Source organism: Equus caballus, chromosome 22 (assembly GCF_041296265.1).
Source record: "Equus caballus isolate H_3958 breed thoroughbred chromosome 22, TB-T2T, whole genome shotgun sequence".
Lineage (NCBI taxonomy): Eukaryota > Metazoa > Chordata > Mammalia > Perissodactyla > Equidae > Equus > Equus caballus.
In genome coordinates, this window is record NC_091705.1 from 6672878 (window position 1) to 6744966 (window position 72089).

The 72089-nt window shown below is 45.0% G+C and overlaps 1 long non-coding RNA gene across 1 annotated transcript; it reads left to right on the forward strand.

Moving 5' to 3' along the window:
- Positions 1–12908: 12908 nt before the first annotated feature.
- LOC138920098 (uncharacterized) lies at positions 12909–25164 on the forward strand. Its single transcript, XR_011430774.1, has 3 exons — positions 12909–13864; positions 18141–18367; positions 24729–25164. It is a non-coding gene; the product is annotated as an uncharacterized lncRNA (long non-coding RNA).
- The last annotated feature ends 46925 nt before the right edge of the window (positions 25165–72089 follow it).

Here is a 72089-nt window from a genome sequence, read left to right on the forward strand (position 1 = left end):
GACTTGGTTTTCAGTCCCAGCTTTGCCACTATGAACACGGGTAAATCAGTCCCCTCTCAGGTGGATGTGGGACCAGTTAATGGTGAAGATGCCGTCCGAGACCAATGCCACATTTCTCCTAGTCAGGCCCTGAGCACTGACAAGGCCTTGGTGCTACACGAAAGAAGTGAATTTAAGTTGTTGGAGGAGACCTGTTTCTCCATCCTGGTGCTTCCCCGGGAGGACTCCCACTCCCCCGCCCACAGGGGACAGCATTGACGAGCACACAGCTGACCCGTCTCCCCCTCACTTGCTCCTCTCCAACCCAGCTGGACCAGTAACCAGGCAGATGCTGTGTTTAGCCCCTCCGCTGGGTCCCATCCAAACTCCGTACCATGGACTATAAGCCCCCAAATGGTCTGGCTCTCACGGCTCTCTCCCCTTATCCCCTTAGGTTTCCCTCTACCAAGCCGTGTCACCCTGTTCCTCAGACACATGAAGCTCCTTTCTGCCCCTGAGATGGTGCACTTGTTGCTCCAAGATCTCCACAGGATCTCAAACAGTCCTTCTTGTACAGTCAGTTCTGCACAGCATGACATATGTGATCCTAAATATCACCATGCTGTGCAAAATCATGCAATCGGAACCACAGGCTTTATGCGGAAAGGGGGGGTAGGAGCGCAGCACTCAAAAGTCAGTGGCACGTTAACAAAGATTAGAACCTAATAAAAATTTTAAAAGATTGGAACCTAATATAAACGGTAGCAGTCTTACACATGTAAATAGTTAAGAAATGCATAAATACGACAATAAATGTGTCACTTAATCTTGAAAAAGGCTTAAAGTTTGCTTGTGGAAGTGGACATCACCAGAAGAGCTGCAACCTTGTGAACTATTGTGAACAGGGTGGAAGGTGGTTATCTGAAGTCACACCGAAGCTGTACCACGAGATGGGCGGGTGGGGCTCATCACATATGTGGGGAGCTGAGGTGCGTGCAAAGCCCATGTGTGTGCCTTTTGTGTGTTCCCACACAGCTCAGTTCAGCAGGTGCAGTTTTCTGTGTTTACCTAGTGTTTTGCAGATGAAATTGTGCATCAGCAATTCGAAACTTGTTTCCCAATATAGCAATCACACTGGAACACAGCCACATTTTCGAAACAGGTGTGATAGCAGAACTGACTGTCACTCGGAGTTCAGCTGCTGCCTCTTCAGAGGCCCCTTACTCGCCACCCAATCAAAAGTGACCTCTCCTCCTCCGCACCAGGCTCAACACCCTCCTCTGTGTCATTTGCCTCGTAAGAGTTAGCATTATCCACAATTATCTTGAATATTTACATGCTTAGATTCCATCATCAGTTCCTCCCCATTAGCCTCTAAGCTCTATGGGGGTGGGGGGTGTTGTCCCCTCTGTCTAGCACCCCTATGCCCAGTACCCCATCTAGTGTCTGGTGCAGGGTAGTGAAAATAACAAATATTTAAAAAGTGAATGGAGCTGCTGTGTTTTTCATCACATATAAGAACCCCTGGGGAAAGGGTAGGTGACGCACAGTGCCACCCCACCCCTACCCCAGCCCGTCAATAAGGTCAGTGAGAAAATCTGAATTTTTTTCTACCTTCTGGTTTGTCCCAGTTACTATTGCTGCATAACAGATTATCCCCAAAGTAGAGACAAGACAATCGTTTCATTATGTTCTTGAATTCATTGGTCAGGAATTTGAACAGAATGCAGTGGGAATGCCTTATTTCCACTCTTCTACGTCTGGAACCTCAACTGGGAAGGCTTGAAGACTGGGAGTGACTCAACAGCTGAGGGCTAGAATGACCTAATGCTAGTTCCCTTACAAATCTCGAGCTGACCTGGGATGCCTCAGAGTTTAGGACTGCACGCCAGAGTGCCTACCTGTGACTGCTGTGTGTGGCTTGGTTTCCTCACAGCATGGCGGCTTCAGGCTAGTTGACTTCTTACTTGGCGTTCCAGGGTTCCAAGCAATAGTGTTCCAGGGTGTCACCTCCATGATCTTGCATCACAAGTCACGTGGTGGTATTTCTGCCACACTCCATCAGGCCAGCTGTCACAAACTGTGGTACAATTTCTAAAATGATGCCCACAAGATGTTCTGCCCTATCCATGGAACCTGTGGGTGTGATGAGACATCCTCCCATGATTATGTCATGTGGTTGACCTTAGGGTAGGGAATTATCCAGGTCGATCTGATCCCATCACCCGAGCCCTTAAAAGCAGAGAGATTTCTTTGGCTGATGGAAAAAGAGAAAGAAACAGAGATTAAAAATGGAGTTCAGGGGCCGGCCCCACAGCACAGAGGCTAAGTTTGGTGCTTTCCACTTTGCTGGCCCTGGTTTGTGGGTTCAGATCCCAGGCACGGACCCACACCACCTGTCAGCCATGCTGTGGTGGTGACCCACATATAGTGGAAGAAGATGGGCACAAATGTTAGCCCAGAGCGAATCTTCCTCAACAACAACAAAAAATGGAATACAAGACTTCCAAACCAATTGAAGGAGTTTAAAAAAAAAAAGGAAAAGAAAAACAACCTAGAAAAATGCAAGAATAGAGAAAAAAGAAAAATTGGACAAATAGAAACCATGAAATTAGACAGTAGATGGTCCATCTAATGGACAACTGCAAAGATGCAAACGAGGGAATGACAGCAACTCAGAACAAAATGTGAGAATCTCAAAAACATAATATTGAGGGGGAAAGCAAGTTCCCGAAGAATATGTAGAATATCGATCAAATTTTAAAGTAAAGAAGCATACAGAATTAAATATAGTGATTAGGGATATTTACATATGTAATAAAACTATAAGTAAAAGCTAGGTAGCCATAAACACAAAATTCAAGAGAGTGATGACCTCTGGGCAGCCTTGGAGGTCATTAGGGAGGATCCAGGGTACTTCAAAGGAATTGTTAATATTCCGATTCTTATGCTGGGTGGTGAGTGGAGGATCTCATGCATTTGTCATTCCTCTCATGAAAAAAATATTTTGCATTTATTTAATTTTAAAATTTAAAAGTTAATGGGGCGAGCCCAGTGGCATAGTGCTTAAGTTTGCGTGCTCTGCTTTGGGGGCTTGGTGTTCACGGGTTCTGATCCTAACCTGGATCTACACACCGCTTATCAAGCCATGCTGTGGTGGCATCCCCCATACAAAACAGAAGACGACTAGCACAGATGTTAACTCAGTCGCAATCTTTCTCAAGCAAAGAGAGAAAGATTGGCAACAGATGTTAGCTCAGGGCCAATCTTTCTCACCAAAAACAAAAATTTTTAAAGTTAAGAAAGAAATGGAGATTGAATAACAGGTTCTCCCCAGCCCCCTTTTAACCAACTTCAGAAGTCTACGTTGTCTTTCCTGAGGACACCAGGGAAAGAGAATCATCGCCACAACCAGAGCTCAGGCGCCCTAATTCCCAGATTGTTATGTAATGATGCCGTGGTACTCCCTGGCAGGTTCTGAACGTCTGTGATGTGTTTCTGTAGGGGCATGAGGCCAATTAAAATGGAAAATGTTTAAATTGTAAAGTATTTGCAATACTTTAAGCTTTATTACTTTTGAATTAAAATAGTTGGGATTCCCTATGCAGGTTTTTCAACACCCCAGAGTTGCAAAATTCTCCAAATAAATTTTAACTGAATAATTTCACTCCTTAAAATAATGAGGACCACATGTGACACTGAGGAAGTAGCAGGTGAAGTGGAAGTCTGGATTTTCGATGGTGTGAGGAACGTTTGCCGTGCTGTACTGACCGAGAAAGGAGAGTTCTAAGCGCGGCGCGAACTCTCAGAGGTGCAGCACAGGGCTCACAGGTCAGCCCTCTGGGAGGATGGTTAGGACATGTTGGCACTAATTTCCCACGTGGCGATGTCTCCACACCCACACCTGCCAGCTCTCAGAAGCCTGGTCTTTCCCCAGGAATAGGGAATACCTCTGAGAACAGGCCCCCATCATCTACGTACACCACCTGATAGGGGTACTGAAATATCCTGTGGAGGATGCTATGGAGGGTGCTGCCAGTTGCCGGTGCCCCGCCCATGTCCCTTCAGCACTCCCCATGCACAAGACAGTGACAGCAGAGCCCACAGGGCCCGCTCAACCTGAACATGCTGCAGAAACCAAACCATGGGAACCGTGACTGCACTAAATGCTCCATCTCATGGATCATCTCACTGAAACCCGACAACAGCCCTGGGAGGTAGGGTTATTCCCAATTGGCAGATGGAAAAACTGAGGCTCAGAGAGGTTAAGTAAGTTGCTTCAAGTCACCCAGCCCGTAAAGGGTGATGTTAGAGCTGCAGCCAAGATCATCTGAATCTGGAGGCCCAGTTCTTAAACATGAGGCCAAAGAAATCCTTCCAGCCTTGAATGAGTGAGTCTTTTTTTACTTTCTTTTTTACTTTTTTGTTTTTTTCATTCCGGTATTGTTCTAAGAGGTCAAGTGGTTTGGGGTTTGTTTGTTTTTTCATTTAAAAAAATGTTTTATTGTGGCAAAAACCCTTGACATGAGACCCATTCTCTTAAATTCAAGCTTACAATGCGTTGTCGTTGATCACAGGTACTACGCTGTACAGTCGATCTCTAGAGCTTATTCATCCCACAACTGAAATTTTATGCCTGTTGACTGATATCTCCCCATTTCCCTCCTCACTCCAGGCCCTGGAAACCACCGTTCTAGTCTTCGATTTTATGAATTTGACTATTTTAGATACCTCATATGAATAGAACCATATAGTATTTGTCCTTCTGTGACTGGCTTATTTCACTTAGTATAATGTCTTCAAGGTCCATCCATGTTGTCACATCTTGCAGAATTCGCTTCTTTTTTAAGGCTGAGTAGCATTCCACTGTACGTCTATGCCGCATTTTCTTTATCCATTTCTCTCTCTATGAACTCTTCCACCACTCGGCTATTGTGAAAGGCGCTGCAATGAACACGGGAGTGCAAATACCTCTTTGAGAACCTGATTTCAATTATTTTGGGTACTCAGAAGTGAGATTGCTGGTTCATATGATAGTTCTGTTTTCAATTTTTGAGGAACCGCCATGCTGTTTTCCATGGCAGCTACATCATTTTGCATTCTCGCCAATGGTGTGCCAGGGTTTCGGTTTCTCCACATCTTCACCAACATTTATTATCTTTTGTTTTTTTGATAGTAGCCATGCTGACAGGTGTGAGGTGATACCTCATTGTGATTTTGATTTGCATCTCACTAATAATTACTGATGGTGAGAATCTTTTAATTTACCTGTTGGCCATTTGTATGTCTTCTTTGGAAAAATGTCTATTCAAGTCCTTAGCTCATATTTTAACTGAGTTATTAGTTTTATTGTTATTGAGTTGTATGAGTTCCTTATATAGTTTGTATATTAACACCGTATCTGGTATATGGTTTGCAAATATCTTCTTCCATTCCATAGGTTGCCTTTTCACCTGTTGATTGTTTCTTTTGCTGTGCAGAAGGTTTTGAGTTTAATATAATCCCACTTGTTTATTTTTGCTTTTCTTGCCTGTGTTTTCAATGTTATATCCATGAACTCATTGCCAAGATCAATGTCAAGAAGCTTTCCCGCTATGTTTTCTTCTAGGAGTTTTACAGTTTCAGGTATTACATTTAAGTCTTTAACCCATTCCGAGTTGTTTTTCGCTTGTGGTGGAAGATAAGCATCCTTTTTAGGCAGCTCAATGAAGTGGCAATAGCACCGTGTTGCAGAGTTTGCAATGACCTCTCCTGTTCTCCAACTGCTGCCAAGAACCACTTAGTAGACTAACATTCTCCTAAATAAACCATGCCAAACTCCCCTGGTCTTTTATGTAAGAGCACTCTCTTCCTGTGATGGAGTGGGAAGAGATAAGGATTTAGGGCAAAAACACCAGAGTTTTGATTCCAGCTCTGCCACATCCCAGGTGCCCCCAAATGGGCAAGACACTCAACCTGCCTAAAGCTTTCCTCACCTGTTCAGTGGAGTTAAAGATACTCACACAACAGGATGGTTTTGATTGCGTGCATGGTTAAATCAGATCATGTAAATGTTAAACAGTAAAGCACCATACGAATAAAAACGGTTTATGCCGTAGTTTGTTCAGAAGCGTCATGTAACAGGAAAGTTACAAATGCAAGCTTTGGAATAGGACAGACATCACTGGGAGATCATAGGAAATAATTTTACCTCTGAGAGTGGATTTTAAACTGAAGTCACCCTAACTTCTATTAAGTGAGATGATGTATAGAAAGGCATGTGGCACAGTGGACACACAGTTAGCTCCAGAAAAAAAAAAGCTCGTTTTAGTAGTAGTAGGATTTCCATGTAGGAACACAATCTATGTGTGTCCCTGTGGATTTAGACACAAATTTGATGAACAGCATTTAGCGGTATTATAAGAGCATAATTTCTAGCAGGTAGGAACCCAGAGTGACACTCCAGGGAAATGACAAAGGCCAACTTTCTCCTGCCGGTGCTCAGAGGCTGCAGCACTGGGACTCTGCACTCCTAACCTAAGTGGCTGTGTCCACCCTGCCATCCGGTCTGGTGGTTAGCACACTAACTTCATCATCACAAGTCTCAATAAATGCTTTTAAATAAATTGCATGGAGAAATAATAATTTTGTCCAGCTTGTCCACAACTCTGAATCCAGAGTCATAGCAACCTCAGCTCCAGCTACCTGGTCCAGGCTGACACCTGCATCTTCATGTATGTATACACCTGCATCTTGCATGTATATAGGTGAAGGATTTCCATTAGCTGCTGATACATCGTAAAGTACTGCACGCCATTCTATCTCTCCCCTTTAATGATGCTGCATCCCAGATGTGCTGTGACTAAATCAATTCTGGCAGATGAATTAGTTAAAAGGGTGTCTACTGATACATAAATCTAATCTACCATATATATTTTATTTATTTATTTATTTAAAGATTGGTACCTGAGCTAATAAATGTTGCTAATCTTCTTTTTGAATTCGTCTTCTCCTCCCCCTCCTCCTCCTCCCCCTCCTCCTCCTCCTCCTCCCCCTCCTCCTCCCCATCCTCCTCCCCTCCTCCTCCCCCTTCTCCTCCCCCTCCTCCTCCCCCTCCTCCTCCTCCTCCTCCTTCTTCTTCTTCTCCCCAAAGCCCCCCAGTACATAGTTGTGTATTCTAGTTATAGGTCCTTCTGGTTCTGTTTTGTGGGACGCCACCTCAGCATGGCCTGATGAGCAGTGACATGTCCCCACCCAGGATCTGAACCAGCAAAACCCTGGGCTGCTGAAGCAGAACACACGGACGCAACCACTCAGCCATGGGGCCAGCCCCCTAATCTACCATATTTTGTAATGTGCAAGGAAGCATCCAGTCTCAAATTACACGTCTCTATTTTAGTCCATCACACTGATGCAGAGAGAGTCTGTACCAATTACTTATACATAACCCTCCAGGCTTTAACCTGAGCCAAGTAAAGCCCATGTAATGCACAGCTGTAGCACGGATCAGTAGTGAGCTGAATATGGGAGGGACACTTCGTGAAGATCTCCGGAGTGTTCCCTCTGAGAAGCTCTCTTCTCTGGTGCTATGACCCCTCAGCCACCCCTGCCTCTCCAGACTTCCAGCTCCATCTCCTCAACTCAGGGGTCCCACCAGGTTCTGTCCTCAACCTCTCCATCCAGCCCCCTCTGTTTCACTGCCTTGAAACTCTCTGTAGACAGTAGGCTGGGGTGATCACAGATCTCACCTTGTTTCCTGTCTCTCACTGTCCTTCAGCTACTAGTATCCAATGTCCTGAGAACCAATTTTCATATATTTTTATCCATTTTTTAATGTTATTTCAGGTGAGAGAGTAAACCTGTTGCTCCATCTTGGCTGAGAAAGAAAGCCGCTTTTGTTGATTTTTGTCTAACTCTTGTATCGGTAGCCAACCTATGGTTGCAATGGACGAATGAGTGCAGTTCCATTTTAATGCTGGCTAATATTTTTATTCACATCAATAAGACAAAAGTGATACAAAGCTGTATATTGGGAAGTCACTTGTTCATCAATGATGTGAGTGACTTCTTTGCTGAAATTAATAAGAGTTTTCACATATTAAGTTTTGTGCCGTTCTCAAAGTCGAAGTTACAGACATGGCACACGTCTAGATTTAATCTGCCTTTTCAAGTCTGGCCAGTCAATAAAACAGCAAACCAAACCCTGTTTTGCAGCGTTTGTTGATTTCCACGGTGTAAATATTCCCACCATGTGTGATTTCAAGATACCCAGGTGATGTCACTGAACGTGGAGTTGGAAAGAGATGCGCAGCAGCCACCATTAGGTAGATTTTTCCACTGCGTGACGTAACAGGTATAAATAACCCCAAGAGCATAGATTACAGTAAGATAATTAGGAAGTGATAGGCAACGAGTATTTGTTCCCTTTATTTTTAACATAGTTTATTTAATTGGAAGTTTATATAATTTAATTTTAATAACGGCTTGCAAAATTTCTGAAGGCTTACCAAGCAGCTCCTGTGAGCCAGTGCCAGCCGGACTTGCTCCTCACTGGATGTAGCCTGGGATTGGGCCACAGATGTGAGTCAGCACAGGCTCGGAGACATACACCAGCCTTGGAGTGATTCTTGTTCCTGCATCTCACAGAGGAAGTATTCATTTGCCAAATGGAGAGAGTGGAGAAGACAACCAGATCAAGGGAGTAGCAGATGTGCAGGCAAGCAGGAGCTATGAGTACCAACTCTAAACCCCCGGGTCTGAGTGGGTGTCAGGAGAGCTTCATGACCTCCAACAAGGAGTCTGGTTCAAATCTCTGTCTCTACTTACTGGGTGTGGCCTGAGGCACGCCATTTCACTATTCTCCAATAGAACCTACCTCACGGAGTCGTGGTCAGGAATACCTGTGTGAATGCATGTTAAGCGTTGAGGAAAGTGCCTGGCATTTAGGCACCAGGAAAAAAAAGCAGCCAGTGGTATTACTTTTAAACAGCCCCTTCCCAGAGAAAGCCCTTCCTGTCAACACTCTAGACTCGTCCTGATGGATCCAGTGCTGACTTTAACCTCTGAGAAAGTCTACGTAGGACACAAATCCTGTCTCCTCTCTCCCTAGGAAGATCCAGGAAAGGAACCCATTTTTCCGTCTCAACAGCAGAGCGGTGCAGGCAGCGCTGGGGTGGCACAGGCTCGCTCAGGAGCATCTCTTCCCAAGTCTGTGTTCAGAAGCATCACCACATTGGCAGCTTGAAATCAGCCACGGTGGGAGTTGTTATACCAGGGAAATTGGCAAACACTACAAATCAGGGCTTTTTCTTCCAGGGAGCTAGTTGTTAAACATTTATCAGCACACCATGCTCCTTCTTGTAGCTTTCCTGACCTAAGCAGTGTAATTTGTTTAATGGAAGGGGTGCATCGTACTTCACTTAGAGAAAATCAATCTTTCTCTGGCAAAGCATTACAGGAAATAATGTAGCCTGTCCGATCCTATTATCAGAACATACTCCTACCAAAAGAATGAGCAAAATTAGCCTGATGCAAACAGTTTCTCGGAGTGGTTTTGGGAACAAGTACACAAATTCAAGACAATTTCATACCTAATGCATTGCCGTCGATATTGGCTTCTCCAGAACTTAATTTGCAGAGTGTAACTTGGAATGAGGCAGAGCCCTCATGATGAATCAGGAAGGAGAACTCATGATAAGAGCACATTATGGAGGGGCTAACGCCCTTTTTCTGGGTCCTTTAACAGACAGATGGCTCTTGCTATGCTCCACATTTGAGGAAAGTAAGGCCCAGAGAGGAGAGAGCCATGGCAAGTTCACCAAGTTTATCTGAGGAACAATCCCAAAGCAGAAGTGAAACCGTTAATAAGTAAGTGATCCTCTCTCTTGAGAAGCTAGAGTGGATTTCTAGAAGGCAGATCTAAGACCAATGAGTGAGTGTAGATTGCATTATTGGCTCCAGTCCTTCACCCCTCTCTACATTCATGGCCTTTGCTATATGCCTGTGCAATCTCTCCCACTAAAAAGGCAGATTATTTCCCTGCTGCCTTGACTTTGGACTTGTCCATGTGACTTGCGTTAGCCAATAGAACAAGGTGGAAGTGAGCCTATGCCCTAGGAGGCCTCAGCTATCATCATGAGAAGAATGTCCTGGCTAGCCCACTGGTCTAAGGAGTGTGAGAAATATATGGAACAGACACCCCAGCCATTGTAGCTTGACACTGAGCCATCCCAGCCCACCTGTGAGAAGTGGAGCTGCCCAGCCAAGGCCAGTCTAGAACACCCAAACCTCAGGGAACCCCAGACATGACAGTGAGCCGAGCTGGGATCCTCAGAGCCACCTCAGGCCATGTGCAGGTTGCTAAGCCAAGACTCTATGGTGGTTTTTTTTTGCAGCAGTATTATAACAATAGCTAAGTGAGACAAGCAGTAAGAAGAAAATTATTTTTCCCTTATTAATTACAAGGAATAAATTCTTAGAAGTGGAAAAGAGCTTAAACCATGGACTCTTTGAAAGTGTAGGCTGTCGTAATCATTTTTTAATCTCCACAGCCCACTCCAGTGCCTGGTACACAGTGAGCGCTCAATAAATGTTTCTGTATGTCTCTGTGTAGGGAGGTTGTTTGAATAAATGCCATCTCTGTAGAGTGCCTCATTAGGTAAAGAGCTTCCTGTCACTGGAGGTAAAGCAACATTGGTTATATTTCATTTCTAGAATATAGTAAGAGGCATTTTTTTATTAAGCAGATAAATTAATCAGGACTTGTTCACATGGAAGTGGCAAAAAAGGTTACTGAAACTGACATTTGCTGGCTTACAAAGTTAAAGTGTCGAGGAGTAGATCTGCACTGGAGTAGATCACACTGTCAGGACTCAGGCTGCCCGCTCTGGCTCCGGATTGTTCTGTGCTGTGACTAGAGGCTCGTGGGACCTAACCCTGTATTTCCTCCGGGGGAGATGGTTTGGTATTGGCTAATTCAGTGCTGATGGGGACTTTATAGAACACAACTACCAGAAATAACAAGAATTCACTCTGTGTGTGTGTGTGCATGTGTGTGTGTACACGTTCAGCTTTGGTTTTTGATTTCCAGCTGATGGCAGTTTTGAAGCCATAAATTAGAAGGCACCAACAAAAGCAAAAAATGACCAAAAAAACTTACAGAAACACAATGAGGAAAGCCATGAAAAGCCCTATACACCAACTCAAAGACCCAGAGCCTAGAGCATCAGAGGGAACACACATTATGACCCCTGACTGTGTGCAAGGCCTTTGGCTAGGCTCCCTGAGCGGTGTTTAGAGGAATATGGCCTGCCCTTGGGGAGCACATCATGTAACAGGAAAGATAAGGGCACCTGCACAGGTATTTGCAATGCTGAGAAGAGAGAGATCAGTGCCACGAAAATGACACAAATCTCAAATTAAGTACTTCCAGGGGATGGGGACAGTGAGAGGGAGACCACTTTGCTATTTCCCTGTCTACCCTGGGCAAGCCACTTTATACCTCTGGACTTTATCATTCATTCATTTACTCAACATATATTTTTTGAGCACCCGTTCTTTGTTATGTGTCACCCTGGCCATGTGCTTGGCCCTGTGATTTAAAAGTCTGTATTTATGTTTAAAATTTGAATTAGAGCTGCATAGCAAGATCTCCAAGGCTCGGGGCTGGCCCCATGGCCGAGTGGTTAAGTTTGCATGCTCCGCTGCAGGCGGCCCAGTGTTTCATTGGTTCGAATCCTGGGCGCGGACTGCTCATCAAACCACGCTGAGGCAGAGTCCCACATGCTACAACTAGAAGGACACACAACGAAGAATATACAACTATGTACCAGGGGGCTTTGGGGAGAAAAAGGAAAAAATAAAATCTTTAAAAAAAAAGATCTCCAAGGCTCAGTTTTAGGGTCCGAGTCTGCAGATGGTGACCTGAGGTCTGAGCTCTTCAAGACCCAAGACATGCCCCTCTGGAGCTGTCCAGTAGAGTGGTCCTGACCAGCCCCCTACTCAAGGTCAACAGTGACCTCTCTGACATGAAGCACCATACTCAATGGGGTTTTTCCTCAGAGAAGTTTGAAATATATTCAGGTCTTGTCTCTGGTTCCATTGAAGAGACTGGACACATGCTGAAAGCCTAGGTGTCTGTTGTTGAGAAAGGACAGAAAGAGTGGTGAGTGGTGATTGAGCTGTAAATGACTTCTGTTCTCCTGAAAAAAATTTTGCACTCCTACTGAAGAATGCATCTCTTATCTGCCCAGTGGGATAATTTGGAAATCATAGTTTTGCCTCACTTGCCATTAATAAAATCATTGGATACCGCCATGGCTACTTCCCTTGGATACAGTTTTCTTGGAAGACTTCTGATCTCATAGAGGAGTCTGGTAGAAGGATCGTGGTATTCCTGTGCTTTTGCTTATATCACATCTCAGAAACATCAGCCTTAACTCCCAACATAAGGCATCAGGGAGCTAGTGCATCAAGTTTGGGGAGGAAATGGTTCTGAAAAGCACTGGATGTCAGGCCCAAAGGAGAGCCGTCAGTTGGCTTTTGGGTAAGGTCACTCTTGCTTTCTGCCTACACCTCACTCCTACTACCACTCTCTGAGTTAATGTGTGTGTAATAGAATTTGCTGGAAAAATGAAAGCTGAGTGAGTAGGGAAAAAGAGAGGAAAGGAGAAGGATATGGATAATAAGCTGTAGGGAGCTCTCCCTTCTCCTGACACCCTAACAACCCCACTCAATCCTGTGAAGTTGCTGTTGTCACTCATCTCCAAAGATGGCTTCTCAATGAACCCCATGTCTTCGTAGTCACAGCCTTGTGTAGTGCCCACTCCTTAGATCTGGGCTGGTCCCATGATTCACTTTTTGTCCAATAGAATGTGGGTGGAAGTGACAGTGTGTGAATTCCATGGCTAGGTCATAAAAAGCCTCACAGCCTCCACCTGGTTTCTTGGAACACATTTTCTTGGAGAAGCCAGACAACTTGGTAAAATTCTGACTACCCTGAGACCACCATGCTGTGAAGAAGTCCAAGCTGGCTGCATGGGGAGAGATGCCCAGTCAGTCACCAGCTGCTCCAGGCATCCACCTGAAGCACCAGACATGAGAGTGAAAAAGCAGATTTGACTGAGGAGTGTTAGTGAATGCTTACCAAATTGCCTCAGCATCAGAGTCAGCCACAAAGTTTAAAATCTGCGGGAAATCTCAAGACCAGGGGAGAGGGTAGGCAGAAGGTCCAGCCCATAATAAGTCATTCTCTTTCTTTCTGGGCAGCTGGAGGGACTGGATATCAGCAAAGGGGACCATAGTTAGTGCCAACAGGCAAGCCCTGAAGTCTGGTCTCCTTTAGGGTCCCTGGAAGGCAAGATGAACTTCAGTTGAGCTGCCATTAGCTCTTCAGCAGGACAGGCCATGGGCAGCCCCTGATGGGCAGGGATGCTGGGAGGATGGATGGACAGGCATCAGGAAGGGGATGCTTTTTGGGGTAGAGGTAAACAGTATTTGGATGCTCCTTGGCATTTGGCACCATCAAGTCAGCCACCAGCCTTGGCCAAGAGCTCTGAGTACAAAACTAAGGAAATGTTCCAAACTTTGCTGCTTCTCCTTCCTTACGCACATCAGGTCTCCTTCTGTTACCATTTAAAGTCTCTCTTTACCTAAAGCTAAAAGCAGCCACTAAACAATGTAGCACAGTGAGTCCCACTTCTAATAGTATGACCTGGGAATCTCCTTAAAAATCTCAAAATTCCTAGCCCTGACCACTCCCTAGACCACTCGAATCGCAGTCTCTGAGGGTGGGGCTCAGCGTTGGTACTTTCTGAAGGTCCCCAGAGGACCCCAGTGTGCAGCCCACTGTGGGAACCATGGACTTGGCCATACGAAGGCTTGTAGGAAAGTCATACCTCCCGAGCCAGTAAGTCTACCATTCAAAGAGGAATATTCAGATTTATGTATAAGGATGATTATCACAGTAATATTTATATATTTATAATATGTACTTATATATAAATATTTGGAAGCAACGTAAGTATCTAGTAGGAGACTGGTTTAGTAAATTATGGTTCATTCTGTTATGAAATGCCATGTAGTATATCATTCATGTACATATAGAATATTTTAGGGTGTGAGAAAATGCTCATGATATATAATATATAAGCCTAACTTTGTAAAATATGTACACGTAATTATGTAAGTTAAAAAATGTTGGCAGGGGCTATAGTACTATTTCTTGGTCCTAGAATTATGTGGGGATTTTTTTGTAACACTCTTCTTTGTATTTGTTAAGTTTTTTCAGGAACATGGTCATGTTGGTCAGTGGGGGATGGAGCAGGGGTGGGAGTTGTGAAAAGATGTACGAGGAAGTAAAGAGGATGAAAACTATTTCAGCCATGGCCAGGCCTCAGCAGACTGGATGGGCATGCAAGAACAAGGCCATTCAGGATAAAACAAGCTCAGACAATGTAAGGTTGTCCCTTGGCCCCATTGACCGGTGGCTCACTAGTCTAATGCTTCACATTTTGGTGAGACAACTGCTCTCCATTGTGCTTCTGTTTTTCCTGGGTTACCAACGGGGATTGTGTGCTTCCAATTTGAGTTGAGCAAGAGCAAATATGATTGGGGTAAAGAGTTGACATCAAGGACCAGTACTGTTAGGCAGACCTCTTCAGTCAGTCATTTATCAACCGACTGCTCTGGATCAGACCCTCATCCTCGCTGCAGTCAGCGGTGGCCAGAGCAGTCACATCTCGTGTTCCTGCACATGGGAATGCTTCTCAACCCACATCAATGGTCCATGGTTTCATCTGAAAGTGATTTACTGGGAAGAACTCCTGGAAAATCTGTCAGGGAAATGGAAAAGTGGGACCAGTGTGCAGCATCCAGCAAAGACCCATGGAGGGATTTTGGCTCACTCCCATGGGGAGCTCAAAAGAAGCATCAGTCATCTGAATTGTGGGTGTGGGGAGAGTCAGGCAAGAGAGCTAGAGTATTTATACTTCCACACCCCATCAGTCGTTGGTTACGAACTGCTGCTGGAGGAGTTAAATTCCCAGGCAGTTCTGGGTCTCTGTGTCCCTTTGACATGGGGTAGGGCAGTCTACCACGGGAGAGGCACAGATGTTGGCTGCTGGAAGTGGAAGTCTACCAGGATGAGAGGGTATGTGAGGAGAGCATCACTGCTGCAACGGTCCCAGCCAGTCCAACTGAACTTGAGCCGGTCATAAAGGCCACAGTGGAATCTTCCACAGCATTGGCCTCAATCCTTTGCCAAAAGTCTGGATGCTCCCTGAGCATCAAAGCTGCATCAAAGCTTTTTTGTCCTAATCTTTGATAGAGGAACATCCAGGACATTAATGATGGTTCAGAGAAGAAAACAATGACAAAATTGCCCGAGGATGAGCCACTGCTGAGGGACAAGAGAGATCCTTATGCTGCAGGAGATTCTCCTGAAATCGCAATCATTCTTTGCCTAAGGATGTCCAAGTACCACGCTTCCTTCCCTCCTCCCTAAATCCTCCTCCTCAACTTTTGTTTCTTTGGAACAACATCATTCACAACTCCCAGGTGGGTGTTCATTGAACCTTTTCTTCCATTTTCTGTTCTAAGCACAGATAATTATGCACGTCAAGCTAACATGCAGAGGTAAATATTGTAATTTGGCTTCGGGGATATTACACATAATGTAGTATTTGTTTCCTCTGCCTCACTACCTAAACAAAGAGCATTGTATCTCCTCCTGCATGGAGCTTAGAATATTCTGGAAGACACACAAATAAGGCTTTTAGTTTAAAAAATCCCTTCTGAGCCCTGCAGGTAACATCCCTCCCCTTTTGAATCGCAGCATTATTTGTGACATCCGGTGGTAGGCAACTCAGCCTGTGAGTCATGCTCCAGCGAGACATATGCTCCAACACCATTATGAAATGACGAGCATCCCACCGTCACACGAACCTTTATTTGCAGATTAAACAGGAAGCTTTCTCCAGAGGCTTCTAAATCAACACAGCAAACGGTTATCGGCGATTGGCATTAATGCTTGAAAAATGCTAGAGATCACTTCCACGTGCATTCTCACCATGCTGGGGAGGGTCACAACAGACCGACATCTCCCTCGGCTGGAGGACAACATTCAGAAGGGGCAAGTGAGTGGGATTGCCTAACATAACAGGACAACTGATTCGGACAGACAGAATTCAAAGTCGGGGGCTGGCCTCATGCTTCCTAAACACCTCCAGAATGGTTATCTATATCAAGTAGGGTGGAACTTGAGAGCCAAAAGAGCTCCTGCTTCTAGCTCTGGAATGCAGCTTCTAAGTGTCCCCATCTATCACTCTGAAGGTAACCTTGAATAGAACCCTAGAACAATGAATAATTCAAAAATTGGCTTCCAGTCCACGCAAACCTGCCAGGGGACAGGGGCAAGGGTAACTGAGCAGCCTGGGGCCATGGATGGATTTTATGATAGATAAACATTCATTCACGAGAACATGCACTGAGTGCTCCAGAGCTGTGCACACACATGGCTAGTCCACCCCCAGGTGACCGGGAACGGGAAATGAGAAGCGTACCCCTTCCCCTGGACATTGAAGATTACCTTCTGGAGGATAGTGAAGGGCTCCCAGTTGGGGAGCTGTGTTCCAGTGTCTTTACCACTGTCCAGCTGTGTGCCTTGGTCCTGTGACCTCTCATTCAATGGCCAAAGTCCTGCTCTCAAGCCTGAAGCCGAGTGTGCCTTTCTCTAGGAATCGCCTCTACAGGAACAGAGCATGTTTTCACTGGAGTTTAAGGAATGCTATGATTTCAAAAGAAAAATCAGTCAGGGCACCTAGGAGGAAAAGTAAACACATTATTTTAAAGTTAATTAAATATGTCTTATTCAGTACTTGGCAGGTACAATGCGTCGAAGGGAACGTAAAGTTTAACAGATCCCTGATTTCAGGGGTTTTGAGATCTCAGAGGATAAAGAAGTTTGCAAGTGAGGTGATAAAGGGCAGAACATGGGGAGGGGGACTGAGGCACCCAAACGCTGCCTCAGGTACACAGTTACAGAGCGAGGAGAAAGTGGTCCTCACTGTGGGAGGAGGAGAGAGTCGGGAGGAGGCAGCATTGAGCGAGAGCATCTAATAGTAAGAACAAAGGCTTCTTACGTGCCCAGCGCTGTTATGAGGCCCTCACCCTGTTAACTCATAAATCTTCACATCGATGCCATAAAGAGGGTGCTACTGTTATTCCCAGTTCACAGATGAACAAAGCAAGGCAGAGGGAGTTACAGCAAAACACCCTCACATCCTGCCTGGAGATCACCTCCTTTAGGATGACTTCTAGGCTCCTTTTCATCTCTTCATTTCTCTTCCTGCTTTGGCACTTAATAATTGCAGGCCTGGGCTGCCCACTGCAATTCAACTCAACAAGTGCATATCAGATTCAAGTGTGTACAAGACAGGACAGCATGGGGTCAGAAAGGACCAAAGCTGGGGCTCCACCGTCAAGATATATAACTCGGCAATGAAGACGAATCTGGATATAGGCTCAGCTCTAATTCACGGTGGGATGCCCCGTGTACTGCGGCACGGGAAGGACAAGTTAATGTTAAGGATAGATTCAAAATGATGACCAGAGATTGTGCTTCTTTTTCCCTAACTTTAAATAAATAATAATGTTTTTTTCACGATCATGAAAATAAGGGCTCATAATCATCAAATTAAAAGCTCATGAAAGTAAAATACAGGGAGGATAAAGAAGAAAATTAAAATTATTCATAATCTCACCATCCAGAGGAAAACATTATTATATGTTGATGTATTTCATTCTAAAATCTTTTATCTGCAAATTAAGGCTTTTTAGAAAAAACATTAGAATTATACTGTTTATATTAGTTTGTATCAACATTATATCATGAACATTTTCCATTGTCACTAAAAATTGTTTGACACATAATTTTTAAAGGCTGCGTAATATGCTCATGCATGGACACGCCATAATTCACCCATTCATTTTATTGTTGTTTGACATTTGTATTTTATAGGTTTTGCTATTAAAAACAATGCTGCACTATCTACTGCTGCATATTATTTTTTCTCATATCTTGCATGGACTCTGCTTTCCATAAAAATAGTTAAATATTTGTAAGAACGTATAAAATTTCTAATTAAACCATATTCATTCTTGTTATTTTTATGTTGCTGCTTTAGGAAAGCCAAGTGTTTTAGACCGTGGACTCACAGCCCTGTCTCACAGCTACCACCTGTGCCTGGGAAAAGCTGCCTTCTCATCCCACACACTACCTCGTCAGGTCCACTGGCCATATGGTGGATGCAGGACCATCCCCGTAGTACCATCTTGTCAGCACCAGCTTACCATATAATAGCCAAGTGGCCACCAGTAGCTCCACTTATATCTCCACTATCAACAATCCAAGGTAAAAATAAGTTTCCCTTTGCCCATAGTCCCCACCAAAAGCCCTAGACATGAGTCTTGTTGGTCCATTTTGGGTCATATATCATGTGAGTATTATTCAACCAATTATGAAAGCCAAGGAGGTGAAACGAGTTGGTCGGCCTGAACCATGTTTTGACTTCTTTCTTCACTTCCTGGTTGTGTCCTGTGCACTGTTTACAAATAGGCAGATACAACTCCAGGGTTCCTTGCTATGCCACTTTTATGTTAAGGAGCAGTAAAATGCATCAGGCTGAAGCAGATCCAACCACCAGTCTTTTGGGATAACCCTATTGGCAGCTCAAATTCAGTATGTCCCAAACCAAATTCAATATATTCCCCACCAAAGCACATGCTTCCTCCTGTGTCCCTGGAAGCCATTATCATGTGTGGCACACCCTGTGGCTTAGTTCACCCAGATTCTATTTACAACTCCCTCTTTTTTGCTTGCCTCTACAAGGGAATCTAGGAAAGCTAAAAACTCTATCTCCCAGCCTCTCTCACTGTTAGGAGTGGTCATACAGACACTTCTGGCCAGTGAGATATAAGCAGGCAATGGCTGGAGCTGCTACAGCCATCTTGTGATTGTAAGGAGCAGAGCCACATACTAAGCATGGAAGCATAAAGAGAGAAGGACATGAGGTCAATAGTGATTTTCAATATGCTGAACTGGTCTGGGCTGCCCACCTCTACACTTCCTGTTACATGAAACAAGCAGCCCTCTACTTTCTACTTACAGCCCAATGTAATTCCTAACAGATGCACCATCTTTCCAGTCAAATAGAGAACCTCAGACTTTCTTCATCATCTCCCACAGTGTTACTCACCATTACTGATCAATCGCCAAGCACTGTTGATTTTTTCTCTGGAGAGAAAACTAAAAGCAACAGGAAGCCAGATCTTTTTAAAGTTAATTTTTATTGAGTTTATGATAGTTTACAATCTTGTGAAATTTCAGTTGTACATCATTGTTTGTCAGTCGTGTTGTAGGCGCACCCCTTCACCCTTTGTGCCCACCCCCCACCCCCCCTTACCCTGGTAGCCACTAATCTGTTCTCTGTGTCTACGTGTTTAAATTCCTCATATGAGTGGAGTCATACAGAGATTGTCCTTCTCTATCTGGAGGAAGCCAGATTTTCGGTGGAACGTGAACAGTGAAAACTGTCAAGTCCTGTCAGCTATGCCTGGTGATGTTCTATGACAGGTCAAAAATGTACTTGGTGGGAGGTTATAAAGCGACAAGCTCAAATCTTAGAAGGGTAATTAGTTATGTTAGGGTTGCTAGAAAATTTTAAGGTCCCTTCTATCTTTGAAATGCTAAAATAATTCAATTAAAATCACCAGGCATAGCTTCTAGCCATATAAAACAGAGCAAAATGTCGTTACTTATAGCCCCAACTGCCTTGTAAAGAGAGGGGATCTTCTGAGGGGAAGCTCTTTGCCCTGCTCGTGCTGTGCTCGCTCAGGAGCAGAAGCTGAAGCAGCTAGTGATGCTGCTGAACCAAGGGGAAGAATCTGGAGAGAAGGGCGCGGGAGGAGAGAGGCGGCAGTGAAGCTGCGGGAAAGGCGGGTCCAGGAGGAAGCTTGGGTGGCTGAGTGTCTGGAAAATCCTTTGAAGAAAAGGGATTAAGACATGGAGGATTAAATTGTTTGTTATGCGATTCCTTAGGCAATGTCTCCCAAGCTCTTTAGTATCATCATACAATTTATTTTGTGTGAAGATAACTTTTAAACTATAGCAAGGATAGAATTTCTTAGCCGCATAAGCACGTGGAGGAAAAACTTTATACAACAAAGCAGGGGCCCCAGACCAAGGAGGCCAACAGATTTTGAGCAGGCCCTGGAACTCCCAGACACCTTGGGGTGGTCTCAGGACTTCACCAGGCCATGGATTTGGGATTCGAGGCAGTTTTACATAAGGTTCAAGGGCCAGGAGGACCCAGTGGACATAATCTTTGTGCTATAAAGAGAAGACTGCTGTCTTGAATAACGCTGGTCCCACAAAAGACATTATATGTGAGCGGATAAGCTATGTTGCTGACCAGTAAATGTTTTTAGTTACTGTCATTCTCTATCAGACACTTTGTAGCCAAAACAAAGGGATAAAAGACAACCAGATGGAAAATACCAGAGACCTGTATTGAGAGACTTGTAGGATCAAGGCAGGGGGTATAGCTTTGGCCTGATAGGAATTCCAGAAGGAAGGATCAGAAATGGAAAGAAAGAAATAATCCAAAAAATATTATTAGACTATTTATCTGCACTGAAGAGGGGCATGTATCTTAAAATTGAAAAAACGACTAAACAGGATAACTTTAAAATCACATTTGGACCTATATTGGTAAATCCCTAAAATATAAGGATAAGGAGGAAAATTCTAAAGGCTCGCAAGGAAAAAATATCTATTAAAAAGTGAGAGTGTAACGGCTATAAAGAGCCTATGCAAGACACAAATCTCCAATGCCATGAAGGAAATGGCTGATATATTTGACTACATAAGACCACAAATTCCTGCAGTTTGCTATTTACTTAAACCTGAAATGAAACGAAACAAAACTATATATTTCTTTGTGACACATATACATAATTAAACAAAAAGTCTCAAAAATGGTGCAAAGCAAACTTAACTGAGCGTACCTCTGGGGAAAGGAGGGTATGATACGAAAAGAATTTTCACTTTTCACTGTGCCTTCTTCTGAATAGTTATGAATTTCAATTAGAATGAGCTACTCTGTTATACTCTGAGTGTTTTTAAATATGAAAAACACACCATAGAATAGACTTTTCTTTGCACAGTAACAGATAATGAGCTGCCTACTTTATATTTTTCAAAATTCGTTCATTTATTCCACACATATTAAATTAGGCATCCACTATGTGCCAGGCATTATTTTAGGCACTGAGAACACAGCCCTGAACAAAACAGACAAAATCTTCTGCCCTCATGGCGTTTTACACTCTAATGAGTAGAGACAGACAATAGCAACAAGTAATAATAACAATAGCTCATTAAGAGGTAGGCACTACTACAGTCTCCATTTTACAGATGAGGAAATTGAGGCACAGAAGGTTAAGCAATTTTCCCAAGTTCACCCAGTTATCACATGATGAAATCAAGCTGTGCAACCACCTGGTCTACTTCCAGGGTCCTTGCTGTGAACCATTTTGCTCTGTGCCGCAGTATGTCTGATGAGCATGTCTCAGAGAGAAAAATAAAGCAAGAGAGGTGGGAGGAGTGTAGATGGTGGAGAGGAGGGCGCCAGGGTGCAGAATTTTATGTTGGATAGTAAGGGAAACCCGTACTGAGAAGGCAGTGTTGAAAAAGAGGGAGTGAGCCATGTGAATATTCGGGAGGAGTACTCCAGAAAGAAGGAATAGTAGGAGCAAAGGCCCTGAGGACAGCTGTGCCTGACATGCTCCAGAAATAGAAGGAGGCCAGGGTGGCCAGTGTGGAATTGGCGCCGGGAAGTGGTTAGGGGATGAAGTTGGGGAGGATGGGGCCAGACTGTGCAGGGACTTGAGGCTGTGGCGAGGACTGTGGATGTTGTCCGAGTGGGATGGGGCAATCAGAGGGTTTGAGCACGGAATGGGTGTGACCTGCCATGTTTAAAACGGATTATTCTGGCTGCTGGATAGAGAATAGACAGTGGGTGGCAGGGCGCAGGGGCAGGGGTGGAAGCTGGGAGATCATCCAGGGAAGACATAAAGGGAGCCCAGACCCAGTGGGTCAGTGGAGGTCTTGAGAAATTATTGCATTCTGGATTTATTTTGTGGCACATGAGAAAGGAGAAAAAGGAGTCAAAATTGACTCCAAGATTGGGCATGAGCCAAAGGAAGGGTGAAGTTGCCGTTTGCTGAGACGGAGCGGTTGGGGGGAGGTCAGGAGTTTGGTTCTGGGCATGTTCACTTTGAGATGATTATTCCATGTCCAAGTGGGGATGTGGAGCAGGCATTTGGATACAGAGTCACTCTCAGTGAGAGGTCCAGGTGTCTCGGAGGTCCATTTCACGTGCAGGAGGCACATGTGAACAGACAAATGACCTAAAGCTTCCCTCTGTTGCAACACAGGGCTCTGGCTAGTCAGTGTTTCTGTTCCTCTGTCTCAAATAGCAAAGTTTTATCACAGCCAACTTATAATAAGCCATGAAGCCTATGGTTCATTTCCAAAGGCTCTATTCAAGCGTTCAGGCCATCAGCCCTTCCTCCAGGTTGTCCCTGGGACTCCGGTGGATGTGGGTTCATCTGTCTTCTTTGTGCTGAAAATTCAGCAATGGAGATGCTGTCAAGCACAGCACTGGCCAGAAGGCCAGCTGAGGAGAGCAGACAGAGTCAAGTGGGGTAGCATGTAGTGTTCACAAGAAGAGGGGAGAGCAGCCGTGTTCGACTATACCCTCATACCAAGGCTCTGCCCGCTGCACCAGGCCGGTGGAAATGTGACCACCAGCCGTCCATTCTCTGGACCTGCGGGACGTGGGGTCCAGGTGTGAGGCATCAAGAACAACTCCTTACTGCCTCAAACAAGGGACATGGACCCTCCAAGGGACATTGCCTCTGGAGTATTTGTGTGATACATGTCATTAACACTCAGGTATTTTTTGCCCGGGCTACATACCTATCCTCAAATAAATGAAGTTATTCATCTGGCAGGAAAATTCAGTGCCGAGAAGCAGTGGCCAAAGAAAAGAGGAAAGAGACAGGTGTACTTTGCAGTTTATCAAGGCAGCTGCATCATCACCACATTCATTACAAAACTGTAAAAGAGCATGGAAATGTGTTCATACGATGTACTCGCATGAGAGGACATAGAAGAGCTTAACGACAACATGCCAGCATGACAGAAAACAAGTTCTTTTAATGCCAGCTGCTGTACTTGGAGTGGAGTAGGCCCACGAGAGTGTGTGATGAGACACGAGAAATAATCATGACAAAGAAGGAATTGAAATTCTTCTCTCCTGTTCAAATGGTAGAAAGGTTTTAGTTGGCTGCCTAGTAGCCAGCATTCTTCTGACATTCCAGGTTTATAAATAATAAGAGTGACATTATTATACCAATAATTATTAAAATATTAAGAACCATAAAATTACCAGTTAATACTGGTGATAGTGATGATTATTGAGTACATACAGGGGCCAGGCCCTGTTCTAGGTGCATCAACTGGTTTACTCCTCAGGAATCATGTGGTGAATTCCTGCCTCCATCCTCCTGCTCCAGCAGCACATGTGGCACAGGATCACTCCTTCCTCCTTACCAAGCACTTTCTTCTGAGACAGTGCTCTGTCTCGGCCACTCCTTCTAAGTTGCCTTGATTGGCTCCTCCCCTTCCTAATTTTCTACACACCATGGCTCTTCTTTCTCATCACTTCTGAGATGCACTCAGCCAGTCCCAGGGCTTTATGCACAGTGTGTAAACTGACAACTGCTGAATTCTTACCTCCAGCCCAGAGCTCTCCCTGCTTGGATTCCAGCAGGCACTTCAGACCAAGCACGGCAAACTGAACCTGTCAGTTCTCTCTAAACCTGCTCCTCCCCAGTATTCCAGTATTCCCCAGCTCACCTCACAACACCTCATCCTTCCAGATGCCAGGCGGAAGCTTTTGTAAGTGGTCATCTTTGCCCACTCAGCTCCCTCTGTCTCTGTCTCTGTCTGTCTGTCTGTCTGTCTGTCTCTCTCTCTCACACATACACACACACATCCTAGCAGTAAATCCAGTGGGTTTGACCTTAATTTTACCACTTCTCCCACCTCCATTGTCAGCACCTAGTCCAAACCACCTTCATCTCTCGCTTGGATGCTTGGCCGTTCTTGGGCTGCCGCTGGGAGATATCTCCTGTTTCTGCCCTTGCCCTCTCCCATCTTGCCATAAATCTGTCTTCAACACAGCAGCCAAAGTGATTCTGCTAAAACATTACAGAGAGTGTCCTTCCTCTGCTCAAATATGAGCCCCCAATGAGTTTCCATCTCCCTCAGAGTAACATTCAACATCCCCACTGTGCTGGCAAGGCCTCACCCCTTGACCCAACCCAGCTCCCATGACCTCATCTCTACTCTCTTCTCTCTGACCCTGGTCTGGCCACATGGGCCTCTTTCCTGTTCCGGGGATGTTCCCCCTCATGGCTTGGCACTTCCTGTGCCCTTGGCCTGGGCCTCTGTTTACCCGATGTCTGTGCGCCTCACGTGTCACTTCTTCAGAGAGGCCTTCCGTAATCACCCATCAAAAATTGGACCCCCTCTCATCTCTCTCTGTCCCTCTTAACCTGTTTTATTAGTGTTCACAGCCTTTATCACTCCTGACATATAATTATTTGTTTATTTTTTATTCTCTCTCCTCTCCCCACTTCTCCAGAACATACGCTCCTTGAGGCGAAGGGCGCTGATTTGTTTACTTCTCTGGCCTCAGTGTCAGGAGTGGTGCCTTACACACCATCGTGCTCAGCTGATATCCGTTGAATGACCCCAGAACAGCCCCAGGAGAAAGTGGAGTCCCGGGAGCACGGCGGAGGGAGCACTCTGCCCCGGGTGCAGAAAATAAGCAGATGCATTCTCAGGAGGCAAGGTCAGAGCAGAAATAACACCAACCAGAAATTCGCCTCCTTTTTTTATTATTACCATGAGCCAGCCATTCTGAGCAGCTTCAGTGATAAAATACCCCTCCCCAAACATTGGTCTATGTTCGAAATAATTGCTGTCGTTACCACTGAGTTTTAATAATATACATTCAAGTCTCGAATTACCACATTTTCATTACTCCCCCTTTAATAAACATTGTATTCCACATGGAAGCTCATTTGGATAATTCTCAATATTAGAGTCAGCCTCCAACACAAGCAGACTCAGCAATGTGCATTCACTTCGAAGGTAAGTTCATAACCACTGGGAATCCTTCATGCTTGGAGCCTGGGGTTCAGTTCGTGTCTCCAACTCCTGTGGTCCTAATATGCCTGCATGTAGCCAGAAGATTAGAAGGAAACAGGACAGCACAGTGATTGTAAAGACCAAGACACAGAACTTGAGTCACTTCAATTCTATGTGACCAATTGGAGTTTTTATTAGTGACTAAAATTTGAAACAGTGAAATTGAGTGCAAAGTTTAAGACATGCTAATATTGTTTGATAAGTTAAAGTTTTAGTTCATACATGAACTATTTCTCCAAATTTGAATAATACCATTAAAGTTAAATTTTAATTCTTCTTTTTAAATTGTTAATTGTTCTAAAATCCAAAGAACAAATTCAGGAATGAATTATTATTATTGATTACTACATGGTCAATACTAAAAATTATTCTGTCATATAGAAGAGAGAGTGTTGAAAAACTCTTCTCTAGGTATTAAATAGCACACTGCTGCTGAGAAGTAGCTACAATTATCATTATCAATGTTTTACAGATGAGGAAACTGAGGCACAAAGGTCTTAAGTAACCCATGTAAGTGGCAGAGCAAAGGGTCAAGGCCAGGTAGCCGGTAGTGATCAGCTCTCCCTGAAATAAATGAACTTTCATTTGTACCTGCAATTTATTGAAACCAGGGATACTCATATTTCACTTACAGCTAAAATTTACTTGTGCCAACTCACACATGCTTAAGCTAACTGAATGAAAATAAATTCTTAAATCTATGGCTCAATGATTCCACTCTTAGTTTGTACCCAAGAGAAAGTGTGTCTATACCCAACAAAAGACATAGATAAGAGTATTCATAGCAGCTTTATCAATAAGAGAATGGATACATTGGGGTCTATTCATATAATAAAATACCTCACAGCAATAAAAATTAGTCAACTATGAATACACATAATGACATAGATGAATCTCACAGACATAATGTTGAGGAAAAGATGTCAGACTTACAAGTGTATATGTGATATGATTTCATTTATATGACATTCAAAACAGAAAAAGAATAATTGATGGAGATAGAGCTAAGAACAGTGGTTCCTTTGGGGATGATCGGCTGGGAGGGGGAACAAGGGAAACTCCTGGGATGCTAGCAGGGTTCTGAATCTTGACCTGGGTTCTGGTTATCCAGGTGTATATATGTGCTGTGGACTGAATTGCCTCCCCCCAAAATTCAGCGTCAGTCACCCCCAGGTGACTCTAGTGGAGTTAGGGTCTTCCTGGAAGTAATTAGGGTTAAGCAAGGTCAGAAGGGTGGGGCGGTGACCTAATAGGATCAGTGTCCCTATAAGAAGAGACACCAAAGGGCTCATTCTTTCCCTCTCTCTACCATGTAAGGACACAGTGAGAAGGTAACCTTCTGCAACCCATGGAGGAGGTCTCGCCAGGCACCAACCCTGCTGGCATCTTGATTTTGGACTTCCAGTCTCTAGAACTGTGAGAAAATATATGTCTGTGTTTAAGTCACTCAGTCTATGGTATTTTGTTATGGCAGCCCAAGCTGACTATATAGAGTACAACGTATAAAGTTTTATAGAGCTGTACACTCTTCAATGAAATTTAGGCACATTATGTATGTTGTATCCCAATAGAAAACATAAAGAAAAAAAAAAAAGAATCTCTCCAAGCATCACCAAGGACAAATCCTGAATTAAGTAAACAGCTGACGTTTCTGGTCCTCTCCTACATCTGGACTTTGTGTACCGATCAGCAACTCCCATGTTACACGGCGCCCGGCCAGCTTGGACCTCTTTCCAACCTCGAAGAAGAATGCCACCCTGAGGAGGATGCCCGCGAGGCAGGGAACCCCACTGCCAGGAGTCAGCCTGTCCTTCCTTTTACCTCAGAAGACTTGGGGGATGGAGGAAGTGGCCATGCTGGAGGGCCAGGGCTGGGCAGGGCAGGAGATAGCCTCTGCACCCTACCCAAGCCAGCTGTCATGGCCAAGCAGCTAGTGATGCCACCCTCAATTCCCAGGGTGACGAGCATTGCCCGAAGGGGCAGCATCTGTCAACAGCTGACAGGAAGGGCCACCTCAGGGGCAGGCCAGTGCTGCAAGGTGCCACACAACACTGAAGGCAGAGATATTGACAGACACCAAGACCTGTCCAAATGCTTCTGAGCTGGGCAAATACACGAGGGCACAGGAGGTGTAGTGCAGTGTAGAGTTAACACAAAGAACAAAACGATTAAGACAGGACACCCACAGCACGTCCTGTCGCTGCTGGGAAATGCGACTCATCTTCCCTGTTTTGCTTTCTCCAAAGTCTTCTTATATTTCTTCTTTCTTCTTCCAACCTGACCACATAACACCACTTTCTACTTGAAACTGCTTTCCAGGAGAACTTCTCTAGCAATTATAGTACAATTTTATATCTAGATTTTCCACATATACTCCCACTTCTTCTAAAAATATGAGATGATTTCCAACCAGGAAATACATTTCTGACTGCAGGCATAAACTTAGATTTTGCTCAAATACTCCCATATTTGGGTGCATTCTACATGAGGGAAATCTGAAGAAAAAATTTACTTATTCATTTAGAAAATATTAAGTGTTTATAATATAGAAGGCTCTGTATCCAGAGCTACAAGAGGCATCTGTAGAGAGGGATCATTTGTTTAAAGGTTCACTGCCACATTTCTTTGTGCATTTAGGAATTTGCTGATTATTAGCTAACTGATTAAAATATTAGGGGGATAAATACAGAAAAAATAATACCAGATTGGTATCAAGCTAAGATGAAACACTACTGATAATGTAAGCCAATAAGAAAATAAGATATTATTTTCAAAAGTTTGATTTATACATTTTCTCAGAACATATTTTTTGAAAAGTGAGGCATAACTATGTACATAAAACTAAGCCATCCCTTGCCATCAGATGAAAAGTCCTTGATACTCTTATATTAAAAGGAAAATAGTTTCATCTTATTAGTAATTACTGAATTCAGTTACGTTGTTTCCTATTGGTCATCATTAGGAGATAACAAGGGGAAACTATGAAAATCACTTAATTAAATTAAAATATCAACCTTAGAGAATTATATTCTCTCTACTGTCCCGACAATCACTGTAGAGCTCCTGTACTATAGCTCCAACTGATGCTGTGAAGGTCAGAGGCTGTGAGAATAAGGACGAATACTCTATTTTGCCATTTCCTTAAATTTGTTCCTAATGGTGTTAGTGAACAAAAGGAGAAGATATGCCTGGGGTCGAATAGGTTTGGTTAAACCAAATTAAAGAGGTTGCTTTGGAGCAGGACATCCCAAAATCTTAGCACGTTAACATGAATGCTAAGTCTCAAGATGGAATTGCTCTGCATGGTATTGCCCAAGCTGGCTCGGCCCCCACACCCTTCACCGAGCACCTGGAGCTCCAGCAGTCTATTAGAACACATTTTGAGGGACAGTTTTCTGTCTGAAAATGTCTGGAGAGACAAGTTGCTGTAAAATGAAGACCCTTCCACCTTGGCTAGCTCTGTGCTGCCTGCAAGGCCACCATGTTCACTGTCATTATAGGAAAGGGTGTAAAAGGCTCCTTCTCTGGGACAGCCTGGTTTCTAACTCAGAGGCATAAGGGGAGTATGCGCTCCTGTGTTTTTCATGACATTGCCTAACTCTGATCTCTGTCCTCTGAGTACCACATCTGCGACCTGGGCATCTATGCCTGGGTTATAGAGATTATCTGTGGTAGGACAAGAGACCCAGATGCTCAGTGGTGAGAAATGGACGGAAGGGTGGAGAGAAAAGGGATGCAGCAGCAGAGGTGGACTGAGGGTTATAGCCAGGTAGGATCTGGCAGCAGGGAGACCTGGGGGCGAGCGCTCCCAGAGAGGCAGAGGTCAGGGCAACAAGAGATGGCCATTATACGTTAGTTTCAGCTAGGTTCTGCTGTGATAACAAACAAATCTTAAAGTCTCAATGGTTTAACATAACAAGGTTGTACTTCTCACTCACGGCACAGCATGAGAGCAGTCAATGGCTCTTTTGAGCAGTTCTTCCCCATGTGGTGACTCTGGATCCAGAATCCTCCGTCTTATGGTGTTGCCATCTGAAACATGTGGTCTCTGTAGTCACTGAGGAGAAGGGGGAGAGATGAAATGAATTGCCCAATGTCACAAGCTGGATGTAGTGGAGCTGAGATTCCTAACCATGTGGTCTGACTCTGTTGCCCCATACTCTTGACCAATCTGCATTTTCCCAGGATTCAGACTTTGATCAGGACTTAATAAATGCTCAATAAAACCTTATTGACTGAATACTTAATAATTGAAGATAAGTGGTTTTCAATTAAATACATTGCCTTTGCTATTTCCCTCAAACATTTAGGATATAATTCCAAATTAATGTAGCCAGTGACTCGTGACAGGCAAATCCATGGGAAGTTTAAACAGAAACACTAATTTTGTGGCCTTGCGTAAGTAAGACCACAGGATTGTTAACTCTTTTTCTGGCTCTTTGGAGCTCATACAGACAAGACTTGCAGCTCTACTTCTCCTGGCCCAAACACCACAAAGTCCCCAACATCGTGCAGATGCCCCAGAATCTCTTTGTCTCCCTGGTGGCAAACTTGGGCTCATCTCACCACAGATGGGAATCACTTTAAGCAACAAAAGAGGGAAAACAATGACTCAAGATTTTTCTGTTCATTATAGGGCAACCATGCTCAGAAGTTAATAACTACAAAAGGTTGAGAAAATTGAGAATGAGATAAAGGAATGTGACTATTTCGCAACACCCAGAGCCGTTTAATTAGCTATTCAACCACAGCTGCCCAGGAACTGAGAAACTGGTACAATCTGAAGTTCTGGCTCATATATTGAGTAGATTTCCCCCCACTGTTTCCATCATCTAGGGGAAATCCAGTGGTGTCATAATTACTCTAGATCAAGGTAGTTGGGGGTGTGGGGGCAGAAAACTACCCATGGGAAAGAGCCTATTCCATTTTCTTGGGAACCCTCCGGTGCATTCTCATGCTGGTAAAGGATGTTCATTACTGTAGAAGAAGACATTTCGCAGCTTAAAAGGCAGTGTTCCCCAGAGCCTGGCACTGCTGGAACTCCACAGAGGTCTCACGCTGTCACAATTAGCATGACGGAGTGATTTTCCAATTTGCGGAATGTCTTGGGAAGAAAGAAAAAACAAAGGCCAACCCAAAGCACACCACTCAGAAATAATCACAAGGAGTACTGTTCCCATCCCCGCCTGCCTCTCAGCTCTTAGATGGTGTCCAGAGCCTGGTCTCTCAGATGCCCTGGAAATGCCTCCGGGGAAGGGTACAGGCAAAAGGGCCTCCTCTTCTGCCCTCTAGTGGTCGAGACAGATCAGCGCAGAAGCCCACTGGGTCCACCCACAAGGGGTAGGGGTTAGCTTTCTTGGACTCACACAAACCTCCTTGCCGCAAATGTTCACTGCTGAATCCCTAACGCCTGGCATAGTGCCTGGGGCAGAGTATGGGGTCAACAAATATTCGTTGAATTAAATTTAAAAATCAAGTATTTGATGCCCTACACAGAGGACAGGATAACCAGAGAAACATTACTAACAGTGTCTGCCTTCAAGGTGCTTACAAACGAGCTGGAAGATGAAGATAAACACAGGGGCATCCATCATTTTCCCAAACCACACCAGTCTTGTGGTATAGTCCAGGACTGTGGACCTGGGTGATAAAACAGTTACTGACAGCCTTCGCTAGCACATCACTGAAACTAGTCTCTACTTTTCCCTTCTACTTCAAAGATGGCCGCGTCCAGCCTCCTGGGGACAACAGTTACCTCCCCTCTCCCACCATTCATGATGTATCTCCCAGGTCCCTAGGTGCCCAGCCCCACCCATGGCTGTGCTGAAACCCCTGTCCTCCAGGCCTCGGTCACTCCAGTGGTTGCCTGGGATGTCCCCTACAGTGTGCCACATTCCATGGCCCGACCACAGTCCCAGGCAGCCTTGGGTTTCAGAGCCTTACAAAGCCCTTAACCAAGCGGACAGTTCTCTCATGTGACTGGGCATTTCAGCTCATTCCAATTCTCTCTTCATCTCTAAAAATATATATCCATCGCTTTTGTTTAGACTGGGAAACTAATCTGCATCGCTCTTAAATCTACCCCTCCCCGCCAGCTCTCCAGGGCCCCCGACACCTCTTTAGCAGGGAAACACTCAGCCGTGGCTACAAATCCAATAGTACCAAACGGCTTTTATTGAAAACCCTAAATGCAGTTGTTTGGGGATCAGCTCAGCAGCTCAGTGGTACCTCCTCGACAACTCTGTCTGCATCTTCTGGTGGTCCCACGAGGAGGAACATGGTAACGTGACCTCGCACAACTGTTTTCAAAGGGGAAGAGGGTGGCAGACCTTTCTGCTCACATACTTCTTGCTTCTTAGGGAAGAACCAGGGCCCTCCGGGAGGCTGCCCTTCACATCCTGCTGTCCAGGATGGCTTATATGCCCCCCAGCACACGGCTGAGAGGATCTCTTCCCAAAGGAATAAAATCGTGATTTAGCAAGGAATGTGGAGGAACGCTCTTGCGAAGGTAGACAACAGTGTCTGCCGCACTCAGCTGAAAGTGCTGCAACAATAGGGCGCTGACGATCCCGCGTAACAGCAAGTCCGGGCAGGGAGCTCCAGGACCGGCTCATTCGCCAGCTGCACTACGTCAAGGCTCTGGGGTGGCTTCTCTGTGACTCTCTCAGCTTTGCCCTCGTGGTCACTAGGCAGCTGACTACATCCTCACACACACCATCCAAATGCAGGCAGAGGGATGTTTCCTCTCTGATGTTACTCTTCTATTACAGAGGAAACCTTCTCTCAGGCCCTTAGCTGACTTTCCCCCTGGTTCCATTGTCATGATGCGTCACATGCCCTTGTCCCAGTGAAGGGTGTCTGGGAAAGCGAGTATCTGGCCTTTTTCAGAGTATGAGGTATACTTCTGCCAGCAAGGAAGAAAGGTGAGTGATGGCTGTTGACTAGGCATATAGTAGCAATTATTAATCTACTATGAGAATTACAAATATTCAGAAGAGAGAGCTCTCCATGAGGCTGTGCTGATCAGAGACAGGTTCATGAAGAAGCAAGTTTGTGGTCATTTAATCTCTTAAATAAGACACAAAACCTGTCCTCTGGGTACACTATTAAACTCCAGGGGTGATACCCAGCGATCACTCAGTTAGGCTATTTCAGACCATTGGCCCATACTCGTTGAGGAACACCAGCTCCTAGCCTTTGCTCTCCACCTGGCCTGTTTAAGAAAAACAGGCTGAAGGAGACAGGCCCATTTCTTAGCTACAGGCCAGGAGACCCACAATAGCAAACCACCAAACAATTCCCCCTCGGAGGGACTTAGAAACCGCGAGGAGTCTCGATATGCATGGCTGAGCTCAGGAAGGAGATGAATAGACCCAAGCAGTGGGTCGTTTGGACCCTAACCCTGGATGCTTTATTAAGAATCATTGCTCAGAGTCTATGACAGGTCGTTAAGACTAACTGCATCATCCTGACAATAATGAACCGCATCTTTGAAGATTGATGTGGTGGGTTTCGTTGGCAAAAAGCCACAGCTTTACATAAGACCTCTGTTTTTTTTTATGTCCGGCTTCCTCTTGGGAGGCTCAGACTTTGAGATCCTTAACAAAACGCGTGACTGTCGACTCTGCAGATTGGCGAGGTGCAGGGATGACACGGAAATGACTGGTGGGGTCTGCTGTGTCTCGGGACAGTGCACAGCACAGAAAGAACACAGTTGGCATCCATTGGAACCTCAGTGTGATACAACCTGCGCCATTGTATTGAACTTCCTAACAGGCCTGAGGGGTAGCCACTCTTGTTCCTAATTTACAGAAGAGGAGAGCTGAATCTTCCCAAGGGTTTGTAACCTGTCCAAAGTCATACCTTCTAGGACTTGGCATAACCTGGCTTTGAACCCAGGATTTTCAGACTCCAGAGCCATGCTCTTCCTCCTTGGCTCATCTTATAGAAATTTGACAAGAATTGTTGCAAATCAGGCTTCCCCCACATTTCTCCATGAATCCCCATGGGGTTCCCACATCTACCCAGGAAGGAAGCCAGCTATCCCAGGTGTGGTTCTCAAGAGTCAAAAAGTCAAATCAAATAATGCTCTCTGCTCCCAGGGGCCCAACTTTGTGGCCACAGAGGAATGAGCCATGCTTGATGCAGTAACACTTAAAACACTACTGTTAAAGTGCAAACACTCCTGGAAAGGGCCAGGGGTGCCTTACATTCCCACCAAGATGGAAAAGATCATCAGGAGGGCTCCATTGTGACAGAGGGAGAGGAACCTGGAAGTGTGAAAACATCACAGACTAGTTAGAAAGTCTCAGAGCAGGAGCCCTAGATTTGGAGATGTCATGACCCAGTGTGCGACTCTCCACCCCTCTCCAACCGGCTCTCCCTAGAGGTTGGTATGTATGGAGAGCTTCAGCCAATGCTAAATGTGGCAGCAGTAGCTGCCCAGTGGCAAGTTGACTACACTGGACCTTCCCATCATGTTAGGAGCAGTGCTTGTTCTCATAGGGTCACACACATGTCCCAGAGAGGGGTTTGTCTTCCCTGCCAACAGCACTTCTGCCAGAGCCACTGTTCTTGGACTTAGAAAATATATTTTCCATTGCCCTGGTTTCCCATACGATGTTGCTTCTGCTCAGAAGACATGTTTTACTACAAAGGAAGTGTGACAATGGGCTCACGCACTTGGAATTCGTTGGTTTTTCCATGTGCCTCATCACCCAGAAGCAGCTGGCTTGCTATCTGCTGGAATGAGCTGCTGAAGGCTCAGGAGCAGCACAGCTAGGAGACAAGACTATATGAGATTAGGGTATTGTCCTATGTGATATGCTTTAAACCAGCGTCCAGTATATGTGCTCTCTGACCCTGACCCCTTGGCAACCACTGATCTTTTTACTATCTCCATAGTTTTGCCTTTTCTAAGATGTCATATGATTGGAATCATACAGTATGTAGCTTTTTCAGACTAGCTTTTTTCACTTAGCAATATACTTTTAAAATTCCTCCAAGTCTTTTCATGGCTTAACTAACAATCCATCGTATGAATGTACTACAGTTTTTTTTATCAATACACCTATTGAAGGACATCTGTATTGCTTCCTATTTTTGGCAATTGTGAATAAAACTTCTCTAAAACTTTGTCCACATGTTTTTGCGTGGACATAAGTTTTCAACTCAATTGGGCAAAGATCTAGGAGCACAATTGCTGGATCATATGGTGAGACTATGTTTAAGCTTTGGAAGAAATTGCTGAACTGTCTTTAAAGTGGCTGTACCATTTGCATTCCCACCAGCAACATATGAGAGCTCCTGTTCCTCATTTAGTGTTGTTGGTTTTTTGGATTTTATCCATTCTAATAGGTCTGTAATTGTATCTCATTGTTGTTTTAATTTGCAATTCCCTAATGATGTATGAGGTGGAGCATCTTTTCATATGTTAGTTACCATCTATCTATCTTCTTTGGTGAGGTATCTGTTCAAATTTTTTGCCCATTTTTAAATCAGATTGCTTATTTTTTTATCATTTAGTTTTAAGAGTTCTTTTTATATTTTGGATACAATTTCTTTATTGGATATTTATTTTGCAAATATTTTCTCCCAGTCTGTGACCTGTCTCTTCATTTTCTTAACAATGTCTTTTGCAGAGCCGAAGCTTTTGATTTTAATAAGGTCCAACTTATCAGTGGTTTTTTTCTCATGGATCGTGCTTTTGGTGTTTTATCTGAAAACTTGTCACCAAACCCAAGGTCACTTAGATTTTCTCTAACATTTTCTTATAGAATTTTTATAGTTTTGCATTTTACATTTAGGTCTATGATCCATTTTGAGTTAACTTCTAAGAAAGTTTTAAGGTCTGTATCTGGATTCTTATTCTTTTCTTCTTGTTTTTTTGTTTTTGCATGTGGACATTCAATTAGCCCAGGTTCATTTGTTGGAAAGACTATCATTTCACCATTGAATTGTTTTTGCTCTATTGTCAAATATCATTTGAGTATATTTGTGTGAGTTTATTTCTGAGCTTTCTATTCTGTTTCGTTGATCGGTGAGTCTGTTCTTTCGCCAATGCCACACTGTCTTTATAGCTTTATGTAAGTCTTGAAGTTGGGAGAAGGCAGTCCTTTGACTTTGTTCTTCTTCAGTGTTGTGTTGGCCATTCTGGGTCTTTTGCCTCTCCATGTAAACTTTAGAATTAGTTTGTTGACATACACAAAACAGCTTGTGGGTATTTTCATTGGGATTGAGTTGAATCTATAGATCAACTTGAAAAAATACACATCTTAGTAATATTGAATCTGATAATCCCAATGTACACAGAATATCTCTCCATTATCAATTTTAGATCTTTGAATTCTTTCAACAGAGTTTTGTAGTTTTCTGTATAAAAATTCTGTACATATTTTATTAGCTTTAAACCTAAGTGTTATCTTTTTCTTTGTTTTTTGGTGCTAACGTAAAAGGTAATGCTTCTGTTTTCACAAAAAATAAAATTAATGTCTTTCAAAAATTTAAGTTGGCTAAAACAGTGTTAATTTGTTTTATTGTGTAATAAGGCTGTTTCGTGCTTCGGGTTTGGTTAACAAGAGAAAGGGAGTTCAGGCAGGAAATTAGTGATGTTAGACAGGTGGCTACCTAGCCAGAAGTTTCTAGAGGGGGGAGGAAGTCTGTTGAGTTGGGCAGGTAGTGAGGTGACAAGTCTGAGGCAGCCCTAGGTATTCCTTAAGGAATATAAATACATCCAAAACATTGGAAAACTTGGAAAAGAAAAGTAAAAACAAGTTTCTTGCTACCAATAACTCCCTATTTCCCAAGGCCAACTAGAATGTCACTTTGACTGCCCAGTCAGCTAATAATCTCCATTTCTTGCTGCACCTATTTCCTAATTCCAGAAACCCCAGGAACACAGTGTGCACTGACACAGACTACCTCATAAAGCTTCTCCAGTAGTTCAGAAGCTGAGTGAGAGGGACCATTTTCCACAGGTGTCCTCAGCTTTGTCACAGATTTCTCTACTGTTACTTAGAGATGACTCACAAGACACAGAATCTACTTGAAAAAGAGAGCTACTAGGTTCTCTTATAAGCCTGAAGACATATGGTATCTTCACAGGTCTCCTCAGGTTTGGGACCAGATTAAGAAACCCACAAGGAACCCAGGTGTGGTGTGAGACCCACAGGGAAGTGCCCTATTGGGGCCTGAAGTTTCCTCATGGCCGCTTGTCATGGCTTTTCCTCCTCAGGGCAATAGGATAGAACAAATGGCCTGTGACTACTAACTATGGCTCTAAAGTGAGGCACACATGGGTGCTGTGTGCTCTCACAGAGGGCTGACTCTACACCTGCGTTAAGGAAGACCCTACCATGTCTATGTGGTTCTCAGCCTTGAGCAACATCAGAATCCCCTGGAGCTCTTGTTTTAACTCAGACTCTGGGCCCCACCTCCAGAGTTTCTGATTTCATAGGTCTGGGGTGAGGCCTGGGCATTCCCAGGTAACGCAGTTGCTGCTGTGTGGGGATCACACCACTGGCTATAGACCTCCTGGTGGTCCTTTCCGGTTTAGGACTCATGCTTACTTGCTTATGGGTCAGAAATGATGGCTGGTCACAACCTTCCTTCACCTTTTTTGGGAATCAAAGCAACAAATTTCTCCCCAACTCTTTTACCAAAACTCCTCTGGAGGCTACCTGGCTTCTCATTGCTCTTTCTCTCTGTGTATTTGCATTCTCTTTCACTGAGAACTGGTCTGGTCTCGTCTCCTCTCAGCACGTGTTGGGAAGAGTCCAGCCTTGTCCTTCACAGCATCTCCCTTCAATGTCCAACAGAGACCAATCAAAGCCAAGTTCCCTGGAAAGAGATTCCTATTGGCCAACTTGGGTCATGTGACTCCACTGCCCCTGACAGCAATCTCTCCGAGAAGAGACAGGGACAAGGCAGCCAAATGAATGACATTCCTGCCTCAGCCATAGACCTCAATGTTCTCCACTGTCACTCAAAAAGTCAGGCTTGCTTGCTCTTCAGATCTCACTGAAACCAACAATGAAAGGCCTGATTGCTTCCTGCTGGGCAGTTGTGAGTGACTTTGGTGATATATTCATATACAGTCTCCTCAGAGGGCACCAACACTCATTCACCATTTATGGAACATAGGCCACGTACCAGGAAGCAGAATTCAACTGTAAAATCCAGGCTCTGGTGTCAGGCTGCTCTGCCAAAATCTTGGTCAAGTTATCCCAGCCTCTACCTTAGAAATGGCTGTAGGGATCAAAGGGGTTAACTCACGTGTGTGCTCATTTCTATTTCCAGGCATGTTCTTATCATTCTGCATGCACACGCTGATTGACTTCTCACAGTAGATCTATGTCATAGGTATTATTATCTCCATTTTATAGATGAGAAATTTGAAACTTAGGTGAAGAAATTTGCTTAAGGGATTAGAACCCCAGGTCTGTCTGTGATTAACCTCAATGCAAGACAGTCTCTCCAGTTGTCTATTTCAGACACACCATGCCAGGTACTTGCAAATACACTACATTATTTAACAACATGCCCACATGATATACATATGGGTATGGACATAACTATGAGTGTATGTACATGTATGTGTTTAAAGATTGGCCATGTCAGCTGACACCAAGAAGCAAACAGGTCCTAGTGCTGCCAACTGAGTATAAACAACTTTCACAGAATATAAATAACAATAAATAATATCCAGACAAGGACATTTGGTGACCAGGGTGAAGGAAGACAGAAACGAGACCCGTTGATAATCATATCTAAACCTCACTAGAGATAAGGACACTCTGAAACCACAAAAATAACTAGCAGTTAACTTTGTTTCTTTACCAGTGACATCTTTAGCCCCATTTTAATCCTTTTGCCTCCTAGATAACAATTACCAAGATACACAACAATAGTGTTGTTCCTACTCCTTAATGACACCCAACCTAGAACTAGCTTCCACATCCCTATGCCTTCTTTAGAATCACCCAACAAGCCCAGGAACCAGGAGGAGCCCTCTCAACACCCCCTTACTGAGACACCCCCAATTCCTCCAGTGTGGGCTCTCCCCTGCTGTAGAAAATTAAATAAACCTGATTTGGTCCCTCCAGGTGTGTTCCTGGAGCCTTTGGCTGGTGGGGCTTTGACAACACACACACACGCCATTTTAAGGGTTGAATAGTGTATGAAAGATGAAACCCATTGTACTCATCAATTTCACCCACCTCATGCAACTAATTCAGAAAATGGCAAGCTGGGTTACTCTTCCAGCATCTGGGCTCAATTGGTCCTTCTGTCCCTTCTCTGTGTAGGACCTACTCCAGGCTCCCTGAACTTTGAAGCCGAGATTCAAGTTCCTCGAGGAAAGGCCCGGAACCTGAACGAATTTTCCAGCACCTTGCTCTAGCACAAACTTCCAGGCCTAAAACAGGGATTACAAACACCTGAGGAGAAGTTGGACTTCAAGAACTCAAAACGCAAGCAGAGAAGGAGACGCCAGTTGCAAACGTTGAGACAAGATGGAAAACTATTATTCCGCCTATGACAGAGAGGTAAGAGCACTGGTCTGGAAGGGAGCGTCTCAAACTGGCTCTGTCATTTTGGCCAGAGTGAGCTTGAGCTGGTCAGTTTACTCTCCTGAGACTATAAATTGAAAAGATTAGACAACATACCTGGTGTTCTAGTCTGAGCTCCTCAGAGCTCCATACCGACCTGAACACGGGGACCCCTGGGACCACTGAAGGGGCCGACAGGCCTCTGAGAACTCCCTCTTCCGCTGCGCAACAACTCTGACTTAGTCTGTCTTAAGTTTTTATGCTTCTAATTTAGACAGCATTTGAAGAAGGACTTTGGCAGATAAAAAAGCAGTTTGAAAAATCACTGGACTAGATAAATCTCTGGTAGCCACAATTTGTGTCAAGAAAGGACGAAATACAATTATTAATCACAAAAGGAAAACACTATGCTTAGCCCATTCTTCAAAACTTTAAGGTCGAATGTCTGATGATCACTCCCAAGGAAGTGTCGGCCGGAGGTTCTCTAGCTTACAGGGAACCTTAAGTGAAGTCTGATTGACGGAAGAATTATAAAGTAGTATTAGCATGCCACTTCCATTTTAACATTTAAGTAGAAAGCCTCAATGATGGCATCTAAGAGAATGAAGGAAATATGGGAATTTCAGATACCACAGAGATATGGAGAGATAGAGAGAGCTATGCTCTTGCTTTGAGGTCCCCCCGACATATACCAAGTGCTACTGGTGCATAAGGCCTGCCCTGTTAAGGCCCCAAACTGCAGGGGGCAGCAGTTACAGCAACAGCTCTGTGGCATTAGGGTTCCTGGTAGGGAAAGTTGGAGAAGAGGCTGATGTGCATCTGTGATGGTGGGATTAGAGAGAAGCAGGAAATGCAAGTTTGGGGGTTAGGACTGGGGAATGAGGTGGGACCCGCTGGCTAGAGGACCCTGCCACGTACGCTAGCAAGTGGGGTGTTGTCAACAACTCCTCTCTCTGCTGATGGTCAATTTGTAAGGAAAAAAACCCCACATAAGTAGGCTTTATATTTTGCCTTCTGTCTTCATGAACTTTATATTTTTACTATTTTTAATATTATTGAAGTATGATATATACATAAAGGAAACATAATATATAAATAAAGGACATAAATATAAACAAAGACATAAATAAAGGAAAGTTCACAAATGACTACTGTATGGCTTGATGAACTTACATGAACTGAACACACAAGCGTAATCAGCTCCCAGATCAGGAAATAGATCATTGCCAGCCCCCCGCCAAGCCTCCCTATGCCCCTCCAGTCTCAGATCACTTCCCATCCTGCCTTCTAATACCATAAATTAACATTTCTTGTTTTCAAACTTTATGTCACTGGAGTCAGGCACAAAAATATGCACTCTTTTGTGCCTGGCTTCTTATGTTCAGCATCATGCTTGTGAGATTCATTCATGTTGTTGCATGTGGTTGTATTTTGTTCATTCTCATTGCTGTCATATTGCACTGTGTACGAATTGAACCAATTAGTTGTTAATTCTGCTGTTGGTGAACAGTTGTGTTATTTCCAGTTTGGGGCTATTATGAATAACACTGTTAGGAACATTCCAATACATGGCTTTTGATGTACAGATGTATGCGTTTCTACTGGGTTCATTCCTGCGAACGGAATGGCTGGGCCATGCTGTATATATGAACACTGAGAAGGCCATGGTGCTGCCTGTGCTGGTTTCTTAAATGTCACTAAACAGTGTGCCAGAGTGGTCATACGAACCACACCTCCACCAGCAGTGCCTGAGAGTCCACGGGCTTTTTAGTTTCTAACCGAGAAATCAGTGAAAGCGAAGGAGGAGGAGGGGGAGGAAGAGGAATTAGCAGCAGTGACCCTGTAAAAATGTGAAAGTGGCCTCTCTTCCCTCTTTAGGTCACTTGAGTACGAAGTGGAGTTAACACAAGTTTTGGCCTTTCTCCAAAGCTATGAGGGAAAAGCACACACACGATTTCTTGCTATAAGGACCTGCTTTTGGGGGTGGGTATTGAATCATCTGATAATTATTGAATTATCTGACTCTGCTAGAGACATACCACTCCAGCAAGTGATACCACCCCTGGAGCCTGAGGCAGCATGCACTTCTGCCCTCAGGGTTGCCAACGATTCCTTCTAACACATGCTTTAGGTGGAAGCCACAGGGACCAACGAGAGCTGATGGTGACTATGCCATGCTCTGAAGGCCAAGTAAGGCCAGCAGAGAATGGAAGAGACCAACAGAGAATAAGGTTGTACTTTTGATTTCTACCTACTGTAAACTGATCATGAAATAGCTCCCTACCATGGAGTCAACAAGGGAGACTGAATCAGTAGCCCAGGCTAATGATGACTTGTTGGCTTGGCTGGGCCCAGAGTCTAAGGAGCAGGAAAACCTCAGCCCTTATTCCCATCAACAGGACTTTGAGAGTGATGGGGATTCATAGCTAAGTCTTAGTAGCTGCTACCACACGTCGGGGCGGTGGAAGCCAGAGCCAAGGTAAAACATTTCAGTTTGCCGGATGTGTATACATTCTATTTGCTCCTCACGATTAAACATGCTTTCTTCCCGTGCGCCTCTGCTGATAGCCTGCTGGGTGTAAACGGTATGAGATGTCTGCATTTGATGTCCGTTTCAAGCTGAAAGGAGAGCAAAAAATAAGACTATATTTTCAGAACCTGGGAGAGCCAGACTGGAAGCCGTTGAGAGTGAAAAGAAGTTCCAGAGACCCAGCTAACAGACATTTTCCTTAATGCAAATATCCCGTCAAATCCCAGGGAAGTTATGGGCTGTTTGAGAGTGGACTGTGACGAGGATTTTCAGTTCCATCTCATTTCTTCTCTTCATATTCCTGAGCAAATTCAGGAGAGACAGTGAGAATCTTAAAGTAAATTAATTAAATAAACGGTGGTCTTCCGTCTGGTTGGAGTGGAGCCCTGCCTGGCACCAAGGAGACAAACCAGATACATGCCTCTCAAAACAGTGGCTTCGGTGAGCATGGCAAGAATTCCTCTCTCAAAATACACATGCTCTACAAGACAGGGAGGAAGAATGGTGTCTATCAGTGTGTACGATTACCCACCTTCTTATCTACATTTTTTGTCTTCTTGTTTCTACATCTAAACAATGTAATTAAAAAAAAATGCCGGATTCCTTCTATGTACAGATGCTATCCTGAAGTATACAAAAACTCCAAGCAATCGAAGAACCAAAGATGAATAAGAGAGCTCGCCCTCTCCCTGGAAACTGGAGTCCAGTAGAGGAGACACATTTGTGCCGTGACCACACCACGTGGTAAGAAGGGAACTGCACGGACAGCTGTGACATGTGATGCCAAGAGCGTGGGCTTTGGAGCTCCCATCCTGTCTTGGTCATGTAGCAGCTGAGTACTTGGGGGATCTCCCACTCCTCCGTCTTACTACAAGACTTAAACAGACTCAGGCACATAAAGCCCTGGGTTGGCAGCTGGCATAGAGTAAACACAACAAATGGCAATCCTTCTGCTGAACTGTCTGTTATCACCTGGCACCACCAGGAGTCCCACCTCAGACCAGGAGCCACATTTCCTAGCACTCTTTCCCCTGAGACGTTTCAGGTTTAAATGAGAAAAACTCACTGCCAGTGAGAAGAGCTCACACGGCAAGGCAGAAGTAGAGCAGAGTCCGCAGTTCTTGGGGAGTCATGTCAAACGGAGCAGTTTGTTGAACATGGCTATTTAGCAGACTCCATCCCCAGCTTACACTTTGACAGCTAGACTTGGTGGCTTCTCAGACACCTCTGAGAATCCCAGTCTTTCCAGCTCTGGGTGATAAGTGACTGTCTCTCCCATCCTTCCGCAGCAGCCTTCAGACTGTGCTTCCCTCAGCTACTCCCACATTCATGTAAACCCCAGTTCCTTGTTCTTATAACGTAGTTAGCAAGTCTGTTTTCCTGACCAAACCCAGACTGATCCATTTTCATCCCAAAGGCATGAATGATGAGAAATAATAAGGTGTATTTGGGGATTGTCTGAGATGGTTGCCAAACACTCATATATTTTGGAACCAAGTCATAGCCAGGTAATTCTGAGCAACGCGGCTCAGAGAATGTCTATACATATCTGAGTGCTTCTGTGTTAATAACTCTTCATAAAACTTAGGATAGACAAGTACAAGAGTTCTCAGGGCTGAAATCAATGCTTAGCACACTCATTCAAACATTTATTTGCCATTATTTTGCTGTGGTACTGCGCGTGGATCTGCAGACCAGCTGTGGCTCTGTTGGGTTCAGCATGGCTTAGCTCCAGGTTACAGGCTGGGTTGGCTCTGTTGTGTGACTTTCATCCCCAGAACGACCCAGAATAAAGGACCTACAGCTACTTTACAGGGGCATCCTCTTCTGAACTGGTGGGGTTCTGTCACAATAATGCTGCGTAACAAATAGAGCAATCTACCACAAATTCCTGGGATTCCAGGTCCACTTAGCTTTTGCTGTTATATAAATGAGACTTCATAATCATCCCCCCTCCGCAATTTCTCAGTTCTCAATGCAAACGGGCATGGTGATTCAAAAAAGATAGAGAAGTGACATTTGTACTCCTAAACCAATGATCTCCAAAATAAGGTACCCACACTCCAGAAAGTAGGGCAGACACTTCTTCAGGGTATGGAAAGAAAACATTTTACTAATTTAATACTTAAACCTATATTTATATTTATTTTTTAAAAAACATATGAAAGATCTTAGCCTTCCAATAATTAATATATGGAATGACATGAGGTCTTCAATAGATCCATTTACCTACCCGTCATGTCCTTGGGGATCCTGAGGGAAGGATGGGAATTCTATAATGCAAAGGGGTTGGCAGTGATTTTTATCTAGCATAAATAAACCTATTTAAAATAAACATTTATATGTACTATTATTAATGATGGATGTTACACTAAATTATATTTTGTCTTAAGATTTTCCCAGTCCTTCTCAACAGGAGTTCCAGGAAATTAAATCCTAATGCCCTAAAACATCCACTGAATGTAATGATGACTTTCTCCCCATGAATCCAGAATGGTGCCAGCCAGCTCTGCACCTTCCTTGGAGGAATTCAGAAAAATTACTGAAACCATTGTCTGTGGGGCTTAATTAACTTGAGAATGGCTATATGAAGCCATCATGTGTAGCCAGACATCATTTAAAAGCATCAGAAATAAGAAGACAAATATTAATATTTTTTCATTGATGTTTAAATTCTCTGTCTAGTACTTTACAAAATTTCAAAAATCTTTTTATTTATTAGTGATGAACAAAAGCCACTCAACTTTGAGAGAACACTTGTCATCCTACATCAATAAAAAATTACTAAAAAATGCACAGAAAACAATATGGTAACAAACTAAAATGCATCCCTCTGCCAGCAAACGCCATTGGAATACTCACAGAAAACACCACTGAAGAAACAAGCATTTGAACAAGCATGCAGTGCGGGAGGTTGTAAACAGATTAAGTACAGATGTTTGTAAAAAGTTTAGCTTATGGGATTTGCCAGATTGGTTTCAATAATGAAATCCACAAGAAGTGCTTTCGGTGTGTCACTGTAGTAAAGATGTGCAAGGAAAGACATAAGCTCAACAGTTGAGTTCTTTCTTAAATACAAGGTCTTATGAGATTAAAAAAGAATTTGGGGATAAGGCTGCCAAGATAATACCACATGTGAGACACACTCCCTCACTGCCACATTCATGGGGAAACTCTTGCAGAAAATATGTTAGCCAGAAGTGTGCCAAGGACTACAGCATATCAATGATGTTGGCAATTTTATAAGATTAAGACCTTTAAGATCAAGTAGAATTTTTACAATACTTTATAATAGGCGGGGACTGTTACGGACCGAATGTTTGCTTTCCCCCCAAATTCGTATGTTGAAGAGCTAGCCACCAGTGTGATGGCATTTGGAAGTAGGGCCTTTGGGAGGTTATTAGGTTTAGATGAGGTCATGAGGGTGAAGCCCCCATGATAAGATTAAGAAGAGCAAAAGGGGCTGGCCCCGTGGCTGAGTGGTTAATTTCAGGCACTCCACTTTGGCAGCCTGGGGTTCACTGGTTCGGATCGTGGGCATGGACCTAGCACCTCTCTTCAAGTCACGCTTTGGAGGCATCCCACATAGAAGAACTAGAATGACCTACAAAGAGGATATACAACTACGTACTGGGGCTTTGAGGAGGAAAAAAAAAAAAAGAGGAAGATTGGCAATAAATGTTAGCTCAGGGCCAATCTTCCTCAAAAAAAGAAAAAGCTCTGGAAAAAAAAAAAAAAAGAAGAGCAAGAGACATGAGCCTTCTCTCTCTCTCATTCTCTCTCTTTCTTTCTGTCTCTCTCTCCATGAGCACCCACCAAGCAAAGACCATCTAAGCACACAGCAAGATGGCAGCCATCTACAAGCCAGCAAGCAGGCTCTCACCAGACACCAAATCTGCCAGCACCTTCATCTTGGACTTCCCAGCCTCCAGAACTCTGAGAAATCAATCCCTATTGTTTAAGTCACCCAGGCTATGGTATTTTGTTACAGCAGCCTGAGCAGACTAAGTGACTGACTTTGAAACGTTTTTGTGCCATATACAGATTTGTATGTTATCTCGCAGCAAAGTACTTAAAAGATTTGGCAGACTTAAGGATGAGTTATATGCTTTTCTTTTTCAAAAAGACAAGTGTTTCAGATTTGCTGACCTTTCCTGAAATGACAAGTGGCTGCCACTGCTCTGCTATCTAACAAATAATTCTTTTTAAAAGAAGTGTCACACCTGTCCATCCAAGGTAAAGATGACATTTAAACAAAGAGTGAAAAGAAACTGCTTTTTTGAAGAAATGCGTGCTATGAAGACAGCATTTTTTAAAAAGATGTTTGGATATATTCCCAATGTTATGTGATTTAAAAAAAACAATCATAGGTGTTACCTATAAAAACTCTAACTCTCTCCACAATCTCAAAACTTGGGAACAACATTTTATAACTTGTTAGACAATCTTCCTAATGAAGTGTGTCAGTGGTTTAGAAAGAATTTGTTCAAAATAGACAAGCACAATACCATCTGATTAGTTTGCAAGAACAACTAAAGGTCTTCAAGGAGGAATACAATTTGCTAGAAATAATTCAACAAAAATCATTGCAAAGTTGGTGGACAGATTGAAAGTCGTGTGTTGTGATTTGGCAGGTATAGCCCACACTGTATTTATTCTATTCAATTTAGTATGAGATTACTACTATTAAACCAGTTTTGACCAATAAAACCGGCAATTTCATAATGGTTGATCTAATATATATATTTGTGTGGCATCTGGTGGCCTAGAGTTGCATGGCTGCCTTGAGACAGGGACTTAGAGCCCACGACCCATCCATCCCCACTCAGGTAACTGAGGAGTTGGAAGTAGTAACTGCAACTCCAGGGAGCCAAGAAGCTTGTGCCTCACTTCCTGATGGACTCGGACACTGCACAGACTTCCTCGAGGGCCTAAGACGGAGGAGATGCTGTGATGGTATTCGGAAGTGGGGCCTTTGGGTGGTTGTTAGGGTCAGATGAGGTCGTGACCCTGTGATGGGCTTAGAGCTCTTATAAGAAGAAGAATCACAAGAACTCTTGCGCACCTGAGAAGACGGGCCAAGACAACCTCAGAGACCCCTTGCACAACGAAAGGAAAAACTAAAATGTTTCATGTGATAGAGAAAGAGAGCAAGACCCAGCAGTTGGATGGAAGGAGGATACACCGACGGAACTGGAGGTCTGGGAGGCAATGACCTGCATGAATCAATGACCGAGGGCCAGACGGGATGAGGCACACGGTGGAGAAATGAGAACAATGGAGAATGAGATATGCCTCTACAAAGGAAAAACTTAGCTTTCCATCTGTGCGGGTAAAAACTCAGCTCTTCTTTACCATGTGCCTTCCTTTCTTTCCTATGTGTCTCTTTTAGTACTCACACAAAACACTTCACTTCTGGTCACCAAATGTATGGGGGTTTTTCCCCACACCAAGCAATTTTCTGCAGCACCAGCTGGGTGTCCTACCTTTTAACTCAGTTCTAACACTGCCTACCTGGAGACAGTGTCAGATCCCACAGGTGAAGGGTTCAGGGCCACAGGACTGCCCCCACCCCACTTCAGATGCCAGGCACATGTAGCAGGTCCCCAGGTTACCCACAACTTCTGTCCAATTTGGCTACAAATTGGAGGTGCCCATGACCCCCTCCTCAGGTATGATTAATTTGCTTAGAGCATCCCACAGAACTCAGGGGAACACTTACATTTACCAATTTATTAAAGGACATAAAGGATACAGATGAAGAGCCAGATGAAGAGATATATACAGCAAGGCCTGCGAGGGTCCTGAGTGCAGGAGCTTCCGTCCCTGTGGAGGTGGGGTGCGTCACCCTCCCGCTGTAGATGTGTTCACCTACCTGGAAGCTCTCTGAACCCTGAGATTTTATGGAGGCTTCATCACGTAGGCATGATTGATCAGTAGCTCCATTTCCAGCCCTTCTCAAGAAAATGAGGGAGCAGCTGAAAATTCCAAGCTTCTAATTATGATTTGGTCTTTCTAGTGACCAGCCCTCATTCAGGACCCATCCAGGAGCCTACCCAGAGTCACCTCATGAGAACAAAAGACACCAGGAAATTACAAGGGTTTCAGGAGCCCTGTGTCAGGAACCAGGGTGAGAGACCAAATATTAGAACAAAAGATGCTCCTAGTGCTGTTATTACTGGGAAATTACAAGGGTTTTAGCAGTTCTGTGCCAGAAACCAGAGGCAGAGACCAATACATACATTTCTTACTATAAATCACAATCTCACAGCCTCCCTTCACCCTGCACCTCTGGAGACTTTGGCTCTCCGTGGCTTCCCAGAACTTAGATGCAATCCTGAAGTAAAAGAAAGAGAAACCCTGAAATGACCAAGAGGAAGCTCCCACCACCCAGCCAAATGCAAAAGAGAAATTGGTTCAGTTAAAGACAAGTAGAGAAAGTTGCATTTTTTGCTCACCTGAGGGTGTGGCTTGAGACGAACATTTCAATGGACTTCAGCCCTCAAGAGAGCTGGAGGCCCCTCCTCCTGATGGAGGCAGTGTTCTGCCTACCGTCTGGAACAAGAATCTCTCAGGGGCATAGAGTGAGAAGACAACGGGGCATCCCCCAACTACAAAAAGAGCTTTCACAAGATACTTTGGTTTGGAATCTGAAGGAAAAGAAATGTGATTCTGAAGCAGAGGTGAGCGGATGGGTCCTTATTTGATCAAGTACAACAGCTTTATAGCAAGTGTTTCAAAGTTATCATTTCTCTTCTTTTACCCCTAGCCAGGCCTTCAAATTCTTCAAAATAAATGTAGTGTCTGATTAGAACAGACAGCTCTTTTTGAGAGCTAAAAAATCAAGAGGCGCGGAGCTTCCATATATCTTCTCAACTTTTCTGGCAACGTTTCCACTGGGGAGAGATGAGCACAAAAGCGGCTGTAATCAGAAGTATTGATTTTAGTGCTGAAAACATTTTTCATCAGTCTCTGAAATTATATTGTCAAGAAAAGAAAGCAAACAGAACAAGCTTTCTTGTTGATTGCAGCTATAAAAATGGATGAGGCGTTATGGACCATGGATTTTCAGGGAAGTCACTTCCATCTTCTCAAAATATCTTCCTCCAGGTACCTACCTTTCAGGTTTGAAAACTCAGTGTCATGTCCGTCTACTTTGTGAGCTCCATAGCTGAGCACACATGCTCTAGTGCAAGGATTTTGCAAGTAACTTCTGGGACACTTTCTGATTTTTTAGGGGCTTCCTGGAAGGCTCCTGAAAAGACAAGTTCCTGGTGAACAGGTACACGTGTTAGATGGTAGCTAGCTTGCCTTTGCCAAGTGATAGGTGACTCAGTACTTAGAAGTGAGTTAGGTGATGGGGACACAGTGAAAAGTAAGATGAAATCCCTGCTTTTATTGACTTACAGTCTATCAGGGACCACAAACATATAGACAAGCTCCTGCAGCGCTACACAAGGAGGGCCAGGATAGCAGGAACCATTGTGTGTTAGAGAACCACAAGTAGTCATCTTGTGGGGTATGGAAGGCTTCCCAGAGGAGGCGGTCTCTAATCCAAGTCATAAAGGTTAAGTGGAAATTTCTTGGCAGAGCAAATAGAATGGACAAATGCTAAGAGGTCTACGAGGATTTGGGGGATCTGCCAAAAGTTCAGTACAATGGAGGAGGTACATTAGGTTCTTTTCCAGGAGGGTTTATTAAGGTACCATTTACATGCAATAAAATGTACCATTTTTAGTGCACAGGTCTATGAGTTTTGACAAATGTATATAATGATGTCAGCACCACCACAAAATATAAAAGAGTTCCATCACCCCTAATTTTCCTCCACTGCCCATTTGTAGCCAATCCCCACCCGTAACTCTTAGCTTCTGGCAATCACTGATCTGTTTTCTGTCCCTATGGTTTGTCTTTTCCAGATGTCACATAAATGGAATCATATTGTATAGCTTTGTGAGTCTGGCTTCTATCACTTAGCATAATGCATCTGAAATTCATCCATGTTGTTGTGTGTATGTACATGAGATTTTTTATGAGCCCAATTTAAGTTTATGGACATTTGACATTTATGCTAGTCAGCTGATTCTAAAAATCTAAATTGTGATAAAGTTTTAATTACCAAGAAGAATCTCAGAGGGGATTCTGGAAAGACGGCTGCTTATATGCATGGGTGTTCACCTTCCTTTTCCATTTCTCCATCTGGAATAACACAATCAGCAAGGTACGACCAAAAATCACCTTCAAAGAGAAGGTCTTTGCCTTCCCTGTTCACCTTGCTGCATGTGGTCCTTAGAAAGCCTGCCTTGTCCACAGATTATTGTGAACCTGCAGGAGTGAGCACACTGAAATGCATTGACACTCGTCCCTGTGGATGGGGGAATGCTGTCACTTGTCTCCCAAAAGACCTAGGGACAGAGAGCTTCCTCCTGTTTTTCCAGCAGAGTGAACAGTTTTCCAGGTTTTTCACCACCACCTCATGAGAGCAAAAACTGCCAGTTGAGACATCAAAGCTTTAATCTCTATAAATTCTAAGGAATACCTGCCTATAAATAGAAAAATAAAATAAGAACCATGTAAATTCACCTTTTTTTTTTTTTTTGCAGGGAAAGATTTGCCTGCTAATCTTGCTTTTTTTTTTTTCTCCCCAAAGCCCCAGTGCATGGTTGTATATCCTAATTGTAAGTCCTTTTAGTTCTTCTATGTGAGCTGCCGCCACAGCACAGCAAGTGACAGAGAGGTGGTGTGCTTATGCAACCAGGAAACGAACCTGGACCACTGAAGAGGTGAGAGCACCAAACTTTAACCACCAGGCCATTAGGGCTGGCTCGAAAATGAGCCCCATTGAAGAGGCTGGCGCTTACTCTTGGCTGATACCCTGGAATCACCTGGGGAGCTTTAGAAGCTATCAAAGCCTGAATTTCACCCCTAGAGATTCTTCATTAGCTGGTTTTTCTGTGTCCTGGGCATTGGGATTTTTAAAACCTCCCTAGAGTGACTCTCATGTGTGGCCAAGATTGAGAACTGTCAAATTAAGGAAATTCAGCAACCTGAGGGAGAAGACTAAGTTTAACAGGGAGGACAGATAACTGCTATTAAAACAGAGCTGATGCAAGAGACGGACGAGTTTAAACAAAAAGCAGATGAGAACTTCCAAGGGCATTCATTTTAACACAGAACAAGAGAAATTTCTAGAACCAGAACGCTTACTTCTGAAATTACAAGTTCAGTAGCCTAACTGAGAAGAGAATACTCTTTGTTGAGAACCAAATTACTATTTTGGAAGGTCAAGTGGAAAAAGTATTTTATAAACTATGTGGAATTCATAGGAATTAAGAAAAGAGACTTGGAGGACAGACCAGGAAATGTGAATGTGAGTAATAAAAGTTTACTGGAAGGGTAAAGGGAACAGACGGGGAAGTAATAAATAAGGAAATCATAAAAGAAAATTTGTCTGAGTAGAAAAAGCTTTGAGTCTTCAGGTTAAAAGAGTGACAGAGCCGCAAGTAAAATTAGCCATAATTAAAAACAAACAAACAAACAAACCCAGACTGCCAGTGACATTTCCTGATGAAATTCCTGAATTCCAATTATAGAAAAGAAAATATTACATGGTTATAGAAAGAAATCACATAACCTTCAATGGAAAAAAGATATCCTGGCATCAGACACCTTGTCTGCAATACTGGAGGTAAGACCGTGGGAAAATGTTTAAAGCTGACTGAATGAGGACCATATTCCGGGAATCTATACCCAGCCATAAAATCAACCACCTGTCAAGGAAAGATATTTTTAGATATGCAGAGACTCAGAAAGTCTGTAGAAAAGTATACAGATAATTCCTACATCCAACAATTCCAGACCATAGGAAAACATGGAAAATTTTCCAAATCCATTCAATGAAGCTACCTTAGCCATACTAGCAAAACTTTATACAGGATGTACCAAAAAAAAAAAAAAAAAAAAAACCCAAAACACTACTCTAGGTCAGTTTTATTTATAAATACAGAGGCAAAAAAATGTAAATGAAACATTGGCAAGTTGAATCCATCAGTATATTAAAAGGATGGTAAACCATGACTACAGAAGATTTATTCCAAGAATCTAAAGATGATCCTATTCCTAGATGAATACACTTTTTTGGTGGGTAAGTTATATCTCATGGAATTTAGGCAATATGAATTACAATCCCAATAGAATTTTTTGTAGGTATAGACAAGCTGATTCTATATATAGAGAGAAAGGCAAAGGAACTAGAGTGGCTGAGTCATTTTTTAAAAGAATACATTAGAGGAATCACACTACCTGATTCTAAGACTTACTCTTAATAAGGCTAAGGTAATTATGACAGTAGAACAAAATGAGAGCCCAAAAATAGATCTACACCAAAAAAACCGCCACCTGATTTTTGAGAGACTGAGAAGAGCAAAATTGCATCACAAGAGCAGTTCAGTGGAGAAAGGACAGTCTTTCCAAAAAGTGGCAATTTGACATCCACATACAAAAAGACGAATCCCGAACTAAACCACACACCTCATACAAAAATTAACCCAAAATGGATCATAATTCTAAGAGTAAAATGTAAAACTGTAAAACTTGCAGAGGGCCGGCCCCGTGGCCAAGTGGTTGGGTTCATGGGCTCCGCTACGGTGGCCCGGGATTTCACCGGTTTGGATCCCAGCCCCGACATGGCACTGCTCGTCAGGCCACGCTGAGGCGGCGTCCCACGTAGCACAACCAGAAGCACTCACAACTAGAATATACAACTATGTTCTGCGAGGCTTGGGGGAGAAGAAGAAAAAAGAAGATTGGCAACATGTTAGATTAGGTGACAATCTTTAAAAAACAAAAACTTTTGGAAGAAAATCTTCACAACCTGGGGTTAAGTGAAAAGTTCATAGACATGACACCAAAAGATGAACATAAAAAAAAAAGTAATGAGAACACTCAAAGGCATTCAATTTAACACAATAATTCTTGAACTAAATTCGTTAAATTAGATATATAAATATTATGTTATAGTGTAGAGTCATTTTAAATGATTGTTTTGAATATATATATACATATATATACATATTAGTGTGTGTGTGAGGAAGATTGTCGCTGAGCTAACATCTGTGCCAGTATTCCTCTATTTTGTATGTGGGATGCTGCCATAGCATGGCTTGATGGGCTGTGTGTAGGTCCACGGCCAGGATCCAAACCCGCGAGCCCTGGGCCACTGAAGCAGAATGTGCAAACTTAACCACCACACCACTGAGCTGGCCCCATATTTTGAATAGATGTTTGTAGCGGCATACAAAACAGGATGTTTGTTAGTAGTTTTAGAGAAATACTTTCTATTTTACCATTTTTTGCACCCTCCTATTCCAATTATGCTTAGAACTTTTATAAGGATTAAATGTGGAATTTCATGCAATGCCTTTTTTAGTATTTGCTAAATGTGATTTGCTATATCATATTTTTTCTTCTGTACATTATTCACATAATGAGTTATGTCAAAGATTCTAGAATAGGAAATGATTGTCTTATATCACTACTGTTAATAACATTGTTTTAGAGGTTTTTCCTAGTGTTGTAAGACAAAAACACTCAGGATTTATACTAAAGAGGTAAAATTACTTTCACTTGAAAATTATATGCTTGCAAACTTAGAAACTGCCCCTGCCCACAAAATAAACTACTAAAATTAATAGGATTGAATAATGTGATAATATAAAAGTATATGCTACTGGTGGAGTTAGTTTTTTTAATATGCTGGGAGGCATACAAACATGAAGTGTTTTTATTTCATTTAATTCTAGACTTCAACAATATTCTGTTGAAACTTCCTTCCCTACCCTTTTCGTCTGGGTAGCATCCATAGCTTTTTGGCCCCCCCAGGAACAAAAAGCTTAATATGGTCTAGGAAGTATAAAATTACACAGCAATAGATAACTGGTCCATTTTTGTATGCTCCTGCATACTATTCAAAATATTTACTTTAAATGATTATATTCCATAACATACTATTTATGTACCATAATTTAATGAAATGTTCCCTAGTTTGGGTACATTGGGGTTATTTCCAATGCCTGGCTATTAGAGATAATCCATTAATAAGTACCTTTTTACTATACAGCTTTGTTTTTAGAATTATTTCCTTGCGATAAATTCCCAGTATGTATGAATGCTTTAGCATTTCTTGTTTTTTTTCCAAAATTCCTTTCTAAGAAGGCTATACCAATTTCCATCGCTATTAATTTAACTGTTGGTTGAATATTTCTCTCCTACCATTCTGATTGGGCAGACTATTACAACTGTATCTTGTCATCATCTTATCTTGTTTCTATTATCAATACAAAGAAATGGTAAATACCCAGTGGTCAACAAGGCCTCCAACTTTAGTATTATACCAGTTATGTAATTCTTGCTCAGCAAATGTTTGGGTTAGGACCTGGCTAACAAATAGTTATAGAGGAAGGGGTCTGGGTCTTTTGTTCCACCCAGGGAAGATGGGCTTCTATGGCTGATGACAATTTTAGTTGAGCTTAACCACAATTTTTGTACTGGAATCTGACAGTTGTTGGAGGATGCCTTAGGAGTAAAGGAGCAGTACAAGGGGTAAGAGGTCCCAAGGGTACTTTTCAGTGATAAGGGGGGATATGAGAATGACCCCTAAAATACAAAAAAAAAGAGGACCCAGGGGAGGTTCCAGTTTAGGGTATAACAGAGTAAGTACAGTCCAGCTTGTTGCTTCCACTGGATGTAGCCATAATCTGTACAGAATGCATGGAGCAGTTACTGGAGGACTCCAAAAAGTAAACAGTAGCAAGCAGATTGGGTGGAAAGGCTAGGATTCAAGTGCCATTGAACAGGCAGTGATTTACCATTTTATTTTCCTCCAGTCTTCCCTGGCCTGGATTCAGTACAGCTTAAAACTTGGATGTGGGCACAGGTACGGATGAAACAGCTCTAGAAGAAGCCTCTAGTTCTGGCTTGTAGAGTGGAAAAGGGGTCTCCTGACATTCATAGAGAGAGTAAAAACACTCCCCTTTTCATTCTTTTTTCCATTGTGTCACACTTCAGCTTCCAAACAATCTGGTGATAGTGGTGGCACTGCAGAAACATCAATGAAGGCCCACAGGAACCCAAAACCTGAGGGAGAGAATTTTCTCACCAGTTGGAGGAGCTGTGACCTCAAGTGGTAGGGGTGAACCCTCATTGCTTCTTTTCTCTCTGTCCTCCTGCTGCTTGACCCAAGACAAAGACGTACTTGGTGGAAGAGTGTGGCAGAGCAGGATAAAGTGCCGGGTTTCTGTCTGGAGGACCAAAAGGGGGAGCCCCCAGAAAACCAGAAAGTAATAAGGAGGTCACAGACAGAGCAGAGCTCTGGAAAGCAATCGTATAGCTTATGATTCTTGAGCTCAGCTATAAGCTGTACGTGCATGGATCAGACCATAAAAAGCACACCATAGACTTTGAGAATTGAACTATCAGACAGACCATCACACAGATATCAGATGGGACTGGGTAAGCACATGTGGGACAGATACAAATCACACTGAAAAGATTTGAAAATGTAACTGACACTGAAAACGTAACCTAAAGAGACTGGTGAGAACTTGTGTCTTGAAAAGTTTGATGGCCTGGTAAAATGAAAATACCAACATCCTATGTAATGATTTTTAAAGGATCCAGGATTTCACAACATAATTATTCAAAATGTCCAGGATACAAACCCAAACTACTTGACATATGAAGAATCAAGAAAATCAGAATTCTTAGTGGAAAAGACAATCAACAGATGATAACGCCAGATGACACAAAAGTTGAAAGTATCTGACAAAGACTTTGAATAGCTATTATAAAAATGCTCCAAAAAAGTATGAACACTCTTGAAATAAATGGAAAGATACGAAATCTCAGCAAAGAGGTAGAAGCTATAAAGAAGAGCCAAATGTAAATTTCATAACAGAAAAGTACAATAACCAAAAATAATTTTTAAATTCACTGGATGGGCTCAATACAAAATGGAAATAATAAAGAAAAGAGTCAATGACCTTGAAGATTGATCAATGGAAATTATAAAAACTGAACAACAAAGAGAAAAAGATTGAAAAAAATGAAGAGAGTCTCAGGGACCTGTGGGACAGCACCAAGAAGTATAAAAATCCTGCCATCAGAGTCTCAAAAGGAGAGTAGAAAGAAGGCAATGCATAAAAAACCATTTCAAGAAATAATGGCTGAAAACTTCCCTAGATTGGTGAAAGACATAAACCTACAGATTTAAGATGGACAAAGCCTAAACATTATAAATCTAAAGAATTCTACACCCAGAAGTCATATAACCAAACTGCTGAAAACTAAAGGCAAAGAAAAACAAATTGTGAAAAAAAACAGAGGAAAATGACATTCCTACAATCCTTGTGTAGGAATAATAACTCAAAGGACTTTGAATTTCACATCAGAAACCATAAAGGCCAAAAACAAGGGATATATTTTTCAAGCATTGAAAGAAAAGAACTATCAACCCAGAATTCTATATCCAGTGAAAATATCCTTCTGAAATAAAAGTAAAATAAAGATATTCTCAGATGAAGAAAAACTAAGATAATTTATTTCTAGTAGGACTGTCCTCAAAGAATTGCAAAGGAAAGTTCTTCAGCTTGAAGTAAACTAGTACCAGAAGAAAACTTGAAATATCAGGAACTAAGGAAGAACTATGGAAATGGTACATATCTTGTACACAAATGTTCACAGCAGCAATATTCACAACTGCAAAATTTGGATACAACCCAAGTATCCATCAACCAATGAGCAGATAAATAAAGTCTGGTATGTCTATACAATGGAATATAATTTTGCTGTAAAAAAGGATGAAGTAGTGATATGTGCTGGAACATGGGTGAACCTTGAAAACTTTATGTTAGGTGAAAGAAAATACCACATGTTGTATAATTCCGGTTATATGAAATTTTCAGACTAGGCAAATCTATAAAGACACAAAGTAGATTGGTGGTTGCCTAGGACTGAGGAGGACGGGGGAGGGAATAGGAGGTGATAGACAAAGAGCTCATGGGCAGAGGATCTCTTTTTGAGGTGATGCAATGTTCTAAAATTAACTGTGATGATAGTTACAAATATCTGTGAATATCCTAAAAACAATTGAATTTATACATTTAAAATGGGTGAACTGTACAGTGTGTGAGTTAAATCTCAATAAAGCTATTTTTTTTTAATTTTTAATTGCTGCTAATACCAGGTGCTGACAAGGATGTGGAACACCATTATAGGGAGGAATGAAAAATGGTTCAGCTACTCTGGAAAACAATTTAGCAGTTTCTCATGAAGTTAAACATGTGCCCAATTAAACATGACCCTGAAATCCAAACTCTAGTTATTTACCCTAGAGAGATGAAAAACTTATGTTCACATAAAGCCTGTACACAAATGTTTATACAGTTCTATTCATACCCCCTCAAGCTGGAGGCAATTCAATTCAGTGGGTGAATGGGGAAGTACACTGGTGCATCTATACAACGGAATACCACTCATAAGTTTAAAAATGAGCTATTGATACCGGCATCGACTTAGATGAACCTTGAAGACATTATGTTGAGTGAAAGGCCCGTCTTGAAAGGTTATAGAATGTAAGATTCCATTTATTTGACATTCGCAGAAATACAAACTAGTGATGAAGAACAGATCAGTGGTTTCCAGGGGTTAGGTGTAGAAGGAGAATGAGACCATAAAAGGGTAGCATGAGGGAGTTTTGGGGGGATGGAATTGTTTTCTATCCTGATTTCAGCGATAGATACATGCATCTATACATGTGTTGAAATTCATAGAATTGTACACCAAAAAAGCCAAATTCTATCCAAAAAAGGTCAATATTACTGTATGTTACTTTAAAAATTAAAACAAAAAAAATGTTTAAAATCAACATATAAAATCAGAATAAAATCTTTTTTAAAAACGGACCGAAGAGAGAAAGGGAGAGGAAGAGAATTCACATAACGCTCCAAGGCCAGCAACTCTGCTGGGAAAGCAAGGGAAACTTGCAAGTAGGTTGTGCACGGACCACACAGATTTATATAATAGGGGAGATACAAGGTGCTGCCAAGCAACCTTGGGGCAGGCTTTGTGATGAACAGAATGCAAGAATAAAGGGCTGGAGGTCATTCAGTAAGATCAGGGGACTGCTCCAGCCAGCAGGGCATGGAAGGAATAGTGGTGGCCACGGCTGTATCTGCATTCTCAGTAGAGCTCCACTGTGGCTCCCAGACCCTGCGTTCACGGTTCCTTCTCTGCCATCTGCAGTGTGTCAGGGAGAGAACAGGAAGGAAGGCTCCCTCTTACATGCTCGTGTGTGTAACATACAGAGTGAAAGGAAGTAGGAAGTGAACCAAACAAGAGCATCTCACTCATTGTGACCCCAGACACTCCTCTCCCATAAGCTGCCCTGCACTAGGGCCTGCCTGCTCCCTAGGAACTGACTGCGAAACTCTGAGTGCTGGGGTGGCTTGTTACTCAGCAACAGCTAACTGATACACATAAGGAAGGGCCGGGAAAGGGTAATTCCTGCAGTAAAATGGCCGCCAGAGAGGAGAGCACACTGACTCCAGCCATCTCTTGCATCTTTTCTCTTCCAGAGAGAGAAGGAATGAGTCACCGAAAGAGCTCTAGCTCCTAAGTGTGGCAACTATTACTCACCTTGTATCCTCATGTGTTTTCCTGACAATATTTACTCACAAATGGGATCAGCTGTCACCACCCTCATTCCCCTGACAGACATTTTCACAGGTTTAGTTTTATGGAGGAAATGGACAGGGAGATGGAATTTGAGGAGTCATATGCTTACTAGGGATCAATACTTTGAAGGAAGGGGGAGGAAGTAAGAATGGAAAGAAGGAGAAGTCAAACCATCAGGCAGGCCCGATAAAGCCTGGATCAACCTGGCAGGGAGTTCTGGAATGAACGTTGCTTTCAGATTTGTCCCAGGTCTGGCTAAAATGGCCAGGCCTTTATATCCCCACACTACTCTGTCACTAGACGTAGTTCACCGTGGAAGGATGTGACCCCCAGACAAGACACTATCTGCTGCTGAGGGAGATCCTGATGGAGCTGACAGCTGAAGGCCACCTGCTGACCACACTCCCCACAGCTGGGAAGCAAGTCCTGCCCTGAGGGGTCCTGGGCATGAGTCTCTGTGTCTACCACGGATATGAGGAAATGGCCAAGCCTGTTCAGTGGGTGTGATGGGTCCTTGATCATATTTTATACCCGAGGGCCCACAGACAAACACTGCATCAAATCAAGTAATATCTGAGTTGTTCTTAGCACGGCAGGGGTTACAAAGACCCTTTCTCTATTCTCAAGCAGCCCATGTCTAGAGGGGGAAGACATATCCAAACACCTTTAATACAGACAAAATAAAATTGCTGCTAAATAGAAGCATTGGTTCGATGTTCTAGGAATGGAGAAGACATTCTCAAAGAAGAAATTAAAAATGTATGGCAGGGTAAATATTTCAGTACTGAGCTAAAGGTTCAGACACTAAGATATCTGAGTTCAGAGAAGGACTTGAGTAATCAGGGAGACTTCATGGGGGAGGTGAGACTTAGCCGGGTCCCAAAGGATGAATAGGATGTGGATACTGGGAGCAGAGAATGGTGTTCTGTGGAGTGAGCAGCATGCGTGAAGCTGGGGTTCCAGAGACTGCAGCCCAGATCTCCCACTGCCCCCTTAGGTTCCCGCATTCACCAGAGGCAGGGACTGAGTAGGTACAGTCTCCCTGCACCATGACTGGCACAGCCTCACATGAGAGAACCACGCTACACATGATCAATAAGTGAGAACAGTCAGCTGGGGACACCAAACTGTCTCATACTGAACATTGAGCAGAGAAGGGCAGTGTTACTTCCCCTTGAGTGGTGTCTCTTGCAGGAGGCATGGTAGGGCTGGCCAAACTTTTTCTCCTCCATCTCTGCTGGAAGTGGGAATGACAGCTCTCCTTTTTTCTTTTTCTTTTTTTGCTGAGGAAGATTAGCCCTGAGCTAACATCTGTTGCCAATCTTCCTCTTTTTCATATGTGAGTCACCACCATAGCACAACTGATGTGTGGTGTAGGTCTGTGCCTGGGATCTGAACCCATGAACCCAGGCTGCCGAAGTGGAGTGCGCCGAACTTAACCACTAGGCCATGGGGCTGCCCTGACAGCTCTCCTTTCTGAAATGCCTGAGTGCTTTACCTGGGCTCCAACTCTGAGACTCAATTCTGTGGCCAAGAAAATTTCTTCTCCCCCAACAAACCTTGAGATCACAGCCTCCCCCGGAAGATGCCATCAGGATTGAGAGCCTGAGATGATTCGGTCCTGTCCTCCCACCAGCCAGTGGTGCTGCTGATGAAGAACCATGGCTCCCAGGTGCCACTGAACCAGCACCAGAGGCTGCCCTTGGACTGCTGGAGCCCAGAGGTGGCGGGCACCATGTTGTGAGCTTTCTGTACATGCTCCTGCTTATCCTCACCGCCAGGCTGATGAGGTCGCACAACTCCAGGGGCTCCATCCTCATACCCCAGGAGAAGTGAGTTGGGTAGAAGACAATGGACTGGAGCCCTGGATGTGTGCAGTGGGGAAGCCCTGCTCAAAACAGAGTTTTGAGTTAGGAACCATTCACTTGCCCGTTTCACACACGAGAAAACCAAGCTGGCCTGAATAGCCTGCCTCGGGTCGGATAAATGGTGGGCATGCAGGGATCTGAATCCAAATTTCTTTGTCTGGCTTCTAACCCAGAGCCCTTAGACTGAACTTTCTAAACCTCTCCCCAAATCATGGGGCAGGGCGACGTCACCAGAAGGCCTCAGAGCACAGCGCGGGGTAAGGCGGTCACCCTGGGAGGAGGGGAGCACTGAAGGCAGACTCAGCCTCACACGGGCAGGGAGACCTGGAGGCCGAAACGCCTTCTCCACAGACGGCCAAACCCAGCACAGAAACGCGGCCGACTCCTCCCTCGTGAGAGGAAAACAGTGTTTGGAAACCGGATCTTCTAACGTCGCGCATCCAGGGCTCTGGCGGCTTATGCTGGATATGGAGTCCATCACCTGCTGGAAGCTCCCCAAGGCAGCCTCTGGGGCTTTAAAGAAAGCAAAAAGACCCAGGATTAGAGGAATTAGCCAATATGACTTGTTCGAGAGCCACTTAATCACCTGTATTATGCTGATTATTATATAACATATAACAGTGACAGCAAGAGGAGTTAGGGCTTCGTGTGGCCGAGTAACTGAGACAATTAGAAATAGCACTGGGACATCCTCTCACCTTAATCCCCTCTCAGTGCCTTCTGCATTCGATACTTCTCTCTTCCTGGACTCATTCGGCATTATCATGAACCCACATCTCTTACACTGCACAGTGCATTAGCATTCTTAAAAGCTCTTCCATATTCCATCTGTCACCTTTCACATGGGTGGAGCTTGCAGAAATCTTAGAAGTAGGAATGCCAAGTGAGTGAATGGGTTTCAAGAGAGCTAAAGAGGATCAAAAGGCGGCAGGTACGAACATCCAGGTCCAAAATTGCAGGGGCACCAGCGCAACCCTTTTTCTACAATAGCCTAACCTAATCTCTATTTCATACGCCCATTCCTCTCGATGAGGGACAGGAGGCTTAATCTATCTCAATGACAGGATCAACTCAGTCATTCAGATTTAATCTGGATTTTCCCCTCTCCTTCCTTCTCCCTAGGGAGCTTATATAAGCGGTGGTTGAGGAGCTGGGGAAGCAGCCACATCCAGCACCCAGGAGCTCTCCAGACCGTGGTCAGCGTAGGCGAGCTCTTGTGTCTGCGGAGCTGCTCGTCGCTGCCTGGTTCTCGGCCACTGTCATGTTCCCGGCAGTCTTGGGTGGATGGTCCACACGCTCCATGTCCTCCCCACTGAGGACACCATTAAGTGTGCACGTGCCTCAGGGGCCCAGAAAAGTTCCAGGAGACTCGGAGGGATGCCTCAGAACCCTTGCCTACATGCACCCGACCTCCGCAGAGCCTCACAGGTGCACAGCCGGGGTACCCTCGTCCTTGAATTCCCAGTGTTTTCACGGGGCTTCACAAGTTCATGCAGACACTCAAAGCCTGGGCATTTGCATCTGTTATTCTCTGCATTTCTGCCTTCACAGTTCTTCACTGGGATGTGTGTGTGTGTGTGCGCCAGGAACGGGTACACCCTCTGCATCTCTGCCCCACGAAGTCCAGACCTGTCCTCAGCCTCGGCATTCTCTCTGTTCAGGGAGGTTCCTCAGCACACGAAGCCCTGTTCCAGGAACAAAATGCTGTCTATTAAGCACTTTGCCAACCACTGAGTTAAATTCTTTCCACATGATAGTTCCTTTAGTCCTTACAGCAAAATATGTGCTAATAGTATTTCCATTCTACAGTTGAGAAAACTGAGTCACAGAGAGATAGTGTTGCCTTCCCCAACCCCCACAGCTAGTAAGTAGTGAGGCTGATTCAACTCCAGGTACTTTCTGGCCTTGTTAGCGGCCACGCTGAATCACTGCCTCGTGCGACCCCACTCCTCAGCCAAAACCTACTCTTGGCCGGCCTGGATTGGGCTTGGCTACCTGGCACGGGACTGTGGTGGGTGCCGTGTGCCCCCTGCACCCCTCCATCAGGACGAGGCATGTGCTCTCCCAGCGGCCCCAGAGCTGGCTGGCTAGCTCTCACCTGCGTGCCTCTATGCCCAGTTTTCCGCCCCTCCCCAGAGGGAGCCTGCACTTGGTCACGGTGGAGTACGAAAGCCCAGCCACCATGCTTCTGTCCAGGGCAGCCCAAAGCCCGCGAGGGACTGGCTGAGGGCTTTGCTGAAGATGTGGAAGCTGAACCGCCCCCTCTGCCCACCCCAACTGCTCCTAGGGCCTTTACCTGAGAAGGTGCCCCCAGCTCAGAGCAGTGTCCCAGGTACAGTGGCCATGCAAGTGGACGGCTCCTCTTTGAGGGTGTCTGCCTGGAAAGCGGGCCATCTGACCTAGGTGTCTGAACTGACTGGTCCTGGGGGAGTCCACGGCAGGGCCTGCTTTTGTCCTGGATCTAGGTAGGGGGCCCATCTGCTGGCCGCTGCTGGGAGCCTGATAAGGGACCGTCTGGGCTTTTCCCTGTCTGGCCCAGGGGAGCCGTGGGTGCATGCCTCTCAGAATGTGTTTTGCAGAATCCACCCCCTACACCTTAGGTAGCAGGTGGAGCCTCCTCTCACCCTGGCAGTTAGTCACCTGACCTTAAATCTGAAATCAGCCCCTGAGGGTGTCAGGCTCATAGCCTGTGAGGGAGGAATGAGGACGGGGTCAAGAGGCCTCCCCTAAAACGCAGTGGACAATGAGTCCACTGGGCCCAGAGATTTACGTTTGAGACCTGGGGCTGTCACGGACAAGCTGTGCGACTTTCAGCAACGATTCACCCTCCTTGGTCGTCACCCTTTCTCATGGAATGAGGGGTTGTGAAGGTTACATGCGCTCTGGGAGGCTTCTTGCAAGGGCAGGGGACATTCTAGGTCATTCTCCTCCATCTTCCCCCCCCCACCCCCCCAGTTAGGCCTCAATTAGGGGAAAAACAGAGACAAGGGCTCTATCCCAAGGACTTGGGTCCAGACAGTCATAGATAAGCAGAGAAACATGACCCTGGGCAGCTCCAAAGGACTCCTGAGTCAAGTCTGTGCCACATGATGGAAAATATTATTCAGCTGAGACTGTAAATAGCCAATGCATCTGGGGCTGGAAGGTGGCCTGCGGAGGCCGCGCGGGAGCAGCCAGCTCCGAGCGTGGGAGCCTGAGCAGGGTGCTGACCCACCCGTCTCTCAGCATCACAGGGCCCTAGGAGCCCCCCTCAGGAGCACCTGATTTTGCTCAGGACTCCCCAGGAAACCACAGCTGTGTCCAGCCTCTCACGCACCCTCAGCAGTGGTCAAGTGACAAGCTTTATGCCACCTTAATATCCTAAAAAAGGGGTCCTCAAACTCAGGGTGCGTCACAGTCTCCCGCAGTGCTGTTAGACCACACAGATTGCCAGGTTTCACCCCAGATTCCTGACTCACTGGGTCTGGGTGGGGCCTGAGAACTCATGTCCCTCACAAGGTCCTAAGAGATCCTGCTGCCCCTCGCTGGGGCCGCACTGGAGAACCACAGCTGGAGGCGCGAGCGCGCAGCCTGGGCTTTATGTTAGAATCAGCCGAGGAGGAGCTTTAACAATCCAGCGGGCGGGCCACACCCTAGGTGAATTAAACCTGACCTCACAGGGTGGGCTGGGGGCCCCCGACATCAGTATTTTTCAAAGCTCCTCAGATGGTTCTGATGGGCAGCCCAAGCTGAGAGCCATTGCTCTGCGGGGTCAAGATGTCACCTCGGAGAGAACCAAGGCCCAGCCCCAGGCAATGTAACACTACACTGGTCGGCAAGTGGAGATAATGGGCGGCATTGACATCTCCAGAAGCCACTAGAATCCCAACTAGAAGTAGCCCCATTGAGTTCCAGAAGGTTCCTGGGGAAAGCCTCATGGCAGTGAGCTGCTAAAGCAGACCCCATTTGTGCTCTTACTCCTTAAAGTGGGGCCTGGGGACCGGCAGCAGCACTCGGAGCTGTCAGAAGCACAGACTCTCAGGTCCCAGCCCAGAGCTGGCAAACCGGAATCTACGTGAACAACATCCCCAGGTGACTCAAGTGCACTTTAAAGCTTGGACAGTGCTGATCCATGAGGTAGGTGAGATCTGGAGGGACCTGAGTCGGGGCTGGGAGGCAAAACCTGCTCAAACCCAAGGTCTTCCCCAGGGGCCATATCATCAGCTCCCCAAATCCAGAGAGCCCTGGAAAGCTGGGGTGCTCCTGTTTTATATATAAGCCACCTGGGGAGCTGTGTGTGTGTGTCTCCAGAACTCCCAAGGAAACCCCCAACTTGCTCTCTCCCCATCCAGTGACCTTGCTGAACCCTCAAACCTGAGACCATCATGTCCACTGTGCCTGGAGGAATTATAACCTGGTCCTAGCCAGAGCCTAGCTCCGTGGTCTTAAACATGGCCCACACGTTGGAATCACTCAGGTAGCTTTAAAATTTCTCCGATGCCTGGGCCATGCCAAGACCGGTTACATCAGACGCTCTGGTGTGGGATCCAGGTGTGGGCGTCTTTAAGACTCCCCAGGTGATTCCACTTGGAACCAGGAAGCACCCCACAGTAATCTTCAGTGTTCTCTCTCCTGACCTGCCTCCCACAGCCTTCAACAGTGCCCCTCCTTCCCCTCTGCTGTTAAATTAGACACCGGATTCGCCTAATGGAAAGACACGGTGAGCTTCCTGCCAGAAAGGGAACGATATTCTGCACAGCAAGCAAATTTGGTTATCTTTGCTGAGCTTGCAAAACTGCGCGAGAGCTACAACCCTCAGATTGTTTTAGTCTAGTCTAATTTTTCAGCAAAACATCCATAAATTCAAGCAGCTGCTGTCAGAGCATGGCTGTGACACCAACGGAGGCTGCTGGGCCAGCAACACCCAGGGGACTGAGGCCAGAACAAATTTGCCTTGCTCCACTCCATATTTCAGTGGTGGCATGCGTGCAAGCATCCTGGTTCCAGTGCAAGAACTCACTTTTATGTTGCCTCTTACATTCTTCTGGAAGTCACTAAAAACAAAGATTTGAAGGGAATTGTTCACTTTCAACACATAGCCTATTGCAAATGTCCTTGGATCTTTTCAAGAATTTTGTGCAGTGAACTAGGCATATATTATGATTCCCATCTGTTGTGAGCTGAATGGTGGCCCCAAAGACATGTCCAGCTCCTAGTGTCTAGAACCTGAGGATATGATTTTATATGACAAATGGTGTGATTAAGTTCACGATCTTGAGACGAGTCGCTTATTCTGGATTAGCCTGGTGGGTCCTAAAATGAAATCACAGGTATCTTTATAAGAGAGAGACAGAGGAAGTTTTGAAACAGACACACACACAGGAGAAGGCAATGCAAAGACAGGGCAGAGACTCGAGTGATGTGGCCCCAAGCAAAGGACCCCAACAACGATGGGAAGCTGAAAGGTGCAGGGAAAACCTTGGCGGTCCTTAGAGGGAGTGCAGTCCTGCCAATGCCTTAGCCCTGTGAAACTGATTTCAGACTTCTGGACTCCAGAACTGAGAGAATAAATTTATTTATTTATTTATTTTTAAAGATTGGCACCTGGGCTAACAACTGTTGCCAATTTTTTTTTTCTTCTTTATCTCCCCAACCCCCCCGTACACAGTTGTATATCTTAGTTACAGGTCCTTCTACTTGTGGGATTGGGACGCCCCCTCAACGTGGCTTGACGAGCGGTGCCATGTCCGCACCCAGGATCCGAACCCTGGGCCGCCACAGCAGAGCTCGCAAACTTAACCACTCGGCGACGGAGCCGGCCCCAAATTTATTTTGTTTGAAGCCACCAAGTTTGTGGTAATTTGTCACAGCAGCCCCAGAAAACTAATACCGCCTCTTGTCTCCAAATTCATCATTCCTTCCACCAACACTCACGGCATGCCAACTGTGGGAAAGTCCCTGGGATCCAGGAGGGAATCAGCCAGACTCCTGTTTTGTGGAGCGTTTAACGCTGGGCGGTAGACGGCAGTAAGCGTACTGACAAATGTGGAAGTAAAGGCAGGGAGTGTCAAGGGCCGTGACGGAAATGAAGCAGGGAGTGTAAGAGAGAGGGGCCAGGTCAGCAGACGGGCAGATGGAGGAAGGCAGGTGATGTTACATGTGGTCACAAGAGCCCTCTCTGGGAAGATGACATTTGAGCTCAGACTTAAATGGGACAAAAGCATTGAAAGATAAGCACAGAACAATCCAGGCAGAGGGAACGACCACTTGGAGCCCCGAGGCAGGAGCTCGGTGTGTTGGAGAAACAGCAGCCTGCATGTGAGTAAGGCTGAGGAGGTGAGGGCAGGCGGGAGCTGGGGATAGAGATAGGAGTCACCTTTTGTCCTAAGAGTATGATGTCAAGCAGGGGGTGACTTAACCTTCCAGGTCAGAAGTGCCCTGCAACACTTAACATTCCCGTGTTCATTGCCCACAATACACAGAGCAGGAAGAAAAAATAGGAGCATGAGGGACACCTGATTTTAGGTGCTGCCTCCTCCAAAATAGTGGTTTGGAGCCACAGAACACCAGATCTTAATAGAAGGAAAGAGTGTGGCGGGTGGAGGGCCAGTAGGTGCAGGGCATGAAGGCTGCCCTGGCTGGAGGCCTGGTTTGCCCCAAGCTGCCCCCAGTTCTGCTAGCTCGGAGGCGGTCAGCTCTCCAGGGCTGAACATGTGGGTTTCAGGACTGAGGGATGGCCTGGCTTTAGGACCTGCCACCTGCTCTTCCCACAGAGGAAGGAGAGGTGAGAAGGTGGGGTCAGGCCCCAGTGCCGTGTCGGGGTCCTCAGCTCAGAAGACAGCTGTTTCCACGGCTCTGTTCCACCCCATGGTCTGACTTAAGTTATTGCAACTAGTCATTGGGTGAGTACAGGAAATCTGCCGGCTCACATACGCTCTTGCCAGACTCCCCCTCCCTCCCTTCAGCAGGCCATCAGCAGGACAGAGCCAGGAAAAAATGGCGTGATCACTCCCCCAGAGCTGAACCCCAAGGGGCAGAAGGGCCCTGCAGGATCCCTGGCACCGTTGGGATGGGAGTGTCCCACTCCCCAAGACCTCTGAGGGGATGTGCCACGATACCACTTAATGACTTCAGGGCCAGTGGGAAGTCCGAGAACAGAAGGGTACAGGGTCCTTTCATGTGAGGAATGTCCCACAGCTGCCTCAGTTTTGTCTGCAGTGGTGACTACGTCCACAGAAGTCAGACTTCTCTGACTGCGCAATTGCCAAACAGAGCCAACCACTTCCTTTGGTAGCCTCTCAACTTCTTGTTTTAAAATTTAAAAGGCTTGGCGGGGGGGCTCCTACAAGGCCAAACCCAGTGAGCTCAGGGTTCGGGAAGGGTAGAAGGCCATGAAAGCAGGGAGGAGGGGCTCTGAAAGGAGTCAGTTCTCCACTCCTGCTGGACGCCGTGTCAGGAGAAAGAAGGAGAGACTTTTCATCCCAACTCTTCCATCATCTGGTCCTAAAATCAGTTTTATCTGTTCCTTCTACTGCTGGGTTTCCCCAGCTGTACAATGGGTACAGTAATTGTGATGAAACTTCAGGAGACAGGGTATATCAGTGGTCTGTTTATTCAGCCCCTATGTCTGCACCGGGCTAGGAGCTGTGGAAGAAACAGAAGGAGTAGAATTCAGGGCCTCTGCCCTTTAAGAAGATTAGGATATAGCTGTGGAGAAGAGAGTAACCTGGTCAGAAGCAGCAGAGAATGAAAGCATCTGTATGATGTTTTCCGGCAAGCATCAGAATCCCCGGGAGGGCTTGTGGAAGAAGCTTCTTGATCTAGTGGGTCCCGGGTGGGATCCGACAGGGTGCGGCTCTAACACACTCCCGTGTTGTGCTGACTGCTAGCCCGGAGACCACAGTTTGAGAACCACTAGGATGGCGGGAGCTCGGAGGAGGAAGAGCTGGGCCCAGGAGCTCGCTGGAACGCTGGGGAACACAAACATCCTCGCTGCCTTGTTAGTGTAAACTCAGGGGCGGGCAGTGGAGGGGAGATCCCAGGGGCGCTTCCCTTGCTGTTCCCACACACAGCCTGTGGTTCCCAGCACTGTGCTGCTTCTCTGTGGTGATGGATCTGTTTTATTTCCAATCCATCGTGGACTAATACTTTTGTAAAATACCACATGACAAGCACGGATGTTGCAGCAATGTTGAAGTGCCATAAAAGTTTCTAAATGCTCATCTTGTCACCAGCTAACAAAGACCTCATGGCCTGGCACCAGCTCAGGGGCCACTTTGAGGGACCTCACCTAATAGCCTCCATGTCCCCAAGAGGTCTTCACACATGCACTGTGAACAGAGCCCAGCAACCAGCACTAGCCAAGCATCAGGGAGGTGCTGAGTGGCCATTTCCTCTGGGACTGCTCTCTGAAGGGAGGTGTGACCCTGCTGGAGAAGGACGAAGGAAAGTTGCAGCATTGTGACCACTCACATAAAGGCAGGGAGTGGAGGGCAGGGCAGAGCTCACCCCTCCGTCCCCTAAGCCAGCCCGTGGGGCATCGTTCCTCCATGGCTAAGAGAGATGTTTCTGGAGGCAGCAGCAGGTGCTGGGGCTGAGGGAGGAGCCCTGACAAGAGCCCCTGGGAGGAGCTAAAGCCGGTGTGGCCACAACTCTCTCTAGCTGCCAGCTCTGCATCCCCAAGCTGTGCTCATGTCCGAAAGAAGGAGCTGCTGTCCCCAAAGGCCTCTGTGGCTGCAAAATCTGGGTGGGACCCCAGGACACTCCTCTTCCCACCCTTTCCCACAAGTTCCCTTCCTGGGCCACCGTGAGGCACTCACCAATCCTTCACCTTCAGGGAAGTTTGAGGCCCCAGTCCTGGCGTCTTTAGCAATGAGAGCTGAGCCATAGGCCCCAGGAGACCCACAGGAGCCAGAATCACCGTCACAGGCCAGGCTGTGCCTGAGCACCTTGCAGGGAGCTCCCTGAAGCCATTTACCCCTCACTGACTACTGCTCCGAGTGCTGGGCTGTGTCTGGGAGCCAGACTGCACGGAGAGCACTGAGCAGGGAGGAAGAGCAGGCAGTCAGCCGAGGCCAGCAGAAGGCCAGATGCTCCTCGGGAGGGAGGAGAGCCTTGTCTATTTGGCTTTGACTTTTACTGAATATATGTCCAAACAACAGACCTCCGCTTCCTGCCTTTAATTGGCATGGATGACACTGTGATTTTCACTTTGGCCTTTCCCTGGCATTCAGCATTTCTCCAGCATCCTCCAAATCCCCACTTGAATGCTAGGCATGTAGGGGCTATAAAGGTGAACAACACAGGGCCCACTCTCTGGGCACTTTGGGTCCTGTGGGTTGTATCAGTTAGCTATTGCTGCATAAGAAATCACCCCAAGCTTAGTGGCTTACAAACCATAACCTTAAAAATACCAGCTAGTGATGCTGTGGGTGAAGAATTCAGGCAGGCCTCTGTGAAGACAGCTTATCTCTGCTCCATATGGTGTTGCCTGGGTTGCTGGCCTGGGGCTCAAGGACCAAGATGGTCTCACTCATGCCTGAGCCCTCAGCTGGGATGGCTCATGCTGGGCTTGGGTTCTCCTCCCTGGGGCCCCTCCTTCCACGAGGTGTCTCATCCTCCAGGCTCTTTCTCTCCTGCTAGATAGTGTAGACTTCTTCACACTGGGCTGGATTCCAAGAGAAAATCTAGATCTCAGAAGTTCTGCATTAGCTGGACTTTGGTGCAGACTGGGCATTGGGAATTTCACTGTCTTTCCGGGCACCTCTGGTGCAGCCGAGGCTGAGAATCCCAGCTGCAGCCAATTATACTCCAAGTGTGGTTCAAGACCAGCAGCAAAGACATCCCTGGGGGCTGTTGGAAATGCAGAATCTCAAGTCCCTCACAGCTGGAGTACCTTGGTGTAAGTGGAACCATGACTGTCATTAATGATGGCAAATTCAGCTGGAAGGAACAATGTTGGAGCTGTGGCTTGAGCTCTGTGAAACTGCTTCTCTTTCCCCACAGGTTTTCTGGATGACAGGCCTCTACGTGATCCCCTAGCATATCCCACAGAGAGGTGCTCCCAGTACAAGAGAGCCATTAGGAGAAACAGCCACGTTCACTAGAACCGGAGGGAGACGAGTGGGCAGAGGGAGGCAGGTCGTTCCTGCCGGGGAGGGAGAGTTTAAAGGGGGCCATGCAGGTGACAAGGAGACTTAAAGGTGATTCCAGCTGCCTCCTGACGTCAAATTAGCATCTCTATCTCTGTTTGCAAAACAGAGGTGGTGTGCTCCAAACTCCTGGTCCTCTGCTTCAGCCCCAAGGTGGCTGAAGATTTCTGCAGGAAAATCGGATGCTTGCAGAAGGGAGCCTGCTGGATTCCTCCCTCGCCCCCACACCAAATCTGATCCATCCAGAGTCCAGTGCTCCGCCATCTGCTGCACGCCATCCCCTGCCCTAGGTCAGCCCCTCAGCATTTCCCTCCTGCTATGTGACAGTTCCCTCCATGTCTCAGCCCCTCTAGTCCAGCTTGCGTGTGGCTGCCTGAGTTGCCCACTGAAAAGCAAGCCCTTGATGTCACCACTGTCACAACTCCGCATCAGCTGCAGAATGAAACACAGCCCCCTCAGGGTGGCAGGTGCGGTCCACCTTACCTTGCTCTCTCTCCTCCAGTCTAGCCCCTGACACTGCCCTGACCTTGACAGATTCTTCCAGTTCACTCAAAAGGGAGAGTGCTGGGAGATCTGTGCCCTCACCCTAGTATTATGGCTAACCCCTAGGCCACACCTGCTGTTCCCGGGAGCACTGGATACAGAAGGGCGCCCCTGGAGTTTGGACTTGGTAGTGTGGCATTTGTGTCCCTAGGTCCAACTCAGGCTGACCTGAGTTTGCCCTTGAAGCTGTCTCTGACACCCAGCTTCCATAAAAACCCCGTACATGCCTCTAGAGCTGCGCGGTCCTGTAAGGATACTGTGGGCCACCTGTGACTGTTGACCGCTTCAAATGCCCTCGTCCCAGTTGAGATGTGCTGTGAAGGGCGAAATGCACAATAAACTTCAACCACTTGGTGAAAAGAAAAAAAAGAATGTAAAATAACTGTTTAATAATCTTTATGTTGACTACATGTTGAGATGATAATATTTTGGATGTATTAGGTTAAATAAAATATTTTGTTGACATTCATTTCACCTGTTCCTTTTTACTGTTTTTTAACGTGGCTACTAGGAATCTTAAAACTGCGTGTGTGCTTCACTTCATTCTACTGGACTGCACAGGTATGATGGGTTTTCCCCCCAGGCTCCCTCTTTACTAGTTGTAACCTAAGACAAATTATTCAACTTCTTGGAAACTCAAGTTCCTTCTCTAGAAAATGTAGGCATTATTATTCCTGTCTTTTAGGGTCGCAGTGAGAAAGAAAGACGGTGCCCCAGCATAGTAGAAGATCTCTATCAGTGTAACACTAGTTGTATTTAACAGAATTAACAGTTACAGGGACCTTGGTGGTCTCGAGGGTCATAGTCATGTAAGATACCTAGATTCTCACACAGTACGTGACGTATATTGGGTGTTCTACACAGAGAGTGTAAAATGGGAGAGGAGGACTGAGTCGGAGTCTAAGGGTTGACTCCTTTGCAGAGGCCCCACGTTCAGTAGTTGCTCCATCCGGGCTGGCTTTCCTTCCTCTCTCCTCCTCAGTTGTCTGTGTCTGAATCCATCACCCTCTGGGGTCCACCTGTCTGACCAGTGCACCTGCAGCCTCCAGCACCCACCAATCTCCTTCTCCCCACTCCCCTCTCCAAATCTCTTTCCATCTGATGGTTCCCAGCCTGTGACAGATACCCTGACCCCGGCATATGCTCCGGAGAAGGACTGCCCAGGCGGGGTCCTGCAGGGAGACGTCTCCCCAGCAGCCGTAAATCATTCTGCCTGCTTCTATTGTTGTCGAGGGCAAGCAACCAAACAGATTATTTCCCCAGCTATTTCTGGGACCTTGTTAGAAACATCCTTGTCTCCAAATATGAGCTTCTAAACCAGCAGCAAATCATTCTGGATAAATGTTAGTTAATTTGGTTCCTGGGGAAGAAAAGCCTGGGGTTTGTCTGCAGAAAATTAAATGCCACTGTTCTGATGCTCGTGTGGGGGAAGCAGGGTGGGTA